The 72,089-nt window shown below is 39.5% G+C and overlaps 1 protein-coding gene and 1 pseudogene across 3 annotated transcripts; one reads left to right on the top strand and one right to left on the bottom strand.

Annotated features, from left to right (window-relative positions):
* Positions 1 to 16,947: 16,947 nt before the first annotated feature.
* LOC149832538 (putative methyltransferase At1g29790 pseudogene) lies at positions 16,948 to 28,461 on the top strand (annotated as a pseudogene). Of its 2 annotated transcripts, XR_016433350.1 has the most exons (2): positions 16,949 to 18,461; positions 28,396 to 28,461. The product of XR_016433350.1 is annotated as a putative methyltransferase At1g29790 pseudogene, transcript variant X2 (transcript). The 2 variants fall into 2 exon arrangements; XR_016433349.1 differs by lacking the exon at positions 28,396 to 28,461 and having other exon boundaries at positions 16,948 to 18,795.
* A 1,533-nt stretch (positions 28,462 to 29,994) lies between these two features.
* On the bottom strand, positions 29,995 to 43,341 carry ALE1 (PA-domain containing subtilase family protein). Its single transcript, XM_090013267.1, has 11 exons — positions 43,161 to 43,341; positions 36,638 to 36,713; positions 34,131 to 34,275; positions 33,558 to 33,955; positions 33,193 to 33,288; positions 33,051 to 33,120; positions 32,579 to 32,864; positions 31,416 to 31,726; positions 31,064 to 31,334; positions 30,677 to 30,955; positions 29,995 to 30,407 (listed from the first exon to the last, which is right to left on the bottom strand). The coding sequence occupies exons 1-11, from the start codon at positions 43,339 to 43,341 to the stop codon at positions 29,995 to 29,997; spliced, it is 2,526 nt and encodes an 841-aa protein (XP_089869393.1).
* Positions 43,342 to 72,089: the final 28,748 nt, after the last annotated feature.

Here is a 72,089-nt window from a genome sequence, read left to right as displayed (position 1 = left end):
CACAAGCTAAAAAACAAGGCTGGAACCTAGACTCGAGACGACGATAAAGGGTGCTCCAACGAAAGCAGACGATGACAATGGGTGCTCTAGCGATAGCAGACGACGGTAAAGGGTACGTTGTCACAGGGAGCTCTTGTTACAATAGATGGTGCATCATCAAAGGATGATCTGCTGGCAGCATAGGAGTTTATTGCTTAGGGCAAAAACAGAACATTTGAACTTTTTGAAGAGTTAAGATCAGAACTCTTTTTTCTAGATGAAAGACATTTTTGTTTTTTTCTCGAATCGGTATTTTATGGCGAGAATGGTAAGAAAGGATACTTAAGCCTTTGCAATCGCACTGGACTCAGACGCTAAGTGATGCTGACACACATGGGGATACGAGCCCCACGTGCTTATATACATGGTGCTCATTCAGACCCCCGAACATGAACTGTAGCAAACTCTGCCTCTTAGGAGGAGAACACACAACACCCTCTCCTCCAAATGAGGATGACTTTGAATAAATGATTATAAGAGGGCCACATGAACGTGTAACTTAAAAGGAAAAATTTCATTTACGGGCCAACCGTTTGCACCTAATCCCAAATATGGGCCACACGTCTCTGAAATTCTAAATATAGTCTAAACTTTTCTTGGAAACCGACAAACAAGGGCATGCATTTATTATTGTTCTTTGACTAGGTTAAATAATAAGTCAAATTACCACTATTTATTTATTTTTTATGGTGATAAGTACTTTTCACTTTTCAAGAAACAAAAAATAACTCACATTTTTCAATATAATAGGTGTTGACAGGTTAGGGTGAGAATGAGCTGGGTGGCCGATGGATCAGGCTAACCTGGCCTGTCATGGAACCGGTTTGGGTCAAGGTTTTAGGCCTGGGCTGGTTAACTACAAGTCCGAAACCTGACCTGGCCTGTCATGGAACGGGTTTGGGTCAAGGTTTTAGGCCTGGGCTGGTTAACTACAAGTTCGAAACCTGACCTGTTATATACGTGAGTCGGGTATGGGTCAGTCCGCAGGCTTGGCTCGATGAGCCTGAGCTATTTATTAATTATTAATAATATAAAATTTTAAAAATTAATTAATTACATAATAACTTGATAATTATTATTATTTACCTAATTAGTTACATTAATTTTATGAAAACTAAAAAAATAATTAGTTAAATACGTACATGAAACTTGTTACTTATTTATTATTTACCTAATTAGTTGCACTAATTAGTTGGGTTTAGGCTGGGTCCTGCACCCGCTTCACATTGGCCAAATGAGCCAATGGGCCGGATCATGGGCTACTCTTCAAACCCAAGCCCGTAAATAATCAGGCCAAAACATTAAAACCAGGTGGGTCAAGCTTCAAACAGGCCTGACCCAGGCCGGCTCGATGCCCACCCTTTGGGTCTCTATTTAACAGTGACCATATTTGAAATTTCAGAAACATATGACCCATATTTGAAATTAGGGGCAAAAGATTGGCCCCTAAATGGAATTTTCCCTAACTTAAATTCAACTGATCCTTCGATATGGACCTTTGGATGGGTTCTTTTCTAATATTGTGGTCAAACTTGGATCTACTTGGTTGAATTTTATAAAACTAGTAACATGGTTTAGTTGGCATGTTTGAGTTGTTTCTAAGTCAAATTTCGATCAGATTTTCACCATTTTTATTTTCTACGATAATTTATGTGCCAATCTTATTTATTGCAAGTTTTGTATAACCATATCAGCATAGGCTACCACTTGGGATCTAATTTTATTTTTTCAAATAAAATAAATGTTTGGCAGGAATTTAAACTCATGATTATGTCCAAATATGAATTAAAATGGTCCAAATATTGTTCCAAACGCATGTTAATTGCGTGGGCCAAAGTTGGGTGGATCCAAATATATTTCAAACATATAAGTTTAAACTTGGGACCGTTTTTAACGAGTTAAAATCCAATACAAGCTCAAACATGAGTACCATATTGGAGCCCTATGTCTAAACTTATATACAAATCATTATTTAGATGCAATCCAAAGCCAAACCCAATCATGTCCAAACACGTGTCTTAATGTGGATAAAAGTCTAATATCCAAGTCAACATCTTAGATTTGAATCTTAATATCCTAAATTTTGGGTCTATAGTAGTCTTTAACCTTAAACTAAAAGCATTATCACTACAACAAAGCAGTAGATTAGCGACGACCACATTTCGTCGCTAATCCGTCGCTAACATGGTTAGCGACGGGTTAGCGACAACGAGGCGACAGTATGCTTACGTTGCGAATATTTCGACGCTAATTGGCGACGGAATTATTCTGTCGCCAGGTCCTTCGCTAATTGCGACGGAATAACGAGCACTATATTCCGTCGCCAATCCGCCGGTACTAAACGGCGACCACGGCTTGGCGACGGATTTACTTCCGTCGCTAGATTACTATAAATAGCGATGGATGGTTCTGTCGTTAATCCGTCGCAAACACGAAAAAAAATTTTAAAAAAATTATTTGAAAATTAAATACCGAGCAATTTCTATTTCCTGTACAATTTCTATTTCCTGTAAATAAAAAACAAACCACACAAAAAAATTCATATAACAAGAATCTACAACAATTAATCGTTCCACCTTAAAATTAAGAAGTTTAATTATTTATAATTCAACAATTACAATTAGGAAACATAAAAAAAATAGAACTTCTTCAACACAGTCCTCTAATCATCGTCAAGATTTTGTGCATCTTCTTGTTCATTGTTTTTATCTGTCCCTTCAGCTCCACTACGCTGATTATCGCTAGCAGCCTACACAAGAAAAGAACAGTCAGTATTGATAAACAAAATATAATAAAATAAATTACACACTATATGTGATTCTATCATGTGCTCATGTGTGATCTAAGGCAATAAAAAAACTCTATATGTGATTCTATCATGCTCATATGTGCTCTAAGGCAGACAAAAAGTTATATATATATATATATATATATATATATATATATATATATATATATATATATATATATATATATATATATGTGATTCTATCATTCTCATATGTGTGCTAAGGCAGTCAAAAAATTGAATATGTGATTATAGCATGTTCATATGTGTTCTAAGGCATCTAGAAAAACTCTATATGTGATTCTACCATGCTCAGATGTGCTTTAAGGCAGGCAAAAAACTATATATGTGATTCGATCATGCTCGTATGTGTGCTAAGGCAGTCAAAAAATTGAATATGTGATTATAGCATGCTCATATGTGCTCTAAGGCAGGCAAAGCAAAAAAATTTATATGTGATTCTATCATAAATGATATATAGCATGTTCATATGTGTTCTAAGGCAGTAAAAAAACTCTATATGTTATTATAGCATGCTCATATGTGTGCTAAGGCAGTCAAAAAACTGAATATGTGATTATAATATGCTCATATGTGTTCTTAGGCAGTTAAAAAACTGAATATGTGATTATAGAATGCTCATATGTGTTCTAATGCAGTAAAAAAAACTTTATATGTGATGCTATCATGCTCATATGTGTTCTTATGCAGGCAAAAAAACTTTATATGTGAATATAGCATGCTCATATGTGCTCTAATGCAATAAAAAAACTCTATATGTTATTATAGCATGCTCATATGTGCTCTAAGGCAGTCAAAAAACTGAATATGTGATTATAACATGCTCATATGTGTTCTTAGGCAGTCAAAAAACTGAATATGTGATTATAGCATGCTCATATGTGTTCTAATGCAGTCAAAAAAACTTTATATGTGATTCTATCATGCTCATATGTGCTCTAAGGCAGACAAAAAGTTATATATATATATATATATATATATATATATATATATATATATATGTGTGTGTGTGTGTGTGTGTGTGTGTGATTCTATCATGCTCATATGTGTGCTAAGGCAGTCAAAAAATTGAATATGTGATTATAGCATGTTAGTATGTGTTCTAAGGCATCTAGAAAAACTCTATATGTGATTCTATCATGCTCAGATGTGCTTTAAGGCAGGCAAAAAACTATATATGTGATTCGATCATGCTCGTATGTGTGCTAAGGCAGTCAAAAAATTGAATATGTGATTATAGCATGCTCATATGTGCTCTAAGGCAGGCAAAACAAAAAAATTTATATGTGATTCTATCATAAATGATATATAGCATGTTCATATGTGTTCTAAGGCAGTAAAAAAACTCTATATGTTATTATAGCATGCTCATATGTGTGCTAAGGCAATCAAAAAACTGAATATGTGATTATAATATGCTCATATGTGTTCTTAGGCAGTCAAAAAACTGAATATTTGATTATAGCATGCTCATATGTGTTCTAATGCAGTCAAAAAAACTTTATATGTGATTCTATCATGCTCATATGTGTTCTTAGGCAGGCAAAAAAACTTTATATGTGATTATAGCATGCTCATATGTGCTCTAATGCAATAAAAAAACTCTATATGTTATTATAGCATGCTCATATGTGCTCTAAGGCAGTCAAAAAACTGAATATGTGATTATAACATGCTCATATGTGTTCTTAGGCAGGCAAAAAGTTATATATGTGATTCGATTATGTTCATATGTGTTCTAAGGCAGACAAAAAACTGAATATGTGATTATACCTGAGAGGGACCTGGAATCGAAGATCCCCTATCCTGAACAGCGACCTTGATCTCATTTCGGAGAAAGGGGGCGACGGTGTATTGGAAGTAGTTATTCAGTGATTCATTAATGATCTGGCGTACATCATCACCAGAAAGAATAGTCGGCTGTTTGGAGCTTATGTCGGCGCAAGAAGTTGGTGAGCCGTAACTGGAAGAACCAATAACTGGTGAAGTGTTCATATTACTCCCAAACCCGAACACGCGACCTTTTTTGGGTTCACCTGCTGCAGTCACCCATGCTGTAGGATCAAATGATAGATGCTGAGTAGCGTCATCGCCATATCGCTCTACTATCTGTTGCACATATGCCTCCTACAAAATAATGTTTAAAGTATTCATTAATAATTAATGATAACATTATGATAACTTGCATATATATTGCAATGATTATTAATAGAATTAATACATACCGTTGTCGTTCTCTCCTTCTCTGATACGAAGACTCCCGTGGTCTTCCGTTTATGTGTTTTTACAAACACATCCTTATATGGTACACTGCCTCCTTTTTCTGCTTCCTGCGAAGTTAAATGACAAAAGATTTAGTACACAAGTTTGCAACAATACTTATAAAATTAATATTATATATTGATGAGTTACCATTTTCTTTAGGTGACTCCCAAATGTCTTAGATCCACCTGTGTGTAGATGGGCTTCGGGCATCTTCGATCGATTTTGTGCAGCCTTCGCAGAGCGATTCTAAATGCATCTCCCGCCCACTTATCGCACATTTCATCCCAGTAATCTCTCCTGATAGTAATAGGACTATGGCACTTCCACAGTAATGGATCATCTACTATACCAGATGCTTTTTTTGCTGCAGTCTTCATAGTGTGCAGCATGTCTGCAAACGATTGGCAGCCACCTTCTGCCACACCTTCCTTGCATCATTTTCTTCCACCGTAGTTGCGAAGCGATTCGAAGCCTACAAATATTTTCAGAAAATTAGTAGACATTGCTTAAATAAATTAAATATGAAACACATTAACTATGAGGAACAACTGTATACCATGAATGAGGACCACAATCTGTCTAACACCTCCTTTGGGTACTCTTTCCATTGAGCAACTGGTCCTGGTAGATGTTGAAGAAGTGAATTCCTAATCTCCCGTACTACTTTTGTGGCTCAAACCTCATGTTGCACATGAATTGTTACACAGTAAATATCAATATAAAATATTTAAAAGATATGCAATAATTGAAAACAAAATACTTACGGTCGATTATCGATATACACTATTCGAATGAGTCTTTTTGTGCCAGCCTGAGAAGACCCTGTTTCCTGTGTTGGCTGTTGACTTGTGTGATCAACTGGTGTAGGTGGGTCGTGTACATGCGCAACATCATCTGTAAAAAAATACATTAGAAATTCTCAGAATGCGCATTTGAACTAATCAAGCATCCAATTAGTTATATGATATACCTATCACAAGAGTCCGTGAAGATGAAGGCTGAGCCTGACTACTACTGGATGAGCGACCACTATAACCTCCACGAACCATATTCTAACAAATAACATATGTCATACAATACATTCAAATAATTCACATCAAGTATTACAATGCATTCAAGTCATTCACATCAAGCATTGCAATGCATTCAAATAATTCAAATCATTCATATCAAGTATTACACTAATTCAAATCATTCGTTGCATAAATTATAATACATTCAGATAATTGAAATCATTCACATCAAGTATTACAATGCATTCGAATCATTCGTATCAAGTATTATAATACATTCAAATAAAATTTTTAATCATTCACACCAAGTATTGCAATACAACTCACATCAAGTATTACAATGCATTTAAATAGAGGTTTGTAGTATAAGATTTTGCTCACTAGCTTGAGAATTCTTCCTCGTCACTAGTTTGACTTTCTTCTTCTTCTTCTTCTTCATTGTTTGCCCATCCACTTGGTACATCATTTGGATCACATTTCTCTATGAATGTTTCATCGGCCAATGGAGATATGACATGCATATCATGCGCAACATCGTGACCATAAGCGAAGTCATAGACATCATCTGATTGATAGTAATCACTGTCTTCAGCTAACTCATCTTCCTGTAACTGATCATACTCGGGGTATAGTTTAGATTTCACCTTGCAAACTGCCCACCATTCATTTCTATCTGACTTTTTTATACTCGGATATGAAGTATAATAAACTTGTTGAGCTTGCAAGGCTAATATGAATGGTTCATATGTTCCAAACCTGAATTTATGATTCACCTCCACAATGCCTGAAGCTTTGTCGAGTCTTGTTGTAGTTGGATCAAACCAATGACACTTGAATATCGTAACCCTGTTATTCATGCCTAAGTAAGTCAACTCCATTATTTCCTCTATAACACCGTAGTAATCATGTTCATTTTCACCGTAGCTGCTACCCTTGACACACACGCCACTATTTATCGTTGATTTGTTTATACCGTAGTCTTTTGTATGGAATCGATAACCATTTACGATATACCCGTTGTAGCATTGCACAACTTTGGTCGGACCATTTTCTAAATCACATATTCCTTGATCTTTAACATCACCATGGCGAACCTACGCACAGACATAAACAATGATTGTGATCACGATTAATTAAGTAACTTAGTGTTGTTTATAAGTACAAAATTTATGTTAGCTTCTTTACCAACTGTTTCAACCACTCCACAAACTTAGTTTCACGTTCTTTTTGTAGTTCTGCATCAGTGAGATGTAAACTTCGCTTTGCAACTCCAGATCAAATCGTCTGCAAACCACAAATACTTATATTATCGAGCCATGTATCCACATATAGAACATAAAAGGATTTATAATTGAGTTGCATATACATATACTTACTCGATGTATGGGTCGATCGCTGAGCAATTAAAAAGAATATAGATGTGTGTTGCAGCTTGCTCTCGATCTGTCAATAGCCTTGATCGGCAACTACCAAATGTATGCCCAAGTGGTTGAAATATCGACAGCTTGTCAGCTACAGTTACTTGTTCTCCATCATCGTTACGGGGCGGGCATGTGTAACGTGTTGGAATATGAGGTTCGAAGTACATAGATGAGAAATTTGAAATCTCTTCTAAAGTGTATGCCTCACAAATAGAGCCTTCTACTCTTGCTTTATTACGAACCTTTTTTTTTAGGTCGAACATGCATCTGACAAGAATATACATTTCAAACTTTAAATATCTGTCATTAAAGAGACAAATATAAAAAAATATATACCTTTCAAATGGGTACATCCATCGATATTGCACAGGGCCACCAACCCTTAGTTCATATGGCAAATGTATAATCAAATGTTCCATAACATTGAAAAATGCTGGCGGAAATATCTTTTCTAACAGACAAACAGTGGTGATGATAGAGTCCTCGAGATTCTTTACATCTGATACAACGACCTCCGATGCGCACAATGTTCTGAAAAATCCGCTCAACTCAGACAATACCCCCCATATAGGTTTGTCTAACATATCATGGAATGCTAGGGGTATCAATCGATGCATAAAGATATGACAATCATGGCTCTTCAACCCATATAACTGTCCATCGTCAATCTTCACAGCCCGAGCAATGTTAGAGACATATCCATCTGGAAATCTCAGTTGTCTCAACCATTGACATACATGTTTTATTTGATCAGGTCCGAGCACGTACTTCGCCTTTGGTTTCAGTACTTTGCCATTATACTCTTTGAGTTCCAATTCTGGTCTTTTACATATTAATTTTAAATCCATACGGGCCTTCAGATTATCCTTCGTTTTTCCTTTAATATTCATTACTGTATTGAACACATTATCAAACACATTTTTCTCTACATGCATCGCATCCAAATTATGTCGTATCAATAGGGTCGGCCAATACGATAGTTCCCAAAAAATAGATTTTTTCGTCCAATTATGATCCTTCCCAAATCCACGGAAGGGTGTAGGACTGCGGGCATCTGTTAATACATTTGGAAAGTATCGCAATCTTCTTAGAATCTCTATGCCGGACAATCTTGAGGATGAACCTTCTGTTTCAGTTGTGCCTGCTTTAAATGCATTCTTTTGACGTCGGAATGGATGATCGCTGGGTAGAAATCGACGATGGCACTCAAACCAGCAAGGCTTCCTTCCATGCCTCAATCTAAAAGCTTTGGAATCCTCCATGCAGTACGGACAAGCCAACCTCCCATGTGTGCTCCAACCAGATAACATACCATATGCAGGGAAGTCACTGATTATCCATAGAACAACGGCCTTCATGTTGAAATTTTGTTTTTTGTGGGCATCATACGTGGTAACACCGTCATCCCACAGTACTTTTAATTCATCAATCAATGGCCTTAGATATACATCAAGATTTTGGCAAGGTGAGGTCGGACCAGGGATCAACAGAGACAAGAAAAGATTTGGACGTTTCATACACAAGCTTGGTGGAAGGTTGTATGGAGTTACAAATACTGGCCAACATGAGTATAGAGTTGATCTACCCCCAAATGGATTAAATCCATTTGTACATAGACCGAGTCTAACATTTCGCACTTCCATTGTGAAGTTCTGATGAGTACGATCAAAGTGCTTCCAAGCTTCAGCGTCAACAGGATGAGTGATTTTGTTTTCATCGTGTTGAACTTTATTTGCATGCCATCTCATGTGTTTAGCTGTCCTTGAAGACATATACAATCGCTGCAATCTAGGAGTGATAGGAAAGTAGCGTAACGACTTGTATGAAACTTCCTTTAATCTCGTGCTACCATTGCCTCTTGTCTTTGGCTTGAACCGAAAATGCTCACATGACGGGCATGATATGTTGTTTTCCTGCTCCTTGAAATACAACATGCAGTGATTTGGACAAACATCAATCTTTTTGTAACCCATACCTAGAGCGTTGACCATAACTTTCGCACGATAGAAATTTTGTGGCAATTTCTCATCTTTAGGCAACATACTCTTCACAATCATGCACAAACGGTCAAAACATGATTGACTCAAATTATACTCGGACTTCAAATTCATTAGTTGAAGAACTGCAGACAAGATAGTGTGACTCTCACAACCGTTCCAAAGTGGCTCATCAGCATCTCTAAGTAAATCATAAAATCTACTAGCTGCATCGTTTGATGATTCTTCATCTATGGCAGTTCTTACATCACTAGAACTCATAGCAGAACCCAGTTCTGTTCCTGCGGCATCAAATATCAAATTCGTATATGGATTATCGTGCACCATATTCACCCGTGCATTAAAATCGTTTCTAAATTCTTCTCCATGAAACGTCCAGTTCTGATAATCACTCACAAAACCCTTCCTGTATAGGTGATGTCTAACACCATGAGGTTCTACAAATCGATTATTCTTACAAATCTTGCAGGGACACCTAATCTGACCTGTGGGATCTACTGTACTGACACTTGCCGTTGCAAATTCAATAAAACTGTCAACACCATCCATATATTCGAGCGATAACTCATTGTCCACTGTCCTACGATACATCCATTCACGGTTTGCAGTCATTTTGTCGTATGATGTTGCGAATAGTATCCTAACCAGTTAAAAGAGAACCATCAGAATGCTATGATGAAGAAAATATCAAATTTATCATGCAATATATTATGTCATACAATCACAAGAATTATGATGCATGCATTGATAACTTAATATTTTCATGTGCAAACTATTCATGACACGATACATTCATTTGAAGCATGCTTTCAGTATACAATTTCACATGGTAGACATAATCAAATTGAAAGTAACTACATGTAAGCATGGATACAATCACATCAAACATTGCAATACATCGAAATAATTCATATCAAACAAATCTCAAACATGTACCTGCAGCAAACACACTTCAATATCCCACTAACTACTACCATGCCTAACATGGACTCTGTACTCCAAAAATAAGAACACTTCCATATTCATACATTAAAATCATGCTCAGCATGATCTCCGAACTCCAACAAAGCAGTCCTAGATATCAACAACTAAGTGAGTGTGTGAACAATAAAGTGTTATATTCAATAAATTAAATAACATGTGATGCGCTTATATCACTTACTCACCATGGGTATTTACCCGATTTGCATTGTTTTTGTCACTTACTTACCACGGGTGGCGGGGCACAAGCGAGTTCCGTTGAGAAATCTGCACAAAAAAAAATGATGTTTTAAAATGAAGTCACCATGAAAAAAAACCCTTTCAAACTTAGGACAATAGGATCCTGCCAACTCATCCTTGGGTGGATATGGATCCACGAATATCATATTTGTAGGAATTGTGACTAAATTTGCTAATGGGCAGCGCCGTTTGAAAAATGAGGTGTGGAGGGGCCCCGCTGAGCATTCAACGGGGCTCAGCTCTTGTGGACGATTAGTTGAGGTGGCTCTGGCGATTGGAGGCACATGTAGGTGACTCCGATGAGGCTCCAACGGACATGGGAGAGGCTCAGGAGGCTGTGGATGGAGAGGTGTGAGGGTTGAACTCGAGCGCAACGAAGGAGAGGGTGCAATGGGAAAGGGCTTTTCCTTGCCGGGGTCGACCCCCTCACGGGGTCGAGCGCCTGCCGAGGTTGACCCTCTACCGGGGTCGACCCCCTGCCGGACAAGACAAGGGGTTGACCCCCTGCCGGACAAGGCAGGGGGTTGACCCCCTGCCGGACATCAAAAGGGGTTGACCCCCGGCCGGACACGGCAGGGGGTCGACCCCCTACCGGGGTCGACTGCCTGGCGGAGTCGACCCCCTGCCGGAAAACGCAGGGGGTCGACCCCCAATCCATTTAACGGTGGGGGCCCGGAAATACCTGCGGTTGCTCCGGGCGGCGGCAGCGGAAGGTTGACGGAGATCGACTTCCGGCGAACGGTGGGGGCCGACAGAGAGGTCGACGGGATGGATAGGGCGGCCGAAGGAAGAGGGCGGCGGGCGAGAGCAGCGAAAGGAGAAAGGAAAAAGAGGGCTGGGATTAGGGGTAATGCGACATTTCGCGACGGATTAATTCCGTCGCTAAGCCATCGTAATTCAAAAAACGAAAAAGGCGACAGAAAATATTTCGTCGCCTAGGCCGTCGCTATTTTGCGACGGAATTTTAGCCATCGCAATTCCGTCGCTAACTGCCGTATTTATTGCGACAAAATATTCTCTCGCACAATCCGTCGCTACGTAGCGACGGATTTTGCGAGGGAATATAATCTGTCGCTAGTTTCGTAAAATTCTCCAAATATAGCGACAGATTCATTTCTCTCATTAATCCGTCGCTAAGTAGCGACGATATAACTCCGTCGCTAAATTCCGTCGCTAATCAACTGTTTTTTTGTAGTGTATGACAATTACCACACTTAAAACACTACCTCTCTTGATCGAATATCAAAATTGCATTTTGAAATAAGCTTGTAGCACTCTTTTTTTAAGAGAGAGAATGTAAAATCAGTTTATTAATTAAGTGAAGTCATTGCGTCTTATTACATGAGCATCAAGCCTATGAGGCATCGGCCCTCAGTTGGGTAAAGAGATCATTACACAAGCAGAAAATAGGGGCTTTAAGCATTCCAGGTTGAAACCAGTTGATGGAGCATAACCTACGTGCACGAGCAAGGATCATCACTCAAAATATATTTTCCCTTGAAATATGGAACCCAATCTTCCTTTCCTTGTGAGAGACACCACCACCATTTGGACAACAATGCATCATTGCGGAGTCCCCGGCCCGCGCTGAATCGGGGATGCCCATCGTAGACGGTCGCACCGATGGCATATATAGTTAGCATTGTCGGAGCTTTTCCAAAGAAATGATTTGATGGGCTTATTGATCTCCTCTTCAATTTTGGAGGAAATTTTGTAAAACCAACATGAAGTGGCTCAGAATGCAAGACAAGACATGCATGCTTAATGAGCAGGAGACGCGCAGGGAAAGATACTTAGCACACCGAGCATGCAAACGAGATAGATTGTAAGTACGCAGAGCCGGACCTGTAAAGAGGCCAGTGAGGCTTGGGCCTCCAGGGGTGCTGCCCCCGAACTCCTACTATTAATAGGGGCCCCATTTTTCCCCTCCGCCTCAGGCCCCATAAAACACAGGTACGGCTCTGTAAGTACGTAGGGTACCAACCCCACATGAAAAGATATAGAGGAAGCCGCCGCCACCTTCACCAGACCAGAGTTGAACAAGGGATCCATGGAGCGGCTATGTGCCATGGCATATGGCATGTGAGCTCATGCAATGCTGTCATGTGATTGGTTGTGGCACTTAGACATGTCACTTAACAGCTCCTTTGATCTCAACTCCTAAACCAATGCAACATATTTTTGGCCCCATACCATTTTATCCTAACCATCTGCTCTAAAGATGCCTCACCAAAAGCCAGGCTTCTTGGATCTAGAGATGTACCAATTTGGCAAAAATAACACAATCTTAGATGTAGAAAGGTACAAGATTGTGTTGTTTTTGCCAACGCGGTACATCTCTAGATCCAAGAAGCCCACCTTTATGTTAGAACTAAATTTATCAAAGGCATTTGATTTGATCTCATGGTCCTATCAACAAGGTACATCTCTAGATCCCAGAAGCTCTTTATGCTTGCTTCATCAGCCATCTTTCCCACACGGCCTTGGAATCTATTTTTTTGGGGTTTTGATAAAAATGTGATAAGCCCCAAGATCATGTACATTGGTTTGAATACATACACATGATCAACCACCATTTTGTTTGGAATAATGACCAGTTCATATCTGCCCAAAACCTTCAACAAAGAACAATTCATGTGAAATTAGTTAAAAAAAAAACATTTGTTAGTTTTGGTGTGATCACAAAATCATTTGAAAAAAAATCCGGTGGGAACCCATCGAGGCCAGGGGCTTTAATTTTTGAGATTGCCCAAATTGCATCATGTATCTCAGATACATTGAAAGAAACTTGCACGCAGTTGGCCTCTTCAATCGAGAGCTTCCGAAATAAGGAAGGTGAAAAGCGAACCTCTCTCTGAGATAAGCCTGTTAAGAAAATAGCTAAAATTTCACCATCCACTCGAAGCCGATCGATACGATTGAGCTGCCTCCTCTTCTAGGTTAGGTGGTGTAATTGTGAAAAAAAAAGGTATTACTACTATTGCTAGAGCGTAATTAATGGCTCGATTTATGAGGAAATGCTCTGTAAATTGAGAGGGGCTCAGCTTACAACAAAAAAAAAAACAAAAAAAAACTATGTTACCTTACTCCTTTGTACAAAAATTGAGAAAAACAGAAAATACTGAAAGAAATTGCATAAATTCAACGAAAATAAAAATTTCATTCAACTCTCAATTGTGTCTAATCCTTCTTACATACTCTATGATTGATCTTGGGTAAGATCTGAATACAAAAATTCAAATCTTAAATATTATCATGGTGATCTTCCCGAGGATCACTAAGCTTCCCTAATTTAGCTTCCCATCCTCGAAGCAAGGCAACAAAGAGTGTTAGAATTTACCAAAATGAATTACTAATCCATGAATAGCCTCTAAAACTCACAACCCATCATCATCAGGACTTTCAGAGACCAGATATGGAAAAGATCAACAAAAGAGGAATAACGATTTTTGTTCAAGTTGAATTTGAAAAATAAGTCCTGGTAACTATATGCGGACATGTATATTGATCATTCTCTCCAAAAATAATATTTATCCTTCTATTAATTCCTAAACCAAACTTTCTTTTTCTTTTTTTAAGAATTAGCAGAAGGGCATCGCAAGCTTGGTTTTTGGGTGCTACCTATGTTTAGGGGTGTCAACAGCTCGGGTTTGGTTTGGACCCAGGTGAAACCAGACTTGGATCATATTTTTGAGTATAATATCAAGTCCAATCTCGGGTCTAATCAGGTCTACTTTAAGAGAAACCATACCCAGACCCAATAAGAACTACACAAACCCAAACCCAGACCATACCTGGTAAAATAATATGTTTTATCATTTTTCATTGAAAAATTGAGGGTCGGAACTCTCGAGTCAGGCCCGGGTCTGGTATAAAATTGCACAAACTATACCTGAATCCATGTATTAATCGGACCTTCAGGTCTGAATCCGGATCTTAATCAGGTCTTATTATTTGTCACCATACCCAGACCCTATAGGGTTTAGTCAGTTGACACCCCTACCTATGTCACTGGGCCATGCCAGTTTGGTGGTGTGCCACTGGTGACATACTGACATGAGCGGAGAGGGATACAGACACGTATAATCAATGTTTTAATATCACTTTTAATATTTTTGATGTTTTAAGTATTGTTTTAATAAAATGCACTTTTTAATATTAAAATATCAAGAAATATTTTTTGTTGATTGAAAATTAAAAAAAATTGTATCCTCGTGTCCAATTTTTCAAGAAATTCTCTAATCCTGTGTCATGCGTCCTCGTATCCACGTGTCTTTGTGACTTGGGGAGCTGTATTAACCATATCCCGCTTACATGAGAGCACACTGCCAAATTAATAACTGAAAAAAAAAACTTATGAAATACAACTTTGGCCTTGTGATGTTGAAAAATGAACACCTTGAGTAGGGATGGCAGCCGGGGCAGGGCGGGGGACAAGGTCTCCACCCCCGCCCCGCCTCAAGATTAGAACCTCCACCCCCGCCTTCATCCCCGTTTCATGTCCTCCATTCCCGGTTCAAACGGGGATGAGGCGGGGCGGGGTGGGGAAAAGGGTACGTCCATCCCCGCCTCCATCCTGGAACGGGGATGGATTTTAACCTTCGTCCCCGCCTCCATCCCCGTTTCATACCCTTCATCCCCGGTCCAAACGAGGCGTAAACTTGAGAGCCACATGATAAGCTTAATTGCTATTGGGACGGGCATTATTAAATGACTTTTCACTGACATTGACATGGAGCAGTCACACGGAATCAATGAAAGGTTCACTTATTAAATCTTTGCCCAACTCCAAAAATCAACTTAGCTGGTCAAACTACGTGCACTTTGTGTCAATGGGTCGGGTTTGACCTGGACCCGACCCATACCATACCCTCCGATTAGAATTAGGGTTGAACCTGAAAGGTCCAATTAATATATGGAGCAGGATATGGTTTGTGATATTTTATACCAGACTCATAACGGACCTCAGTTCCTATAAAGATTTATTATTTTTCAATGTAAAAGGGGACATTTTTTTTATTTTACGGAGTAAGGTCTAGGTCTGGTTGTACTTAGTCGGAACCAGACCCCACCTATTGACACCCTTACCCTTGCTCACGGATGACAGGATTGCTTCCCAAATAAGCCCTTGATAGTCTGAGTCTATAAAACATGACAATTTCATATGGTTACAGGTGCCTCTCACAAATTTAGTCAGTCACCCAACATTGTCAAAAGGGAGGGGCCTACTTGAGTTCTATGTGACGAAGACACGGATAGGACCCGACACGTGACTCTAATTGGACATGCGAGTTAGAAAAGGTTTTTCAAAACCAAGATAGGGAGAGGATTTTTAATTTTTAATTAATAAAAAACTAATTTTGATATTTCATGACCCCAAGCCATGAGACATGAGATAAATTGGACCTCTTATCGAAATCAAGATGGAAAATTGGAATGTTTTGTTTGGATTTTGAATACAAAATCTACAACTTATGCACCCAAAAACACCCCCTAGATTTATCCCAATGAGTATAGGGATGGCAGGGGGAAAGCGGGCCAGCCTCGCCCCGTTTGGATCGGGGATGAAGGGTATGAAACGGGGATGGAGGCGGGGACGAAGGTTAAAATCCATCCCCGTCCGGGGGTGGAGGCGGGGATGGACGTGCACTTTTCTCCGCCCTGCCTCGTCCCCGCCTCATCCCCGCCCTGACCACTTTTCCCCGCAATATCCCCACCCCGCCCCGCCTCATTCCTGTTTGAACCGGGGATGGAGGATATGAAATGGGAATGAAGGCGGGGATGGAGGATAAAATCCATTCCCCGCCAGGGATGAAGGTGGGGGTGGAGGATAAAATATTGAGGCGGGGCAGGAGTGGAGACCTTGTCCCCCGCCCGCCCCGCCCCACTGCCATCCCTAAATGAGTATATCCAAAACGCTTCCTAAACTATGTCACAGAGATACGATACGAGTCAATAACTTGATACAATCATTAGAAGAAATCACAAGTTTTTTGAATATTTTATTATGAAATGTAATCAAAGATAATAAACTCATATCCATAACACCCATAACGTGTCATCTAACGCGTCTACGTGTCGTGTCTCAAAATATTGATACATTTCGACTTCAAACGGTATGTCCTCGTGACAGCTCCCAAATATCTTAAAAGCACCAATTTTCAACTATTTAGCTTTGGTCGCATTTCTAGATAACCAACCAACCCCAGCATCTCTCTCTCTCTCTAGATCCAGATCTACTTCCACTAATGAAGAGCTCAAAAGCTTCAGTGCAGTAAAAAGAAGAGTTCCTCCCTTCTTGGCTTCCCGTTGATCTGCTTCCTCTCCTCCTTCTGCAACAACAACAATGGGATCCGTTTCACTGAAGATAGGAGACGGGACCGCCAAGTTCAAGAGGTCGGCCCTCTGCTCCTCGGCCCTCAACATCGTCATGCTCCTCTCTGTGCTCGCCACCAACCTCTTCGCCTTCTACGCCTTCACCTCCGCCCCCTTACACCTGCAGCATCCGACCCTCCACCCTCACCACAAGAACATCACCGTCATCTCCGAGCACGTCTCCCTCATCCTCAGGGAGATCGACGCCTCCCAGAGGAAGCTCGCCCAGATGGAGAAGGACCTCACTGGCTACGAGTCCCTCGATTTCTCCGCCCCCAACGTCCCCTCCGAGCTCAAGCTCTTCCTCCAGCCCCAGACCCTCCCCCTTGGCAAGGATTCCAAGATGGGTATCACGGAGATGGCGGCCTCCGTCGGCCACCCTTGCTCCAATTCAATGGATTTGCTCGCCAGGTACATGAATTACAAGGTGGGTCAGCAGTGCCCCGACGATTGGGACCTCGCCCAGAAGCTCATGCTGAGAGGTTGCGAGCCGTTGCCGCGCCGGCGGTGCGTTTCGCGGGCACCGCCGGAGGTCCCGAAGGTCGACCTCCTTCTCCCCTTCCCTACTTCACTGTGGAAACCTGTCGCTGATAAGGTCCTCAGTTGGACTCGCTATAAGTGCAAGAGCTTCCAGTGCTTAAATTCTAGGAAGAATCAGGGGAAGCCTTCGGATGACTGCGTTGATTGCTTCGATATCGTTAATGGGGAAGAGAAACAGAGGTGGGTGAAGGCTGGGGACCGGAACGATTTCGTCGTCGACGACGTCTTGAAGCTGGGCAATGGTGGCTTGAGGATCGGGCTCGATATCGGTGGCGGGTCGGGGACCTTCGCCGCCAGGATGGCCGAGAGGAACGTCACCGTGATCACCTCCACGCTGAATCTCAATGGGCCGTTCAGCGAATTCGTCGCCGCGAGGGGGCTGTTCCCGTTGTACTTGACGTTGGGGCAGAGGTTCCCTTTCTTCGATGGCACGTTCGATCTGGTGCACACAAGGCACGTGCTCAGTGATTGGGTTCCTGTGGAGTCGATGGAGTTCTTGATGTTTGATATTGATAGAGTGTTGAGGGCGGGGGGGTTGCTTTGGTTGGACAAGTTCTACTGTCCGGAGGAAGAATTGAAGAAGACTTATGTTGGTTTGATTGAGAAATTTGGGTACAAGAAGCTGAAATGGGTCGTCGGGACGAAGGGAGACGCCGCGGTGAACGGGCGGACGGAAGTCTATCTGTCTGCTGTTCTTCAGAAACCAGTGAGAGCATAACAGGTTCTGAAATTTGCTTTCCTTCTTTTGCTCTCAGTGGGATGAGATGGATCTCAGTTGAAGGTATGATACTGCTGTTATTCGAGATCCACTTGTTATGGGCACATGAGAGTGCCATTTTTCTCTTCTTCATCTTTTTGCTTTGATGTGTCATTCTGTGTGAAATAAGTATAAGTTCTGTTCTCTTTTTCTGTACTTCAAACAATTAGATTACCCCTTGTCTGCAAAGAAATAGAGGAGGGGGTAGCACCATATGTTGATGAAGAGTTGCTATTGTAGATTAGACACTTGTAATGCTAAGAGTTTGTGTATTGAAAATTGGTTGGACCTGTTGGTTGGGTTCTGACTCTAGAATCTTTCTCTTAATCTTGAAGGAAATGCAATGTTTTTTGCTTTATCTCTTCTTGCCTGAATTTACTGTTCTTCTTATCTTTCCCTGCTTTATGGCCAATGTGGGAGGAGAACGACGGTGGGCTTGATATATGATGAGAAACCATGATTGCAGTAGTCTTTTGCATTTGTCGATATGTTTTACTCCTGTTGATTTCAAGCGAATGGACATGCTTTTATACGATGAGTACAGGATTATGACGCGCTTCTTTTAATTTCATGCAGTTTCAATTTTTTTGGACGTTAGGGTCTCTCTTTCTCTCTCTTAAAGTGGTTTTGCTTATTAAACTTAAAAAAAAAACTTATAGAGCAATTTCATTCCTCAAAATAAGGAATCCCTCCTGGACAATAGTCCATGTCCAGTACATTACACTGATTAAGATATTGAATGATTTGTCCTATTTGTTGGTTTCTTGCTTTTGAATCATAATTAATCTGCAAATCCGTATACCTTATTCTACTTATAAGAAATGGATACGTGATTTGATCAAGAGACCTACATCCACGACCCTCTCATTTACTTTTTTTTTTTTTCTTGAGAGGATGTAATGCCATTACTTGATTTATAGAGGTTGTACTTGAGGTGGAATACAATCAAACTCCTTGATTTTAGGAGTTAGTTTTCTAAGTTTCTTATTTGAGCTTTCCTTTATGTGAGCTTCCTTATTCTTGTCTCTTGCTACATTTGGTTGAGCTTCTTTATTCTTATCTTTTGCCACATTTGGTTGATCCTTATCTTCCAGAGGAGCCTTATCTTCAAGTACTTTCTGTGAATCTGGATCTGATATCTGAGTAGGACATGGAACCATATTTTCTCACAGCTCCCCTCAAGCTCATGGATCTGGATAGAACATTGAGCTTGTCATTTAACCAACTAAACTGTTGAACTACTAGAGATTTGGTGAGAATATCTGCCAACTGATCTTTACTTGAAATATATTTGACATGTAATTCCCCTTTCGCGAAATGTATGTCTATCTCGATGTGTTTGCATATGTTGTGAAGTATGGGGCGAGATGCCGAATAGGAGGCACCAACATTGTCACACCAAAGTGTTGGAACTTGAAAAATAGATATACCCAATTCTTGGAGAAGAAACTTTAACCATGTGATTTCCGCAGTTGCATCTGCAAGAGCTCTGTACTCTGCTTTTGTACTAGACCTTGAGACAATATTCTGTTTTTAAGAGCTCAATGAAACCAGATTAGGACCCAAAAATGTTGTATAACCTCTAGTTGATTTCTTGTCATCTGGATTGCCAGCCCAATCCGCATCTTTATACGTACACATGCTCATATTTGAGCTTGGTTTGATGATAAAACTATAAGAGTGCCTTTGAGAAATCATAAAATGCATTTTACAGCAGCCCAGTTGGTAGTGGTAGGAGCATTCATATATTGACAGACCTTGTTGATGGTGAATGAGGTATCTGGTCTGGTCATTGAGCATATTGAAGTACCCCTACAATACTTCGATACATGGTTGGATCATGAAATAGTAGCCCATACTTAGCTGTCAAGGTTGGACTAACTGCCATTGGCATGGATATGGGTTTAACTCCTTCCATGTTCGTTCTTCTTAACAAGTCAAGAATATACTTTTGTTGTGACAAAATCAACCATTGACTAGTGAAATTGGCTTCTATTCGTAAAAAATAATGCAATTCAACAAGATCCTTTAAGGCAAATTCATTGCTCAAGTCTGAGATGAATTTTTGTATGGCTATATTCGAGCTTCTAGTGACAATTATGTTATCCACATATTAAGACAAACATCTCACATTGTTGTTTTCTAAGAATAAAGAGAGACATATCTGTCTTAGCTCCCCTGAACCCAAGCGACTGAAGGTATGTACTTGGTCTTGAGAACCATGCACACAGAGCTTGTTTTAGCCCATATAGAGCTCATTGTAGCTTGCATACATGATTGGAAAAATTTGGATCTTGAAACCCATGGCATTGATCCATATAAACATCTTCGGATATGAAGCCGTGCAGAAAAGCATTTTGAACATCTAGTTTTTGAATTGACCATTTTCTGCTAAAAGCTATAGATAGAATCATTCTTATCATTGTAGGCTTAACAATTGGACTGAAAGTTTCAAAATAATCTAACCCTTCTTGTTGGCTATAACCTTTCATGAGAAGCCTGGCTTTGTATCTTTCCAAAGTCCCATCTGTGTGATGTTTTATTTTAAATATCCATTTGCGCCCCAATAACATGTTGGACATTGTTGACAGGGACCAACTTCCATGTGTGATTTCTCATGAGAGCATCAAGCTCGGATTGCATAGCTTCTTTCAATTTCGGGTCTCAGACTGCTTCTTTGAAGGTAATATTTTTATTATTTCGGAAGAGACTGGAAAGAAGGGCAAAACATATAGGATGTTTGGTGTCTGAATATACTTTGGGCTTGAGAGTACCGTCCTAGAATCGTGTTATCATATGATGGGTTCTAGTAGGTTGAGAAGGTTCTATTAGCTTAGGTTCCATAGGTTCATGAGGATGAGGTGACTCTTGAGGTTGGATAGTATTTGAATATGGGGCTTCAATACTATTATGATCCATACACAGAATTTATTATAGGACTTAGGCTAGTTTCATGAGTTTATGTCTTGGTAAGGGAGACACAACTATAACAGGTTTTTGTGAAGAACTGAATATAGGACTTGGTGACTTGATAACTGATTCTCTAAAGGGAAATAGCTTCTCATCAAACACCACATGACGAGAATTAAATAATTTCTCAATCTTTTGATTCAAGCAATAGTAGCCATGATGTTGTGGAGCATAACCCAGAAAAATACATTTTTCTGTTTGAAAATCCAATTTATGTTTCCTGTAAGGCCTCAAACATGGATACCATGCACACTCGAACACCTTTAAAAACTTGTAATCTGGTTTTCTTTTGAACAAAACTTCAAGAGGAGATTTAAAATTCAGAACCTTTGAAGAAGTTCTATTTATCAAATATACAACCATACTAAAAGCATATGACCAATATTGCGATAGAACTTCGGCTTGAGCCATAAGGGATAGACCCATGTCCACTATATGGCGGTGCTTGCGCTCAGCAGCGCCGTTCTGTTCATGAGTATGTGGACACGAGATTCTATGTCCAATTCCCATGTCAGCCAACCATTTTGATAAACTTTGATATTCGCCGCCCCAATCTGATTGAAGATATTTTATCTTTCTACCCATCATATTTTCAGCAAATTGCTTAAAAAATTTGAAAGTGTCCATGACCTCCGACTTTTGTTTTAACAAATACATCCACACATACTTTGAATGAGCATCAACAAATGCAACATAATACTTAAAATTATTGCAACTAACGATAGGGGATGGTCCCCACACATCAGAATAGACAAAATCAAGTGGACCTTCAGTGGTTTGTAAATTGTGGCTCTTACCTTTCTGACACGCATCACAAACCTTATTAACATAGTCATGTTCATACGACAAACCATAAACATCAATAATGTTTTGAACTAGATCAAGTGTTGGGTGACCCAGCCTTTTATGCCACTGATTTAGACTAGCTTTCTCACCAATGTAAGCTGCTACTTTTCCTGCTGATTTCTGCGTGTCAAGGGCATAAAGACCATCTATGCTGTTTCCTTGAAGCACCACTTTCCCTGTTCGAAGATTCTTTACACAACAACGGTCAACAAAAAATTCAATGCTTACGTTATTATCCTTTGCAAATTTTTGAACTGATAGCAAGTTCCTAGCTATATTTGGCACATGAACAATGTCATTTATCATAAATTTTTGATTAAAATTAGAAGATCCAATATGTTTAATGAGCAAACCTGATCCGTCGCCGATTTTCACTGTTTTCGAACCTTGATATTCTTCTTGAATTAAGTGGTTGTTGAGTTCATTGGTTATGTGATATGTTGGCCCAATGTCTGCGTACCAATTCTCATCGCCAACCTGAACTTGCTCAGCCATGTGTAGAGCGGTGAAGTAGGCTTGAGGGTTTTGAGACTTATTTGGTTTAGGATGAATCTGATAACATTGATGGGTTGTATGGCCAGACTTGTCACAGTATTGACAAATAACTCTACGTGGTTGCTGCCTGGTCCCTACACTTTGGTCACCTCTACCTCTAGATCAGAGTTATCGGAAGCGCCTAGGCGTAAGGGGAAGCGCGCTTCCCTGATACGCGCTTCGGAAGCGCGAAACGTTGCACTTCCGAAACGCGTGGGGAAGCGTCCCCCTTTTTTGGGAAGCGCGCTTCCCTTTTATGGGAAGCGCGTTTCCCTTTTATGGGAAATGTGTTTCCCTTTTATGGGAAGCGCGCTTCCCCCACGCTTCCCCATTTTTTCATTTTTTCCGCTTCTCCCTGGCTTCCGGTTAGGGGTGGCAATCGGGTCGGGTTGGCGGGTTGGCGGGTCGGGTTGGCGGGTTGGCGTGTCAGCATACCTCAACCCGAACCCGACCCGTTTATTAAACGGGTCGGTTGTGGCAAACACGAACCCGACCCGTTTAATAAACGGGTAACCCGACACGACCCGCCAACCCATTTAAGAAATGGGTTGGGTCGGGTAAATGGGTTTTCAGGTTCGCGGGTCGGGTTGGCGGGTTGACGGATCGGGCAGACGGGTTGGCGGGTTGACCCACCCGCCTAACCCGTTTATTAAACGGGTCAGCCAGGTTGGCGGGTTGGCATACCCCCAACCCGAACCCGACCTGTTTAATAAACGGGTTACGCGGGTCGACCCGTTTATTAAACGGGTTGGCTTAAGCCCAACTCGAACCCGCCTAAGAGGCGGGTTGGCGGGTCGTGTCAGAAATTGCCACCCCTACTTCCGGTTCACTTTCTAGGTCGCTTTCGAGACGGTTCATAATTTTCTTCTAAGTGGTTTCACGCTTCCCCGCTTCCTAAATTTTTGAAAGTGCCTCGCTTCCCGCTTCCTCGACTGGTAACTCTGCTCTAGATTGACCCCCACGAGAACCTCTTCCACGAAAATTTTGGCGAGTGGTGAAATTGGCCATTGGACTAACACTTTCAGAATTGTGTTCTTCCATATCCTTAAGGTGAGCCACTTGTATTAACAAGAGGCCATGAAGTTCATTCAACAAAACTGGATCAGACCTAGTTTCAATGGATGTTTTGAAAGCCATGTATTCATTTAGCAGGCTCCTACGTATCTGCATAATCAAATCCTCCTTGGTAACAGGTTTTAAAACAATGGCGAGTTGATGTGCTATAGATTTAGCACGTTGGAAGAGTTCATCTATAGATTTTGAACCTTTCTTAAAGTCCTGCAACTGAGTTTTGAGCTGCATAATTCTTGACCGAGAATAGGCGGCATATGATTGTTTGAGTGCATTCCAGACTAAGAATAATGAGTTATGTCCAATAATTTGGCTATGGACGTTTTCTGACACGGATGAAATCACCCAACTGAGTAAAAACTGATCATATCTCAACCAGTCTATATAGTCTGGATTGAGAGTAGTAGATCCTTCAATAAATTTTGGTGGAGGTTGTTTGCTGCCATCCACATATCCCATAAGATCATCAGTGATCAGTGTGGGTTTGAGTTGAGATTCCAATAACAGGTAATTCTCACCGGTTAACTTGACTGTAAGTAAATGATGTAGATGATTTGGAAATTGAGAGATTGGGAAGCTGCTGTTCATACCCGAGATCATAGTTGCTGGTGGTGAGGTTGAGTTGGCAGAGATGTTGGAGTCCATTCTTGATTGCGGCTCTGATACTATATAAGAAATGGATGCACACGATGTCAAATACTAAAGCACAAATTAAGAAAACCAGTCATCTATGTCACACGGACTCGGCTAAAGGGTTGCCGCACCCGCGTCGACACGCACGGACTCGGGTGCGGACTCGGGTGCGGCTTTGGACTCGGCCAACTCCGAGTCGGACTCGGTCAACGAGTCCGGGCCGAGTCCGACCACATTTTGGACTCGGTCAACTTTGACCGAGTCCAAAATTGTCCAGTTCGAGTTTTAAATTTTGTTTTGGATCCGGGTCGGGTCGGGTCCAAACCCGACCCAGATCCAAATTTTTTTTGGCAGTCGAACCCTAAAAGGGGTTTATCGACAGGGAGAGGGGCTTACCCTCTCGATTTTGCCTCTCCCCCTCAGCCCCTGCAGCTTTCTCCTGCAACCACGCCGGCGATCCGAACTCCGGCGACAGGCAGCCACCGTCTCCCCCTCCGTCAGGTATGTCGACCCTGCTCGTAGCCTCCCTCCCTGCACCCTCTGCTCGCAGAGGAGGGGCTCGACCCCCCTCCCTGCACCCTCTGCTCGCAGGGGAGGGGCTCGTCCCCTCCCTGCACCCTCTGCTCGCAGGGGAGGGGCTCGGCCCCTCCTTGCACCCTCTGCTGGCAGAGGAGGGGCTCGGCCCCCCTCCCTGCACCCTTTGCACGCAGAAGAGGGGCTCGGCCCCCCTTCCTGCACCCTCTGCTCGCAGGGGAGGGGCTCGGCCCCTCCCTGCACCCTCTGCTGGCAGAGGAGGGGCTCGGCCCCCCTCCCTGCACCCTTTGCACGCAGAAGAGGGGCTCGGCCCCCCTTCCTGCACCCTCTGCTCGCAAGGGAGGGGCTCGGCCCCTCCCTGCACCCTCTGCTGGCAGAGGAGGGGCTCGGCCCCCCTCCCTGCACCCTTTGCACGCAGAAGAGGGGCTCGGCCCCCTTCCTGCACCCTCTGCTCGCAGGGGAGGGGCTCGGCCCCTCCCTGCACCCTCTGCTGGCAGAGGAGGGGCTCGCCCCCCCTCCCTGCACCCTTTGCACGCAGAAGAGGGGCTCGGCCCCCCTCCCTGCACCCTTTGCACGCAGAAGAGGGGCTCGGCCCCCCTTCCTGCACCCTCTGCTCGCAGGGGAGGGGCTCGGCCCCTCCTTGCACCCTCTGCTGGCAGAGGAGGGGCTCGGCCCCCCTCCCTGCACCCTTTGCACGCAGAAGAGGGGCTCGGCCCCCTTCCTGCACCCTCTGCTCGCAGGGGAGGGGCTCGGCCCCTCCCTGCACCCTCTGCTGGCAGAGGAGGGGCTCGGCCCCCCTCCCTGCACCCTTTGCACGCAGAAGAGGGGCTCGGCCCCCCTCCCTGCACCCTTTGCACGCAGAAGAGGGGCTCGGCCCCCCTTCCTGCACCCTCTGCTCGCAGGGGAGGGGCTCGGCCCCTCCCTGCACCCTCTGCTCGCAGAGGAGGGGCTCGGCCCCCCTCTCTGCACCCTCGGTTCGCAGGGGAGGGGCTCGGCCCCCCTCCCTGCACCCTCTGCTCGCAGAGGAGGGGCTCGGCCCCCCTCCCTGCACCCTCTGCTCGCAGGGGAGGGGCTCGGCCCCTCCCTGCACCCTCTGCTCGCAGGGGAGGGGCTCGGCCCCTCCCTGCACCCTCTGCTCACAGAGGAGGGGCTCGGCCCCCCTCCCTGCACCCTCTGCTCGCAGAAGAGGGGCTCGGCCCCTCCAATATTCCCTGTTTTATTAACTTTATTTTATTTACTTATTTAATTATTTTCTTTTCAGTTTTCACTTTTCAGATATAATGGCGAGTTCTAGCGGTAGTGTCAATACATTTGGTTCAAGTTCTAACCCTGAATTAGATGTTTATCAACCACTTTGGAGGCTTGTGACAAAAGGGATAAAAGCTAGTAATGGTGGTGGTGGGAATGTGCAGTTTCATTGTAATCTATGTAAGACTGTTTTCACAGGTTCTTATACGCGTGTGAAAGCACATCTTTTGCATATTCGTGGTCAAGGAATTAGGGCATGTTCTGGGGTTGACAAAGACATGTTAAAGCAATTAAAAAAAGAACAAGAGGAAGCTGAAAAGAAGAAAATTGCAGAGATGAAAAGCGATTCGATTAATTTGTCTTTTCCTACTGCTAGTGATACACAAGAAGAGCTTTTAAAGAAAAGAAAGATGGAAAGCAATAAAACAATACAAGCGTCATTCAAAAACATGGCAAGAGCAGAAATTGATAAAAAGATTGGTCGATTCTTTTACTCAAGCTCAATTCCTTTTAATGTAGCTAGAAGTCCATACTGGAAAGATATGATTACATCTTTGGCTAATTGCAATTTGAGTGGTTATGTGCCTCCTAGTTCAGAAAAACTAAGAACAGTCATTCTTGCAGAGGAAAAAAATAGAATTGAAGACTTGCTAGAGACCCAAAAATTTGCATGGAAACGACATGGAGTGTCGATTGTTTCTGATGGGTGGACTGATATACAAAGGCGACCACTGATAAACTTCATTGCTTACTCACTAAATGGGCCAATCTTTTTGAAGACTGTTGATGCATCTGGAGAGTATAAAGATGCTGAATATTTAAAGAGATTATTTGTTGAAGTGATAAAAGAAGTGGGTGAAGAAAGTGTGGTGCAAATCATTACTGACAATGCTCCAGTTTGCAGTCGTGTAGGAATGAATTTGGCAAGTGAAGATACATATTCACATATTTTTTGGACTCCTTGTGCAGCACACAGTTTAAATTTGGCACTTAAGAGTATATGCAATCCATCAAAAGATGATGCACATGCACATGAAATGTGCTTATGGATTGAGGAAATAGAGCATGATGTTCGAAATATTAGAAATTTTGTTGTAAACCATCATCATGCCCTTTCTATATTTAATAGGCATTCTGATCTCAAGTTATTGAAAGTTGCTGAAACTCGTTTTGCTTCTCTAATTGTTATGATAAAAAGAATTAAGCAACTCAAGAATGCATTGATGATGATGGTGGCTGATCAAGATTGGGATTTTTACCGTACTGAAGATGATGTCAAGGCTCAAGCTATCAAAAAATGCATCTGTGATGATTTTTGGTGGGATAAAATTACATATTTTGTTGAATTTACAGAGCCTATTTGGGAAATGCTGAGAGAAGTTGACAGAGATGTACCCATGCTTCATAGAATTTATGAAATGTGGGACAATATGATTGAAAAAGTTCAAAGTATCATTTTTAAACATGAGAAGAAAGATATTGCACTTGATGATTCAAAATTTTACAATCATGTACATTCAGTTTTAGTGAGAAGATGGGATAAAAGCAATACACCTTTGCATTGCATGGCACACTCTCTCAATCCAAAATACTATACAAAAAAATGGTTGACAGCAGGTGTTGGTCGTGTTTCTCCAAATGAAGATCCTGAGATATCAAGAAATAAAATGATATATTTGGGAAGAGTTTTTAATGATCCTCACATGTTTAAGGTTGTAAATAGTGAGTTTGGCAAGTTTTCTACTGGAAGATTTGATTCTTTAGCAGCACTTGTGGCAAGGGACGAGGAAGATCCCCTTAATTGGTGGGAAACATATGGATCAGAGACACCAAATCTGCAACGTCTTGCAATAAAGTTGTTATCTCAACCTGCTACATCATCTTGTTGTGAAAGAAATTGGAGTACATATGCTCAAATTCACAACATTAAAAGAAACAAACTCACTAGTAAAAGAGCAGAGGATTTGGTATATGTTCACTCAAATCTACGATTAATTTCTCGCCGCACCAAAGAAGAGTATAGGTACTTTTTTTTCTTTGTATTCAAAGTTTGTATTTAAATATTTCATATTTGTATTCAAAGTTTTAAGTTAGATACTAATATAGTGATTTTTTGATGCAGTTGTGGACCATCCAAGAATTGGGATGTAAATCCAGAAGATTTTGACTTGGAGGGAGAACATAATTTACATACTCTCAACATGGACTACATCGATCCTGTTCTTCCTTCTAATTCAGACGATGAGGCAGATTTATGATAAGTTTTGTTGTTTATCACACTCACAAGCTTCTTTATGTGTTATATTTTGGTAAGTTTGTGTTGTTAAGAATTGCTTTTTTTTTGCTTTAAAATTTACAATCTTTATGTGTTAATTTATTGTTATATATATATAATTATAATATTTAAAATATATATATTTATAATATATATTTTTTAATATATATATATAGCCGAGTCCCCGTGTCCAAATTTTTTGGAATTGCGCCGCACCCGTGTCGCACCCGCACCCGCACCCGCACCCATGTGACATAGCCAGTCATGAATCATACATGGTTCGGTCAATCCACGACCCTCTCATTCACTTTTTTCTGTTTTTTTTCTTGAGAGGATGTAATGCCATTGCTTAATTTATAGGGTTTGTACACGAGGTGGAATACAATCAAACTCCTTGATTTTAGGAGTTAGTTTTCTAAGTTTCTTATTTGAGATTTCCTTTCCGTGAGCTTCCTTATTCTTTATCTCTTGCCACATTTGGTTGAGCTTTCTTATTCTTATCTGTTGCCACATTTGGTTGATCCTTATCTTCCAAAGGCGCCTTATCTTCAAGCACTTTCTGTGAATCCGGATCTGGTATCTGAGTAGGACCTGAAACCATATTTATCACACTACTCATTGGTCACGTTGTATCCTTCTTGCAACACAAAATTACTAAATCCAAGCCTTGTACGTGGATCCATGATTTTGTATATTCATTGAAGACCAACATATTTTAGGCTGTCTTGTAACTAAGAAAAGTCATAAATGTTGGCAAGTTTTTAAGACATAAAGCTTTGTGGATTGAAAACATATTTCACATATGCAATTTAGACATTTCACACAATTTAAGCATCTGCCTTTTCTGATGTAGAAATACGTGCATGCAATTAACCTGATTTTCTTGTTTAGATTGTTGAACTTATGCTGTTTCAATCTGATAGTCTCAACCTTGTAAGGTTGTTGAACTACTGGAACACCACAAATAAGCTGTCAATAATGAACTGTTAGGAACTCTGGAAACTACACTGGAAGATCGTTAAGGTGACCAAAGCTTGCATCATTTGGAATTGACAAATCACGTTCTGTTAATGTTTTGGAACACATGTAAGGTTGTCAGTCATGAAGAAATTAATTAGTTTGTTTTCTCAATATTGAAGTTGCAACATCATCTAATGAACAAAGTGCAAGGTGGTGGACTCTATGTTATTAGTATTCCTCTGTTTTAGGTTTAGTATAGAGAATTGCATATAACTTTTCAATCTTACTGAAGGTCAAGGGTTGGACAAGAAACTTTACATCTTATTACCAAGTGGCTAGCACTATAGAGTGTGAATATAGCATGTAATAGTTATTTTCCAATACATTTTGGTCACATCATTCCTCTAATGGGTCATAGGATTTTTGAACCATCAGTCCTCATACACTGTGGATGTGCATACTTATGCATCTAACATGCTCCCAATCTTAGGATCCAGATACAGTAAGTACTGTTAATGGAAGTCTCACAATATGATTAAGGCTTCCTACTAGGACAATCTCACCAAAGCTGAAAATATTAAGTGCTTGAGTCACATTGAGCTTGATTTCCAAATCTTGGGTTTCCTGTTGAGCTATTGTGAAGAAAGATGGAAGCACTTGAACCTCCACTCCTCTTGGTGGCAATGCAGCACACAAGAAAGTCTCTGTCTTTGATGCAACATTTGTGACATTCCGCCATACTGATCGGTATCCTTTCAAAGCTGATATAGTTACAGACGGGAGGTTGAGATCAGATGGGTAGGCTAATGGATTGCTGCATTTCATGCCAGTGGCATCTGTAACTACTTGGCGATCCACGTTGGGCAGTGAGCATAAGAAGCTTATGTAATCTTCAAACTCTGGCAAATGAATGATTTAAATCAGAGACTTAAACAAAATTCAAGTTTGAAACCTGATACAATATGCTGCGAAGCTGGATGGTTGAGATATGCCATTTTAAGGGCCATGTCCATCAAACAAGCTTATATGCAGATGTACCAGGTTTGCTTAACTCAAATTGCTTAGCCTAAGTTCCAAAATTATTCTTCAGTTAGCTATCATGTCCTGCATCAATGCTATTGTTCGAAGATGCAGGAAATATGTTGTATTATTTTAATGGGGAATTTACCAGACTTGAAGACAAGGCCTGGATCCATAGCAGCGGCTGCATTTATAAGACCAGCTCCATAATCAAAAGGAGTAGCAGGATATAGGTTACTTGTATTGCTGTAGGAACCTTCTGCCATTATTGGATTACCCTTCTTGTCATATTTGGTTGCAGTGGTTACAAGTGCAGATGCCACCATGGCTGGAGTCCAAGACGGATGCAGCTGTTTAACTAATGCTGCAATTCCTGCTACATGTGGAGCTGCCATGCTAGTACCAGACAGTGGTGTAAAACTGTATCCTGTTAAGAAAACTAGCTCAAAAAATTAAAAAGATGGAACTGCAGCTGGTGGAAGAAATTATTGTGACAACTGGCAATGATAATGATGATCGGGAATCAATACTTAACCCTCAAGAATGGGATCCACCATGCTAGTTGGGCTCCATGCTGCCCATATGGCACGCCCTGGAGCAAGTATTTCTGGTTTCAGGATGTCTGATGGGTTTTGTTTTGCATCAATGACTCCGGGTCCTCTAGATGAAAACCTGCTTACAATGGGAGCTTCTTTCTCTTGAAATGATGCTTCTCTTCCTGCTATGATTGATGCTCTCGCACCATATCTCAGCACAACCCCTGTTTTGCCTCCATATGTTTGCTCCACGTAGTACTTCATAAGTATCTGAGCAAAGCATATGGTTTGATCTTATAAAGGAAATATTTACGAGAACACAACAATACAAAAGGGAAGTTCTTATTATACCTGCACATGAGAAACTCTAGGGATCATGATGCCAGGAATTGAGAAAGGGACAGGATCGGCAATAAAATCTCCATAGAGTGGGTTGGCAGTCAAAATAAAACCCATGGCACCCAGCTTTTTGGCTGTTTTGAGAACAGCGTAGATGGAGGAATTCTTTTGGAAGAAACCAGCGGAGAAGGAACAGATCAAGATACTCCCTTGCACCACTTGTGCCACCAATGCATCTGGATTCTGGCATTCCTCAACAGTAACATTAGGTGAGACTGCTGCTTCCCTTGCCAAAACAAGCTTATATTCTCCAGATGTAGAGGCTGCAGCATGGACAGTTCATATGTTAGGTTACATTTAGATTATGGGGTCTACTTCTGTTACTGTGGAAGGAGAAGAAAAGAATATAAGGACAAGAAATCGGCTTGAGTCACTAATAGATTGTTGGCCTGGCTAAGCCTAATTGTTACTCAAGCCAACATGAACTCCCAGTTTGGCCTGAGGCTCCAATAGTGTAAGCTGTACAATTCTATACAGAACTAGTGAATTCCAATGAATTTAATTCTAGACTTGGTCCAGGTCTGTATGAGAATTGAGACCTTTGTATGAGACCATGGCCCACTGTGAAAAAGATTTTATTGGTACAAACCAGTCACCTGTATAGTTAAAGGTTATTTCTGGGTGAGGGTATTTCTCGGAGAGATTTTCAAAAGTCGATAAATCTCGGGAATATCTTGAGAATATATAAAAAAATAAATAAAAATTCTAAAAAAAAGTAAAAATACAGAAAATAGAAAATTGAAAGAAACAGTCCCTTATTCCCTTCCTCACCTTTCTTATTTTCCTTTTCTTCCTTCCTTTCCCTTCCTTCCTTCCTTCCTTCTTCTCTTCCTTCTTTTCCTTTCCTTCCTTTCTTCCCTTTCTTTTTTTCCTTTTCTTCTTTCCTTTCCTTTCTATAACGATATTTAATGCTATATTATCGCGAGAAATATAATTTACCGATATATTGAAAGTATCGCGATATAGTCCTGATATTATCGGCTACCTTGAAATAGCCGATAATATCACGATATTTTCAATATATGAGTGTTATCGGTGACACTGGTACAATCATAGAATTTCCAAACCTTCCGCTGATATAAAAAGAAAAGTAGATGAGGATGAAGAGAACTTGCCAGACAAACCAATTCCTGGCAGACTTAGTGAGTTGCCAAGCAGTAGATATGGTGTATATGTTCGATCAATGTCACAGGCAGCAACACCCATCACCCAAGGACTGAAAGAAATAACAGTGCCTGCATCTGGCCCCTTGTTTCCTGCTGCTTGAAGAACAAAAATACCTGCTCTTTGTGCAAACAGGAGCATGACATCAAACATATTCAACATTGTGAAAGGGCTATCCTTGGGTGGTTCATCAGGGCCAACTGACAGTGACAGGATATCCACCCCATCTTGGGTTGCCTGTACAGGTAATCACCAACCACAGGCCGCAGCATGTCAAAAGATAGCAGACATTTACAAGATAGTATAATATGTAGATCCAAATCTTTTGACACGATAGAAAACGCATATCCATTGTGTGCGTGTATGTGTGTGCTTATGCGTGTGTGTGTGCATGCATGTCAGATGTAGAACACAAAATTTTACTTGATCGATCGCTGAAAGGACATCTGCCAAGGTTGCTATGTCTGGATATACGGCCTTGTACACAGCGATCCTGAAGTGAAAAATATTTGTCTAAAGTAGCTGAAGAGCATTGTAAAGTTACAAGTGTCCAGTCACATCTTACCGAGCACGGGGTGCCATGCCACCGGCACTGCCATAGTTGAACCCATCCACAATGACTTGGACACCAGAGTTTCCAGCAGCAATGGAGGCAACATGACTGGAAAATATAAACTTCCACAGTTTAGTTGTTTTCCTACAAGCGAGATAGAAGACATTATCAAGACTCCATTACTTGGCCAACTGAGCTAAAGGTTCAGGTGGCCGTTGACAAGACATGAAGGAGTTCAAACCAAGAATTTGGATCTACAACAATCTGTATTCAGACTCTGTGAGTCGAAACATGGTCTTGTTGATACAGCTTGGATCTTCATTGAACTAGTAGAACTACTCTTCTCCATACTCTATTGAAGATGAGATTTTACTTGCCTTCCATGTCCATTGGAATCAAAGGGTGACAAGAAATCTTTGGATGCATTTAGAGGCATCAAGGCAGCAGCTCCTGCTGAAAAATAACGAGCAGATATTATCTTCCCGTTACAGGAACTCTGCGGGAACCGGGGACCGGTTTCACATGCGCCAGAGAAACGAGGAATGTTTGGCAAGTAAGGTTTTGATGCATCATTTTCAAAGCTTGGATGTGTTGGATTGATGCCACTGTCAACTATTCCTATTACTATTCCATCGCCTGCATTCTTGGTTCCTCCTTCCCTGGCCCATGCTCCTGCTGGTAGACCAAGAAAGGTTGGTGTATATGTTGTCATTAGTCTTGCACCTCTGTCTTTCTCTATCAGCCTTACTTCCTTTACTGCTCTTAGTTTGGTAACCTGCAATGGTTATTGGTGAAGTCCATTAGCGTATTACCCTTTAGTTGAATATATATATATATATATATATATATATATATATATATATATATATATATATATATATATATATATATATAAAAGCTCGTATGCTCAGAGAGAGAGAGGGAGAGATGAATGATGTATGGGGGCAAACCTGAGAGGTGGTAGCATGAACAGCAAAGCCATTGATGAGGTGGTGGAAGCTACAAAGCTTCTGGTAACTTCCAGTTTCCAAGGTGTTCTTAAGAAGCTCATCGTGGTAATCCACCACCTTCTGAACGTGTTCGTTTGGCACATTCCTAAGATAGTGCATCATCAAGAAAAAGTATGGCCGATAAGTATATGAAACAATATAAACACCACTAGCAATATTTGTTATTTACTTATTTTTTCATCAATTTTCATCGTGAGCAATGCATTCCAACTCGAAAACGAGTTCCAAGACTATGTTGTGATAGAAAAAAATGACGTTTGTGAACTTGGTCATATTTTGCATGACCCTGTTCATGAACTCTAATTTTCTTACTAGTGCACAGGGCATTTGGAATTGAAGAAGTGGGCAAGTTCATAATGGACACAAGCATCTATAACATCATTTAGATTGTTAGATCAGATTCAAACTGATGACCAAATCTTAAGTTTAAAATTTAAATCTCTATAAATGGTTACCACCCATATCTTCATTTGTGATTACCCTCATACCTGGTAACCTACTTGCAAATGTCATTTGTGGATTGCTATTTTTGGTTAATCTTAAGGCTCTCTTTGGGAGCCGGTGTTGGAGAGTAGATGAGAGAGGTGACGAGGGTGGAGAAGAAAATGGGTGATGAAAGTGGAGTTGTCAACTGCATCCTTGCAATGCAAAGATGCAGTTAAAATAGGCCCATCTCCCAAAACCTGGCTTCCGAACATCAATTAGGCTAATGGGGTGGGTAGCATTTATTACTGCCCATCTCACCTCTCATCTTTGGCTCCCAGTCTCTGTTAACTGATAGTTGGAAAGCGTTTATGCTGCTGGAAAAATGACAGCTACCACCTGTAGGAGGTGGCAGTTACCAAATCCAATATCAGATGCAAATACAAAGAGAACGGGGTAGCACTTCCTCCCAAATGCATAAACTCCTATCCCAGCCGCCAGCTTCCAAACACCTACCACCAAACTAGTTTGGTCAAGATTTTACCTGAAGTAATGTCTCCCATTCCAGCACCAAGGCCGGGGGGGGGGGGGGGATGTTGGGGGGCGGGCATGCTCAGGAACTCCGCTTGTCTGGCCGGAGCAGTTAGTGCACGTCACTTTGTGTTGGGACGTTGCAAGTTTGAATCCCAATGGTATGGTTGTATAATTGGTAGGAGTCTGCCTAACCTCAGCTTTCTCTGCCAAAAAAAAAAAACTCCCATCCCAGCTACTCAATTACCAAACAGTGCCTAAAGTTAATTAGGTCTGAAGCTTAATGAGATAGATGGATGGTTAGGTTACACTATCATAACCGAGGGTTCCTAGGTTACCGCGGGAGTTCTCTCTCTGCATGCCTATTAGAAAAGAAAAGGGTAATTGAATTTAGCTAATAAAAATGAGTCTGATCGTGCTGCGTAAGTGATGGCATAAACACTTCACATTAAGCTTCCACATTATACTCAGTGCGGTCTCGTATTTTGGGGTTCTAAGGAGGGGTAGACTGAGTTCAGTCCCAGTCCTCGATTTTTTTGCAAGTGGCTCCTCCGAAGACTCAAACGTGGGGTTTCTCACTGACAGCCTCACTTTACCGTCAATAAGCAACGACACTATACACACAGATACATGTTCTGTACCATGATTTCATTCAGTGGTACACACTCTTGTTTGTATAAATCTAACCATACAGATGTGTTTAGCATGATTTATTTATTATACATACACCAATACACCATGAGGTTCTATTTTTTACACGGTGAGAATCAATGGCTCACAATTCATAAAAAAAATAGTGGTTTAAAAATGGTATAAAACATAAGATTTGAATCAACTTTAGAATAATAAATAGAACATGTTAAACATGTTCTAGTTAGATTTTGCTTTTGGAGCTCAAATCTAGTATCACCATGAGCTATGGTATTATAGTGCTATATATAGTCACTAGAAATATGGGCATTTTCAACAGTTTTTTTGCAAATCCAGCTATGTGAATGTGTTAGGCACGGTGATTTTTTTAGGAAAAAATCGGATTTTTGAATGCTTAAATATTTATGAAGATTATGAGCCATTGACTTTAAAACCTACAAAAATCAGGTTATGCATCAAAATCAGATGATTCAAGAGCAGGTTATTATAAAATCAATCATGTATATCACATCAAGAAAAAAGAACAAAAGATCTATGAAAATCATATATATATATATATATATATATATATATATATATATATAGAGAGAGAGAGAGAGAGAGAGAGAGAGACGGATCAGCGGCTACAAATTTTTCTTTATGTTTCAGTGAATCAGTGGTGATCGTGACTACTGCTAATTCATCATTTTCTGCCAGTGGCGGTCAAAAAAAGATGAATGGGATGCCCTGGGTGCATCCGACCCATATATGTGTGTGTGTGTGTGTTCCAATGTAGATCAATATCTCAAATCAATACAAACAAAGGGGCCCTCCCCCAGGTTGGCTATAAAAAGAAGAGGTACCTGTTAGGATAAAAACGGTTTTCTTGAAAGGCTGTTCCCTCCCCATGCAATAGGACAATGTATATGGATCTCTCCTCTGTGAAAGCCATGAAAACAGTTGTGAGATGAAGGACAAGTCCAAACCATAATGGTAATGAGTTCCTCATCTTTAATCTTTTTCAATGGAAGCTAAAACTGTCTCAAGATTAGACTCGGTTGGAGTTTTGAATTTATAGATGGAGGGTTGGCTTCTCATGGTGTTGTGAAGAACGTGAAGTGCGTTACAAAGGTATGGAAAAACAGGAGTAAAAAAACGAGGTTAGCATGAAATGCTAGTATAGAAACAAAGAGAGCCATTAATTCAATGGACGGACCACGCTTGTGAGCATAATTTTAACTGACAATAAGCGTTCATTTGGTGCTAATAAAGCTTGCTTCCTAATAGTTTCCCATTTTCAGTTTTGCTCTTCTTTGTAAGGCTCAAAATGGATTGAATATATCTTGGATCCATGACCCATAATATTGCTCCCGCCATTGGATTTATTTTTTTTTTCGGATAGTCCAAGGAAAAATTCCGCATAGACCGCATATTGTCTGGCCTCTGGTTGGTAAAACCCTTGAGGTCCCCCTTTCCCAACAATGAGTGCACCCAGCTTTGATCTTGTGGCAAGAGATGTCACCCATGGGTTTCAAACTTGTGATGTCCGGTCAACTTGGTGGCATTTCACAAGTTGCCCCTACCAGATGAGTGGAGCCCTTGTGGGCTACTATTGAATTTTTTGATAGACTTTAATCGAGTTTTGCAGTGATTCCTGACTTTGATAGGATGATCCAGTCTAGATATGACCTAAAAAACATATTTTCAATCATTCTCTTGGATTCTATTACAGACAATTCTGTACAAGTCCAGTTCTGGATTTGGATCAAAACTGTACTAGATCTGCATTGAAGGTTGGAGGTCCATATAGGACCAAAAAGAAATTCAACCAGTTATTTGACCAATTTGTGCCTGTTTCGATCTCTTGAGGGTTATAAAACTTATCGAATCTGGCCAACACTAGGGGTTTGAGCTCGGGTTGGCTATGCTCAACTCAGCTGTGCTCAAGCCAAGCTGAAGCACACACTTTTTTACATCAAAATGTTTAAAAAGAACACTCGGGTCAGCTGGGTTAGGTTGGATATCCAGGAAAAATCATAACCTGAACCCGACAAACATGTTACTCGGGTTTGATTGGGCTTGACTCAACTAACATTCAGATAGGAATTTGTTGTGCCTAGAACCAGATATTTGGGTTTGGGTCGGGTCAAGAATCCAAGACAAGCTTGATCCATTGACAGCCCATACTTGCATTTCCCAACTTGGCCATATCTTTGTACTTGAATAAGATATTTCTTCCCTTGTTTAAGTACAACCAAGTAAAGCATTGAATATCACTATCTGTACCAGTGTCACAGACCTATTTTCTTCAATAAGCCAACTCAGCGCGACGATCCTTCCTTACCACCGCAAACCTATTTATCGCTCACTTGCCAATCGCGGAAGCTTGTAATCAGAGTGCAAGAGAGCAAAAGAGAATAGAGAGAGATGAATTGCAATCACAAGAAGCAATCACAATGAGAGTGAACAAAAAAAGCTCAACGTATTTGATTCATTCACAATTTTGTCTGCAGGCATTTACAGTTGAAGTATACAGGCTGCCCCTTCAAGGTATTGATTCACCTGAACCAGGAAGCTTACATTAGACTCAACAAAATCAAAACAGACTCTAAATGCAACTTTATAATGTAAGTCACAAGGGAACATGATTCTTCCTTCAAATCATGCACCATTCTTGGTGCCATCTGTTTCATGGTAAGCCCTGACTTCAGCCGGATAGCGGTTGTTCATCCAGAAACTTGGCTCCCACGTAGGTTCTGTTGTTTCCTCCCACTGCACTAAGTATTTCTTCGCTTCACCCAAGTAGTTGACCTTGTGGTGAAGGATCTGACTGAGGTGCTTCTCAGCCCGTTGTGCTGTCGGGGCCCTCTGCATGATGGGAGCGCGTTGTGGCATGCTGCGTTCCAGATCTCTATCGTCTGAATGGAACTGCATGAGGTTGCACACATGGAACACCGAGTGCACCTTGAAGTCTAGGGGCAACTCCAACTTGTACGCCAACTTGCCCGCCTTCTTTGTGATGGTGAAGGGTCCTTCATACTTTCTGAGCAATCTGTGGTGCCGCCCGCAGAAGATGCATATACGACCCAAATATAACTTCACCAACACTTGGTCCCCAATTTGAAACCCAGCGTGCCAACGATGCTTGTCCGCCCACTACTTTATTCTCTTTGTCGCATTGTGTAGGAATGCTTTCGCCAACTCATTATGCTCATGCCAGTCTCGAACAAATTGATAGGCGAAGGATGACATTTCCTTTTCTTGCACAACAAGAGTGTATGGGGTCAGCGGTTGTTGTCTCGTGGCTATTTCAAATGGGTTGTGGCCTGAAGACTCGCTCTTCTGCAGATTGTAACAGAATTGTGCCACATCAAGGAGCTTCACACAATTTTTCTGATTAACACTAACAAAGTGCCTAAGGTACTGCTCAAGTATTTCGTTGATACGCTCTGTTTGCCCATCTGTCTATAGATGGAAGCTTATTGAAAATAGCAAATTAGATCCAAGTAGCCGAAATACTTCACGTCAGAACTTGCCCATCAAGTGAGCATCGCGATCATTCACAATGCTCTTTGGTATGCCACAGTGCTTCACCACATGCTTTACAAACAATTTTGCAGTCTTCTCTATAGGGCACTCCTTAGAAGTTAGGATGAAGATGTCATACTTTGATAAACGATCCACTACAACTAGGATAGAACTGAGGCCCTCTACCTTTGGCAGACTAACAATGAAGTCCATGGAGGCTATCCCAAGGACGTTCTGGAATTGGTAGAGGCTCAAGGAGACCAGTAGTCTTATGGTTTGTCCATTTATCTTGTTAGCAGATGAGACATGTTCACACATACCCCCTCCATGCCATCCCTCATCTGTGGCCAATACACTACAAGAAAAATGTGTATTAGTGACGGATGTTATCCGTCACTAAACATGTTAGCGATAGATTTTGCGACGGATAACTTCTGTCCCATAACCCTAGTCGCTAAACTGTGGCAAAATTTATCTGTCGCCAATCTATCGTTAAGTAGCGACGGATCATGTTTATCGTTAATCCGTTGCTAAATAGAGACTGATTTGGTTATGCGATGAAATTTAATCCGTCGCTAATCAGTCACTACTATTTAGCAAGGGATACATATCTGCCGCTAATGTCTGGCGCTAATTTGGCAACAAACATTAGCAACAAATTTAATTTCATCGCAAACCGATGACTGCTTTAAATTGATGACAGATATTATCCGTCGCTAAGTTTTTAAAAAAATATATTTTTTTAAATTTTTTTTGAAACTCGAGAAATATTTCTCGTTATACAAATCATATAACCTTCTTATAAAAAACAAAATACACATAAAAAATACATGTGCAGGTGAAACAACTATAACACAAGTTCTAAGTTAGGCAAACTTTAACAACCAAATACAGTCCTTGCCAAGTTATAATTAGTTACAAGTATGTCAAAGAAATTAAACAAATGAATCGAATCCTCGTCAAGATTATGGGCATCACCCTCTTCATTTTGTCGATTTGTGTCTCTCTTTATGCCTACATCAGCTTCTCTACGCTGATCATCTCCAGCATCCTATAAGAGAAAAAAATGTTAGTATTTATAAACAAAATATAATGAAATAAATTATATGCAATGCACATAATCTAATGCAACAAAGTAAATGGTTGAATGACACAGAGAATAGCAATAAACTGAAGGATATTGACAGAATTCAAATATGTGTTCTAAGATTGAAAAAAAATGTACAGTGACTCAATCATGCAGATATGTGTTTTAAGTTTGTCAAAGAATTTCATAGTGATTCACGCATGCATATATAGTTTATATGGTTGTCAAATAAATGTGTTATATATCACAATCATGCATATATATGTTGCAAGACAGTCAAAAAACTTTCATAGTGAAGAAATCATGCTTATATGTGTTATAAGGCAGTCAAAAAACTTTATATGTGATTCAATCATGCCTATCATGTTCTAAAGCAGCCAAAAAAATTTATAGTTATTCAATCATGCATATATGTGTTATAAGGCATTAAAAAACTTTCATATATGCTAATATTAGGCTCATATGTGTTATAAGGCATTAAAAGACTTTCATATATGCTAATATCAGGTTCATATGTGTTCTAAGGTTGTCATAGTATTGAAAGCATGTCTGTATGTGTTCTAAGGTTGTCAAAAAACTTTTATAGTGATTAAATCATGCATATGTGTGTTATAAGGCTCTAAGAAAAATTTATAGTGATGAATTCATGCATATATGTGTTGTAATGTTGTAAAAAAACTTTCATAGTGGTTCAATCATGTGTATATGTGTTATAAGGGTGTCAAAAAAATTGTATAGTGAATCAATCGTGCATATATGTGTTAAAAGATGTCAAAAAAAATCATAGTGAGGCAATCGTGCATATATGTATTCAATCATGTATATACTAGCTTCAAATCTAACGACATGAAACAAATGACATGAATCTTTATACCTGACGGGCACCGGAGCTCGTGTTGAATGCAGACAAAGTTCCCTTGTCCAGAAAAAAGTTGCACAACTCATTACGGACAATGTTGAGAATGACTTCATTTAAAAAGTATCACATTTTGTCCTAAAGACGCTGACAGACATCATCCCAAGACATAGCAGGGTCAATTGAACATTGGGAGTTGATGCTGGCGGGAGAACTCTGAGAGTCGTGGCTGCAGGAGGCAACGATTGGTGTAGTGTTCATGTTACTTCTAAACCCAAACACATGACCCTTTTTGGGTTCACCAGTTACAGTCACCCATGCTGCAAGATCAAAAGGCGGATGCTGAGTGGAGTCATCGTCATATCGTTGTACCATTTGTTGCTCGTATGACTCTTACAAAGTAATGATTAGAATATGAATTAATAATTTAGAATTATAATGTTTATGATAATGTAATTCAATGTAACTTGTATATTACAATGCTTATTAATACAATAAATACATACCGATGTCGCTCTCACCTTCCCTAATACAAAATCTCTCATGCTCTTACGTTTACGTGTTTCAACAAACACATCCTTGTAAGGTACAATGTCTCATTTTTCTGCTTCCTGCAATGTTAAATGATAAAAAATTTGATTAATAAGTATGCTGAAATACTTACAAATTTAACAATATATATATATATATATATATATATATATATATATATATATATATATATTGATGAGTTATCATTCTCTTCTGATGGCTCCCAAAAGTCCCAGATCCACCTGTGTGTAGATGGGAATCAGGCATCTTCGTTCGGTTTTGTGCAGCCTTTACTAAGCGGTTTCGAAACCGATTTGAATTGCTTATGCCTTTGCATTTTTTTCTTCTTTCTGTTTGCATTGCATTTTTAGCCACATGCGATGCTTAGCACTAAGCATCGCGCAATTAGCTCATCAAAGTACCTGCGAAGCACAAATATATAGTACAATACAGGCAGGCGGGCCGGGGGGTTACCTGCGAGGTCACCGGAGACGGGGGTAAGGCGTCGGGGATGTCCGAAACACAAGCGGAAAATAGGGAGAAAGGGGATGTCCAGACAAGGGTGTCGGCCTAGGTCGGGTGCGTGGCGGAAGGGGGTCGACAAGACTGTCGGAGAGGGAGGGGGTAATAGTGAGTTAGGTAGGAGGGTTGGTGGCGATGTTGTCAGGCCGGGGGGCGATGGGAGGGGGGCCGTTGGGCGACGGGAGGCAGACCAGGGGGCGACAGGAGGCAGGTCGGGGGGCAACAGGAGGCGAGCCAGGGAGCGACAGAAGGCGGGTCGGGGAAACACGACGGAGATAAAACAAAAAAGAGAAAGAAAGAAGAAAAAATTAGGGATTTACGGGGAAATTAGCAACAGATTTGTGACGGCCACATTCTGTTGCTAAGTCATCGTTATTTGGCAACGACTTAGCAATAGAACAGTTCTGTCGCTGATCCATCGCTAAGTTGCGATGGATATGGAGACAGAATAAAATCCATCGCTAATCCATCGCAAAGTAGCGACGAATTAACGACAAAATATTTTCTGTTGCTAAAATCGCAAATAAATGATATTTTAGCGACGCATATCTTTCTCTCACTAATCTGTCGCTAATTTGCGATGGATTTTGTTCATCGCAAATGTTCGTCGCTAATTAGTTTTTTTTTTTGTAGTGATAGTAGCCACGCTCAAGGAGTAGTACGGTCCATTCCTAGCGAGGATGGCTGGCCCATAATGTATCATGACACTCCTTCAGCAATTCTCGAAGGAGGCTTCCCCACCGCGGTACGAAGATGCATCTTCCTTTTGTCATGAGGAGGCCATCCTATAGCAAACATCGCTGAGTCTTCCCTGCCTACGCTAGAGAAACAAGGTGTTATGATGTTGAATTCTACTATGTACCTTCACGGATGTGGCTCAGCAATGCACCCTCTAAATGCACTTCAAAAAGCTTCACGTGCACAGCTGCCAGTTCAGCCATGCGGCTTAAGGCATCCGCTACAACATTGATCTTGCCAACCTTGTACTCCAAGGCAAAGTCAAACTCAACCAAAAATATCTGCCACCGAGCTTGCTTAGGCATCAGCTTTTTTTATGTCTAAAAATAGCTCGTGGCAACATTGTTTGTCTTGACGATGAACTAGGCACCTAGAAGGTAGTGCCGTAAAGTCCTGAGGTAATACATGATGGCAGTCATCTCACGTTCATGCACCATGTAACGCCTCTCTATATCTTTTAGCTTACGACTCTCATATGTGATTAGATGACCCTCCTGCATAATAACTCCACTGATGGCAAAGTTTGAGGCGTTTGTGTGGACCTTAAAGGGTTTTTAGTGATCAAGTAGTCGCCGCACTGGCTCCCTCACTAAGGCTTTCTTCAAGCCATCGAAGGCATCTTGACACGCTTTTGTCTAGAGCCATACCTGATTCTTCTTTAACAAATCTGTGAGGGGCGCAACGATGAGGAAATAGCCTTTGATGAAACATCAATAGTAGTTTGCCAAACCAAGGAATGACCACAACTCTAATACTTTACCTCGCGAAAGTCATTCCTGGATGACCCTTATCTTTTTCCCATCCATACGCAGCACACCACGCTCCACAACGTGGCCAAGGAAGCTTATCTCCTCTTGGCCGATGAGACACTTCTCTTGTTTGACACAGAGGTCATTCTCCTTCAGCACCTGAAACACTGTTCGTAAGTGCCTGACGTGTTCCTTCATATTGTTGTTGTAGATCACGATATCATCCAGGTAGACTATCATAAACTTGTCTAAGGGTAGAAGATTTGGTTCATTAAAGTCGTGAACGTGGCTGGAACATTCATCAACCCAAATGACATTACTAAGAATTCATAAGCATCGTAGCGGGTGATGCAAGTTGTCTTTGACTCATCACCTACCAGTAACCCGATCACAGATCTAGCTTGAAAAAGATACAAGCACTGCCTAACTGATCAAATAAGCCTACTATCAATGGAAACATGTACTTGTTCTTCACCGTGACTTTGTTCAAAGCACAGTAATCCACACGCAATCGCTTGGAGTCATTATGTTTCATCTGAAATAGGACTGGGGTGCCAAATGGGGCTTTCGATGGACGAACGATGTTTGCATCCAACATCTCATTCAACTGCCTGTGTAGCTCGTTCAACTCAGTTGGCCCCATGTGGTATGGAACCATTGCGGGAGGCTTCACTCCTAAGGTCAACTCAATCTTATGGTCAACCTCACATCTTGGTGGAAGATGCTTCGGCAATTCTGGAGGCATCACCCTCCGAAACTCCTCTAATAATGGGACTAGGGTCGGCGACGCTGCTGCTTTCACCTTTTTTTCTTATGCACGCACAACAACTAAGAATGTCTTCTCCTCAGGCTTGACACCCTTCTTCAGCTGCATTGCTGATAACACTAAAGACTTGACTTTCTGCGTAAGGCACTGCACTGTGTGGGACATGTTTGACCCCATGTTCATCAATGTGTTAAACTTTGGCAGCATCATAACATTCTGGCTCCGCAGAAACTCCATACCCAAAATCATCTTAAAATTGTCTATGGGTACCACAAAGAAATTGGCTTTGCAGGCCCAACTCTCCACTTAGATAGCCACATCTCTCGCTTCACCAAGAATGGACTTGGCCTCAGAGTTTACGGTTTTGATGGTCCTCTGCTTTGGCCCAGGCTTCAAGCCCAACCGCTTTGCCTCTTTTCGCGAGACGAAGTTGTGTGTGGCCCTGGAGTCTATCATTGCTGAAGTAGACTTTTCATTCGTAATGACTTTGAGATACATTAGTTCTTTGTTAACATGCATGTTCTCAACTGCATAACTTTTGGCTGAGTTGATCGACCGTATGTCTCTCATCCTTGGTTGCATGGTCTTAGTATCACTATATTCTGTCTGTGATGCATTGGCTTGCCCGTCGTCCTTCACGAGGTACTTTGGGCACTGCCTGATGATATGCATATCGCCACAGAACTAGCATGTCGCACCCTTGTTGTTGTTGTTATATTTTGTATAGTTCTGTTTCTTGTCAGATTGGTGGCGTGTTGACGTCTCACTTTTGCTTTCGCGTCGCTCATCCTTTTTGCCTTCGTGGTCAGGCTTCTTATCGACTTTGGTTGATGGGGTAAAGGACTTGCGCTGAGTATAAGCTAAGTGCTCGATCGTCATATATGCATCTTCCAAAATACGAGGGTTGCTTCTTTTCACTTCAGATTGTGCCCATGGCTGAAGTCCCATAATGAACTGGTTGAGCTTGTCCTCTTCTAGCATGTTAGGCACCTCCAGCGTAAGCTTCTGGAACATTCTGACATAGTCTTGTAACGAATCAGTATGTTTAAGATCACCTACCATCTTGTATGTCTGCCTCTACGTATTCCTCGACATAAAGTAGTTGTGTAAAAGTCATCAAAAGTATCTATCACGCATTGACCCATCTCCATGTCACTGTGCTTTCTCCTTCACCAAGCAATAGCATCTCCATCGAGTAGAGTTGTTGCCGCTTTGATTCTGAGATCCTCAAGTATCACCTTCTGAATGTCCAAGTAGTCTTCTATTTAGAATAAGAAGTTCTCAATGACCTTGTTGTCGCGAAAACCACTGAACTTTGTTGGTCTTGGCATATCAATCATTGATGGCCTCTCACCATTTTCCCCATTTAGGGTCACTATCCGCTGCAATGTGTGGTTCTTCAACTAAAGCTCCCCTACTTTAGTCTGCAAGTCAGTCACTATAGTCGTCAACGAAGTGACCTGTTCCATCAGCAAGATCACCTGCTCTTGCAGGCTTGCCACCACATCATTCAGTCCACCAAATGATTCAACTGAACGTGAAATCGCTTCTTCGTGCGAAGTCACATCTTTTACCTGTCTATTGACAGTTATAGCCATCTGCTCTTGGCCCCGAGGTGAACCCATCTTCTCAGCTTTGACAACTATCTTGCCTTTGGTGTTGCGCAAGTTTTGATAAGGCTCCATGATGTCTTGCTCGCAAATTGTAGCCTATCAGCGTGTCTATCGACACCGACTCCAGAGTCCCTTCACCAGCACAAGAACAAGCTATGATACCATTTATCACAGGCCTATTTCATTCAGTAGGCCAGCGCAGCGCGACGGTCCTTTCTTACCACCGCAAGCATACTTATTGCTCGCTTGCCAGACATGGAAGCTTGTAATTAGAGTGCAAGAGAGCAAGAGAGAATAGAGGGAGAAGAATTGTAATAACAAGAAGCAATCACGAGGGTGAACAAAAGAAAGCTCAACGCATTTGATTCATTCACAATTTTGCCTGCAGACATTTACAGTTCAAGTACATGGGTTGCTCCTTCAGGGTATTGATTCACTTGAACTGGGCTGCTTACATCAGACTCAACAAAAGCAAAACAGACTCTAGACGCAACTTTATAATGTAAGTCACAAGTTAAAAGCCAGTGTCCTCTGCATTATTGGTTAGGCCATCTTCTCTTGTTGCTTCTGAATAGTTTTAGCTTCGGCACCTACCTATAATTGATACTACTTTTGGGTTTGAGAGTTGGTGATTGATACCATGCATATGCATTTGATTAATTTATATAGAAATTATGTTTGGACCAACCTCTTAGTTGTCACTTATCACTCACCTCATTTAGTATAGTTTGAGGCATATATGGTTTCCTAATCACTAGAATATGAGAACTGGAAGTATAAGAAATAATGTGTGAACTGCAATTTTCATGAATTTTTTGTTCTTTTCTCTTGAATCTAACCATATGGATGTGATAACCATTTTGATGTTTGACAGAATGTTTCTATTCAAAACTAGGGTTTCATTTTTTCCCATAAATCATGCCCGGGATAAGAGACCTAGTTGTGTTGGTTTTAGCCTGTTGTACCTACTGTTGTCATCCTAGTGGTATAAAACTCTGTGGACGCCACCTCAAGCCTCAAAAAGCAATTAAAGGTTTCACTATAATAAAGCATAAACAATTATAAATTTTTCAACTAATTCGTAATTAGATAACTTAAGGATGCAAATTATGTTCGACATAATGGATTTGGGTCCTACCCATTGGGTGATCCGGTTTGACACCATTAGTGGGCCACAAAATGGGGTGTTAGTGGGTGTGAGTTACGTGAATGTGAAGAGACCACAATCACGTAACTACTTCTTCCCTCCATTATATAAAGGGGGTAGGCTGCTATAAAAATGATGAGAGATTCATAGCTATTAGCCTACCCCATATACCACATAAAGTTTACGTGGTACAGGGTCTTGCACACCATCGACCTTAGGTTTGGGCTCATAGTGGGTGTCGACTGATTGAGGAGAACATCGAACACCCGCACTCACACGCCATGATGTCTTTAGGTATGCTTCAGTGTTTGATTTTGTAGGAAACACTAACATTAGGTTATGGGTCCACCATGCTTTCGCTGCACATGGGTGCGAGTTGACCCTTTCGGCATTTTATGAATTCAGGACAGCTGACCGCATGTCATCGTGGGGAAACATGGGTCACTGGTTTCCCGGTAGACTGTTGTCATGGGGCGACAGAGCCATCCTATGAGGTGACCGCCCGTCTTTGTGGAGCGATGTGGGTCAATAGTGACTGTCGTCGTGGGGTGATTGCTATTCCTGGCAGCCATATGTCAGTGGCGCTTGCAGCCCTGTATATATAAGAAAAAAATAGAGGATCGAGGGTTTTACCTATGGCCATCGGGCTGTAGGGGGATATGCTTGCGCCGAGGTCACCACAGAACGTTGTCAGTGGAGGGGTGTGGTCGTCGGGTTGCAGGTAACCGGCCGATCATCGTCATGGGTCAATGTGGTTCGTTGGTTACCGGCTGATCATCGTTGGCATCATAAAAAAACTCTTTTACCCCTCTTCTCAGTTTACCTCTATCGTTGGGAAATGGGGTTCTTTATCACTGGTGAACGGCGATGGCGAAGTCACTGTGGGGCGACAATCATTGGCAGGCGGCGATGGTCGCCATAAGGTGCCGAACATCCCCGAAGGCAGATCAAATAAAAAAACTAGAGTTTACTTTTGTTGGGGTGTCGTCGGGATCGTCCCCTAGAGCGTTGTCGCGGATGTCGTCGAGGAGGGGGGAATTTTTCGGATTGTCGATGTTCGTCCAACGATGTAATGCATTCAGGGTTTAAAAACTCCCTTTTCTATGCTCCTTCAGTCAGGGGATTTGCCGATGTCGGGGTTATCGCTAGAGGTGCGTTGTTGGAGATAGGTAACCGTCGTCGGCTGGGCACCGGTGTTGGTCACCATATGGTGACGTGGGTCATTGTGGGGCGACGAAGGCAGAAAAACCATTTCAGTTTCTCAGGTTCAGTAAAAAGAAACCATCGAGTTTCTGTTTTAACGATGGAACCAGATCAGGTCTGGTATTCTGACCCGGTGACAGGCCTGATCCAAACCCATTTTGGGTGGATCAGGTCTGCCATTTCATTTGGATCAGACCTGGACCCATACTGATTTTGGGTCTGGGTATGACCCATGTAGACTAGGTTAGACTTGGGTCCATTTCAGACTGGGTCCAACCAGGATTCAGTTCAGACTGGATTCGACCTGGGTCTATTTCAGACCGGGTCAGACCCGGATCCTGTTTGAACTGGGTCATACCCATATTTCTGCAGGGTCCAGACACTATTTGGCCTGAACCAGATCAGGGACCAATACAGTCCTTTTCAGAACTAATTCAGAGCCATTTTTTATCGGTTCTTTCCAGTTTTTCACTAGTTCTGAGATGCTAAGACCCTATTTTTCATAAATATATGAAGATACAGGGATTTTGGCATACAATTATAGGGTTTTATGAACTTTTGTTCATACTTAGCACTGATTCATAAGGTTCAGAACCGGTTCAGACCCTTAGATGACCGATTCGGAGTCGTTTCAGACCGGTTCAGGATGTTTTTAGACCGGTTTCAACATGAGGACCCCGGATTTTACCCATATGATCATGCTTTTGTTATTTTTCATGCTTTATAAAGTGTTTATTGTATAGAAAGCATGACTTATGCATATTAATTTGTGTCATACATTGGTTAAGTTATGCAAGAAATCTTTAAGCATGAATTATGACTAAATTCATGACAATTAGTTTATGCATATTAGTTGAAGCATGAATTTATATTTTGTCATGAATATACATGCATTAAAATGTGTGCATGAGCATGCTCCATAATATGGATATATTTTCGGTAAAAGATCTTGATTGATCGATTCATGTAATCACCAAAGTAATATGAGTTGTGTTGATTAAAGATTTTTTAGACCGTATTAAGATTCGTTTTTATGATTGTGTGTGAGTTTATAAGACATCAATTTTACTCAAAGATAGGTCATTGTATTTCAAATTCACATAATGTGTAATAGTAGATGTGTATTTTAACCCATAAAGCATGTTCATACCCAAATATACAGTGTTGAATTGTCTCTGGTTACATGATCTGCTAGTTTCACCAACTGAAGTCAATTCCTTGAAAATTGAAGAGACAGAGCAACTATGAGTATTGTCATTTCTACCAAAGTAGAACGATAAAGGCTCAACTATGCTTGTCTCAAAAAATATGAAAATAAAGAGTCTCGCTTTTACCTTTTCATCACGAGTCTCGTCTGAGAAATAATAGTAATATCTTTCTATTTTTGTTCCTTATTGTATCATGTTTTTTCCTTATCGACAGTTCTAGTAATATCCCTCTTCTAGACAGATCAATTTTTTTTATTGGAAAAAGATTATGTTATTTAATTTGAGCTATATGGATCTAGATCTGACCCTTAGAATTGATGAATCTCTCGCTCTTACAGAGCAGAGTACAACTGATCAAAAAGTTGCCTCTGAGAAGTAGGAGCGCTCAAACAGACTTAGCCTATTGCTTTTGCAATCTTGAGTGTCTAAGAATATTCGAGACACCATTTCTCACTGTAGGACAGTGAAGGAATTTTTGAGAGCCATTGAGGCTCAATTCGTCACTTCTAATAAGGCAAATGCCAATGCACTCATGTCCAAATTAGTGTCTATGAAATATTTTGGCGACAGACATATCCGACAACACATTTTAAAAATGAAGAATATTGTGACTCAACTAAATGACATGATGTTCACCATCTTTGACTCCTTCTTGGTCCATCTGATTTTAACCTCGTTACCTACTGAGTATGAACCCTTCAAAATCTTTTACAACACACATAATGATGAGTGGTCTTTTAATGACCTCTTGGCCAAGTGTGTTGAAGAAGATGAGAGATTGAAGGGTGAGAGAGTGCCAAGTGCACATATGGCCTCTCATAATTATAAACAGAGGTCGAGGCCAAAGAAAAACTCCTTCAAGAAGAAGAATTAGAAGAAAGTCACTGGAGAAAGTTCAAACTCTCAAGCGAAAGCTAAATCTCAGTCAGAAGGCCCTTCTATAAAGTGTTTCTTCTGCAAAAAGAAAGGGCATAAGAAGATGGATTGTTTAAAGTATAAGAAGTGACTCAAAAATAAAGGTAATGAGTCATTTATTTCTCATAAGTGCAATTTAATTCATGTTCTATTGCATAGTTGATGCATTGATTCTAGTGTCACGGTACACATTGTCAACTCTTCGCAGGCATTTCTGAACAAGAGGGAACTAACAGAGCATGAAAGAAGCATCTTTTCAGAAAATAAGATACGTTCGCAGGTCAAGAACGTTGGGACCTACAAAATTGTGTTGGAGTTCAATTTCAAAACTTGATAAGTTTGGCTTTGTATTTCAATTTGAAAATTCTAAGCTTATTATTATAAAAAATTTAATGAATATAGGTTCTGCATATATGTGTGATGGTTTGTATCGATTAAGAAACTGATGAATTTATTAAGGTTGTCAGGTCTGATAGAGGTGGCAAATATTATGGTCATTTCACTAAGATGGGACAAAAGGAAGGACCATTAACATGGTTTCTAAAAGAATATGGCATTGTACCTCAGTATACCATGCTTGGTAGTGCTTACCAGAATGGTGTAGCTGAAAGGAAAAATCGTAATCTTAAAGAAATGGTTCGAGCGATGTTGAATCACTCAAACCTTCATTCGACCTTGTGGGGTGAAGCTCTTAGGAAAGTAGTGCATATTTTGAATAAGGTTTCTATGAAGGTTGTGCAAAAAACTCCTTATAAATTATGAACAGGTAGGAAATCTTCTTTGTCATATATGCACATATGGGGATGTCCAACAAAAGCTAAATTGTATAATTCACATATAAAAGCCTTTGATCTTAAGATGACTAGTGGTTTCTTCATTGGTTATCCAGAAAGGTCAAAGGGCTTTAGGTTTTATTATCCATCCCATACACCACAGATAGTGGAAACAAATAAAGCAAGATTTCTTGAAAATGGTTCTGTTGGGATAGATGTGTCTCAAAATATTGATTTTGAGAAAATGCAGGATTCAGGTTCACACTTGCTAAGGATAAAGATCTGATTTTTCCTATCATTGTCTCTTTGGATAATGTAAGAGAAAGTTCAGTCAATGAACATCAATCCCAACTAGATCTAGTTATTGATGAGGATATACAACAACAGGATATAGAGGCTAATTTTGAACTACCTGTAGTACTTGTATGGTGGTCTATCAGGACTAGGAAGTCTGTTATTCATCCAGACTATGTGGTGTATTTGCAAGAGTCGAATGATTTTATAGACATTAATAAAGATCCCTTCACATTTGCAGAAGCCATTGAAAGTGAAAGATCAACACATTGGATCAATATCATGAAAGAAGAGCTTGACTCTATGACAAAGAATCAAGTGTGGGATCTTGTACCTCGACCTAATGGAGTTAGGCCTGTGTAAATGGGTCTATAAGACCAAAACAAACTCTAAAGGTCATATGGAGATGTATAAGGTTAGGCTTGTTGCAAAAAATTTCACACAAATAGAAGGCATTGATTATAATGGGACTTTTTATTCTGTCTCAACTAAGGAATTGTTGAGGATAATCATAGCCTTCGTAGCTCATTTTGATTTAGAGCTACATCAGATGGTTGTGAAAACTGCCTTTCTGAATGAGGATTTGGATGAGGAGGTATACATGCAGCAACCTCCTGATTTCAGTATAGATAACTTGAATAACTTAGTTTGAAAATTGAATAAGTCAATTTATGAACTTAAACAGGCCTCCTGTCAGTGGTATAAAAAGTTCAATGAGGTAATTATGAATTTTGGATTCACTGAAAACATTGTTGATAAGTGCATTTACATAAAGACTAGTGAGAGTAAGTTCATAATTTTGGTTTTATATGTTGATGATATTCTTCTTGCAACTAATGATTTGAGTCTATTACATAAAACAAAGGATTTTCTTTCATCTCATTTTTATATAAAGGACATGGGTGATGCCACTTATGTCCTTGAAATTGAGATCTGTCATGACAGAACTAAGGGCGTCCTTTGTCTCTCTCAGAAATCCTACATCTTTAAGGTTCTTAAAAGATATAGGATGGAGAATTGTTCTCCTAGTTCGACACCTATAGTGAAAGGGGATAAATTGAGCTTAAAGGACTGTCCTTAGGATGATATTGGGAAGGCTCAGATGGCAGTTGTCTCATATGTTTCTGCAGATGAGAGTTTGCAATACACACAGACCTGCACTCGACCTGATATAGCATTTGTTGTGGGAATGCTTGATAGATATTAGTCAAATCCAAGCATTGTGTACTGGAAGACAGCGAAGAAGGTCATGCGCTATTTACAAGGAACGAAAGACTATATATTGACCTACAAGAAAACTGATCACCTAGAGGTAGTTGGATACTCTAATGCGAACTTAGGAGAGTGTATTGTCAATAAAAAATCTACTACTGGATACATTTTCCTACTAGCGGGTGGTGTTGTCTTATGAAGAAGTGAAAAGCACTCTACCACTGTTGTTCATACCATAGAGGAAAAATTTATTGTTCTATACGAGACTTCATCACATGCCATTTGGATAAGAAAGTTCATTATAGGTCTTCGTATTATGGACTCTATTAAAAGACCACTAAAGATCTTTTATAATAATAAGCAATCGTGTCATTTTCAAATAACAACAAGAGTTCAACCTCATGTCGACACATAGAGTTAAAATACTTTATTATTAAAGAAATGACTGAGAATCATCTGGTATGTATTGATATAATTAGGATGGAGAAAATGACTGTGGATTCCCTTACTAAAGAGCTAGCACCAGGATTGTATTCCCGACATGTAAAGGGGATGGGTCTTTTTTATTCCTTCTGATGTATGACAATACATTATGTGATCATATTTGTGTATATAAATTTGATTCTCTATGGCTTTGTATTTTTATTTTTATTTGCATAAAGAATCTTTCATATGGGTTAGAGAGAATAGTATAATAACAATATTTAAAGGGCTAATAGAACAAATAAGAGACCAACCTATTCATAAAGGTAATTTCAACATGTTAATGCACTGAAAGTGAATTATAGTGTAGTATATGAAAATATGACATTTCATAAAGAAGTGTTCATCTCCATGACTCATATGATTTATTCTTGTGATAAATGGTAGCATCTAAACTCACATAAAAAAATTAAATCGAGATAACAATATAAACCTCGATTTAGTGCACTTTTGGTGTCAATGAGTCAAGTGGGAGAATGTTGGACATAACGAATTTAGGTTCAACCTATTGGGTGACCCAATTTGACACCATTAGTGGGTCACTTAATGGGGTGGGAGTTACGTGAATGTGGAAAGACCACATTGACGTAACTACTTCTTCTCCCCATTATATTATATAAGGGGGTAGGCTACCATAAAAATGATGAAAAATTCATAGCTATTAGCCTACCCTATATAGCACATAAGGTTTACGTGGTACATGGTCCTGCTCACCATCGACCTTAGGCCTTGGCTCATCATGGGCATCGACCAGCTGAGGAGAACGCCGAACACCCGCACTCGCACCCCATAGCATCTTCAAGTATACTTCGATGTTTGATTTTGTAGGAAACGCCAACAAATTAAACAGTTAATAAAGCTCTTGTTAATTAGCTACACCGAAATGATCAATAGAGGGTGTTTTAATTCAATCTTTCTTGATGTAAGTTTTGTCATTAGGTGACACATTTGTCATCAATGCATGGCTTTGATAGCACGCTTCCACCGATCCAGACTCAACCATACCCAAACAAACAACTGACCCAAATATAATAAAATTTTCCTTACTTTTATACCCAAGACCCAAACCAAAATTCCAGAAATTATATGGTACTTGATAGCTGGATCGGTGAAGTTGCACCATCTTAATTGAGGGGTCCAAGGTTCGAAGCATCCTTCATGCGAGTGGTGAGTTACATAACCCTAATTAAGAAATGAAAAGTAAAAACATATCTAAATATGTAGTATGTATACTCATGCCCAGTTGGCATGATGGGCTAAACCATGATGACCCATCACTAAATAAGGGTGAAATCAGGTTGGGTACTATGTAGATAGTCAGATATCCAACCGAGGATGGCCTGGTTTAGGCAGCCCGATAGATCTCGGGCCTGGGGCTCGAAGTTCCTCTTGTTGGGGCCCAACCTGACTTTGGCCCGCACATTTACTAGTCGGGCTTAAAGGGCCTGATCTGAACTGACATGGCTCCAGAATGATAAGTCTCAGTCTAAGCCCAAACCCAACAAGGGCAAGGTTCGGCATTCGGCGGATCAGGGTTTGGGTAAGTCCAGTCAGGCCCTCACGGGTCTCGGGTCAGCTGGGTTGCGCTTGCCCGATGTCCACCACTACCAGATGTTCTCGTCCAAATAAATGAGCTGTATTGCAATTCAAATACCATATATATTGTATTATTTTCGCCTAAAAAGATAATATCGTGAGAAGATTCTAAATGGATGTTAAAAATATCGGTGTTTTTTTTTCGAAATTTACGATCACTTGCCAAAGCCAGTATGATGTCCAATCAGGTCTGACCACCTGACCCGGACCCACTTCCATGGGTATCATATTCCCTAAGCCATTGTACCCAAGGTTGTTAAATGCGATAAGGCGAAGCGAGGCGTTGAGCCTGTTATGAAGCGAGGCGTAAGCCTCAAGGCGTTGAAGCGTAAGCTTCATATCAAAATAATAAAATATATAATATTAATAAAATAATAAAAATTTTAAATAAAAACTACTAATAAATGACAGTATAAAATAAATTGTGTCCTCACAAGATCAATTAAGTTCTAAATCCTTATAGTGAAACTTTGAGAAATCAGAGTTTGAACCTAAAGCTTCCCTCTACATTGGTCTAAACTAGAGCTTTAACGTCATTTTTACCCGAAATTGCAAAAATTAAGAAGAAAAACTATAGAATCAAATCGACCATCATGCCGAAAACTCATCGGAATCCATCTAAGAACGAAGAAATAAAGAAAGAAGATGAGCAAACAGGGGAGGAAGGGTGGTGGTGCTACCTCAGGCCATGCCAATCTAGAGCTTTATCCTTCCAGATTAATTGATAACCATCCTTGGAAATACAATACAGGATTAAGCATATAGGTAAGTCTGGATTTCGAGCAACCAACTTATGTTTAATGGCTCAGTCATAATGAATAAAAATTAAGGCAAACCTCATTGGTTATCAGGCAAACACATTATGACAAACCCCATGCAGATGCATAACCCAAAACCAACCGTGCATAAAATTTCCAAGAAATTATTTTTTCATCCTGCCCATTATTGACTTCTTTTTTCTTTTTAATCAGTTGAGTTGTGAATTGGACAGAGGAAATAGGACAAGCTCCAGTTCAATGAAGCCAACAGATGAGATCGGATGGCTACGACAAGCAACATACGAGAAGCATGACCCATCATTTTCCCAGCCGTCCAACCAAGGAAGTGCAAAGCAAGGAGCAGAACTCCATGGATGCGTTGAAGGCCCAGAATCCAAGTTGCAGGAGAAGAGTCAAAAGAGTGTTAGCAAGCATAGCAACGAGAGAAAAAAGGCTGACAGGAACTGGCCCTACAGGCGATGGTTTGCTTTCGGGTGCTGATAACCCTTGCCGGCAGTAAGATTCTTGTGTATCGGCTTCATAAATTAAGTAAACAACAGGATAAAACTGAGAACGCCTCAGTACCTTGAGCGTGGGCTTCGCCTCTGAGGCGTACGCTTCAGATACTGAGGCGTACGCCTCTCACAACACTGAATCAAACCTTGACTGTCGGTCCAGCAGCCAAGGCCCTTAGCCCACTACGCCAACCCCCTTAGGGTTAGGTTTAACATTAAATGGATTCAATTTTATGAAAATGATTAAAACACGCTGAAAATAACATTTTTTAAGAATGTAAAGTTATTTTTGAAGTTTAAAAGGTAACTTTGATAGCTTCCTAAAGTTAACTTTTAGAAAAAATGTGACTTTTTCAATTATCTCCATATAAAGTCCAAAAAAGTAACCTTTCATCTTATAAAAATTCTATTATTTTAAAGATATTCTAATCATTTTATAAGATTGAATCGATATAATGTTAAACCTATGGTAATATATATATATATATATATATATATATATATATATATATATATATATATATATATATATATTAAAACAAGTGGAGGAGTCTGAAAAGAACTGCAAAAATTCAACCCGTCCAGACAACATTGTGGCACTGCACTATAAAAAAAGGAAACCCACCCAAAAGGCATTCTCTTTGTTTATTCATTTTGGCTAGTTTTGCAATCTTCAAACCCCAAGCCAACCATTCAAAATCCAATGAGATAGGGAGAATAAAAAAAATGTGGTCAATATTTGAATAAAATAAATATATCTAAATGTAAACAATGGTTAAGATGATTCACATGCTTTTCTGACAGAAAGTTTCCAAGAAAATTATAATATTTGACCGTCATCCTCCGAATATTTGCCATCAGAGAGACTAGAGAATTTTTTTCCTAAAATGACTATATCACATTATCAACAGTGTGAGAAATACCTGCAATATTTCGGAAAATATTACCAAAAAAGTGAACTTTTTAGCTGCAGCTTTAAAAGGCCAGAATATCACAACATTAGAAAACATAATGATGTTACTGTTTAAATGGAAACATCATTTATTATTTATTCAATTATTTACATTTTATTAATTATAACTAAAAGAAAACAGATCTATTTTATTTTATTAATATTTGTCTGTTATTCATCAATTGCATGAGCAGCTTAACAGACACCGTTCCTTTTTTTGATATTTACACGGAGAAACCACTTTCAGGATCAGAGACCTAGCCTTGCTGAATTTTCCTGCACGTACTCCGTGGGCTTACCCATTGCCCTTGGGAGTCGCCATGCTTCGGCTTGTGCAAAGGGGTGACGCCCATGGAATTTGAACTTAGCCCACATGTCTAGTGACCTGTTTAATAAACGCGTTAGGCGGGCGGGTCAACCCGTTTACACGAACCCGCAACCCGTTTATATATATATATATATATATATATATATATATATATATATATATATATATTAACTATTAAGTCCAAGATGTCCAGTCATTCAAAAAAAGGGAAAAAAAAACAAAGGAAAATGGTATTACACATATTTCTTAATACTTTTCTGGCACACAGATAATTACCACCGTAAACACCAGTTTTTGAACGTCGAGTGTTGAAGAATAAAACAAGCCTCAGAGAGGGGTCTCCTTCAACCCATCAGCAATGGTAAGGCATTCCAATTGCAACACACTATGCTCTTTGATGGTGGCGAGCCATTGGATCCCCATCTGTAATCCTCCAACATAGGGTCATGATCAGCAACACAAATCGAATATGGAGTTGGAGGACACCTGCTTGCCTGGGAAAAGCAGTTCCACCGGTGCAGGCCAAGGAACTCTAGCGAGATTCAAGAACACTAAATCATGAGGAGTCTCCCCATGCAGCTTCCTCATTGGCTTAAAGGAAAGGCGTCTCCCTGGCCCAAGGTGAATTATTGCAAGCTAGCGTGGAGACCAAAATATGCCCTGGGCACTCCAAGAGACGCCCCTCTAAAGGGTGTTTCATCTTCTGCCAGCATGTCATACATTACCTTCTCAAAAAACGTCTCCCCACTTGTCGTCTCACAGAATGCCACTGTGGCTTGGGCAAAAAAAATCTCCACTAAAGGCGCCTCTTGAAAAGTCATCTCTACTTATCCTACCAAAAGATGTCTCTCCTTCCGACGTCTATCATGCCAACCACTAACACCACAACAAAAATGTCAATTAGCGACGGATAGTAGCGATGACATTTTTTCATCGCCAATTAGCGACGGCTTAGCGAGCGTCACTAATCCGTCTCGAAGTTTCGTGATATTCACAGATGTAAAGATGGAAAATATTTTGACGCTAAGTCGTTGCTACGTTGCGACGGCTTAGCGACGGACCATTTTTGTCGCAACAACACGTTGCGGTTAGCGACGGCATTTTTTCGTCGCTACGTAGCGACACCGTTAGCGACTGACATATTCCGTCGCTAAGGAGTTGTATATATTTACGCCGGCTTAGCGACAAAATTATTCTGTCGCTAAGCCGTCGCTAATTTTTGCGTAAATCTGATCAGAACCCTTTTCCCTCTTTTCCTGTTTCCTCTCTCCCGCCCTCCCTACGCAGCCCGACGCCTTCCTCCGCCGCCCGCCGCCTGTCGCCCCGCATTCCGCCCGAGTCGTCGCCCCGCCGACCGACGCATTCCCCGCCGGAGACAGGTTCGCCCGCCCTCCCTACGCGTTTCCAGTAGGGGGTTTAACCCTCTGCCGTGCCAGAAACGCAGGGGTTTAACCCCTGCGTTTCCGGCATGGGGGGTTCACCCCCTACCGGAAAGGCAGGGGGTTAAACCCCTGCTGGAAACGCAGGGGTTAAACCACCTGCCGTAAAGCCAGGGGGTTTAACCCTCTGTCGTGCCGGAAACGCAGGGGTTTAACCCCTGCGTTTCCGGCATGGGGGGTCGACCCCCTGCCTTTCCGGCAGGTCGACCCCGGCAGGGGGTCGACTCACTGGCGGAAAGGCTGGGGGTCAGTTAACCCCCTATGTTCCGTAAGGGGGTCGACCCTCTACCGGAACAGCAGGGGAGTCGACCCCTTGCCGGAACAGTTTCTTTTTTTTTGTGGCGACTTTTTTCTAAAACTGCATTTTTTTGTCCAGATTTTTCAACGGAACCAGCTCGTGCTCAGCCACCTGTGGTAAGTAAGTGACAAAAACAATGCAAATCGGGTAAATACCCGTGGTGAGTAAGTGATGCAAGCGTATCACATGTTATTTAATTTATTAGATGTAACACTTTATTGTTCACACACTCACTTAGTTGTTGATATTTAGGGTTGCTTTGTTGGAGTTCGGAGATCATGCTGAGCATGATTTTAATGTATGAATATGAAAGTGTTCTTATTTTTGGAGTACGGAGTCCATGCTAAGCATGGTAGTAGTTAGTGAGATATTGAAGTGTGTTTGCTACAGGTACATGTTTGCCATTTGTTTGATATGAATGATTATGATGTATTGCAATGTTTGATGTAATTGTATCCATGCTTGCATGTAGTTACTTTCAATTTGATTTTGACTTCCATGTGAAATTTTATAATAAAAGCATGCTTCAAATGATTGTATCGTGTCATTAATAGTTTGCACATGAAAATATTAAGTTATCAATGCATGCATCAAAATTCTTGTTATTGTTTGACATAGTATATTGCATGATAAATTTGATATTTTCTTCATCGTAGCATTATGATTGTTTTCTTTTAATTCGTTAGGATATTATTTGTAACATCATACAACAGAATGACTGCAAACCGTGAATGGATGTACCGTAGGATAGTGGACAATGAGTTATCGCATGAATATATGGATGGTGTTGACAGTTTTATTGAAGTTGCAACGGCAAGTGTCAGTACAGTGGATCCTACAGGTCAGATTAGGTGTCCCTGCAAGATTTGCAAGAATAATCGATTTGTAGAACCTCATAGCGTTAGACATCACCTATACAGGAAGGGTTTTGTGAGTGATTATCAGAACTGGATGTTTTATGGAGAAGAATTTAGAAACGATTTTGATGCACGGGTGAATGTGATGCACGATAATCCATATACGGATTTGATATTTGATGCCGTAGGAACAGAACTGGGTTCTGCTATGAGTTCTAGTGATGTAAGAACTACCGTAGATGAAGAATCACCAAACGATGCAGCTAGTAGATTTTATGATTTACTTAGAGATGCTCATGAGCCACTTTGGAACGGTTGTGAGAGTCACACTATCTTGTCTGCAGTTCTTCAACTAATGAATTTGAAGTCCGAGTATAATTTGAGTCAATCATGTTTTGACCGTTTGTGCATGATTGTGAAGAGTATGTTGCCCAAAGATGAGAAATTGCCACAAAATTTCTATCGTGCGAAAGTTATGGTCAACGCTCTAGGTATGGGTTACAAAAAGATTGATGCTTGTCCAAATCACTGCATGTTGTATTTCAAGGATCAGGAAAACAACATATCATGCCCGTCATGTGGGCATCCTCGATTTAAGCCAAAGAAAAGAGGCAATGGTAGCACGAGATCAAAGTAAGTTTCATACAAGTCGCTCCGCTACTTTCCTATCACTCCTAGATTGCAGCGATTGTATATGTAGTACGGGAGATTAGGAGGTTTGAGCCACAAGAAGTAGTACAGGAGATTAGGAATTCACTTCTTCAACATCTACCAGGACCAGTTGCTCAATGGAAAGAGTACCCAAAGGAGGTGTTAGACAGATTGTGGTCCTCATTCGTGGTATACAGTTGTTCCTCATAGTTAATGTGTTCCATATTTAATTTATTTAAGCAATGTCTACTAACTTTCTGAAAATATTTGTAGGCTTCGAATCGCTTCGCAACTACGGTGGAGGAAAATGATGCAAGGAAGGTGTGGCAGAAGGTGGCTGCCAATCGATTTGCAGACATGCTGCACACTATGAAGACTGCAGCAAAAAAAGCATCTGGCGTAGTAGATGATCCATTACTGTGGAAGGCCCATGGTCCTATTACTATCAGGAGAGATTACTGGGATGAAATGTGCGATAAGTGGGCGGGAGATGCATTTAGAAATCGCTCTGCGAAGGCTGCACAAAATCGATCGAAGATGCCCGAAGCCCATCTACACACAGGTGGATCTAGGACATTTGGGAGCCACCTGAAGAAAATGGTAACTCATTAATATATAATATTAATTTTATAAGTATTATTGCAAACTTGTGTACTAAATCTTTTGTTATTTAACTTCGCAGGAAGCAGAAAAAGGAGGCAGTGTACCATATAAGGATGTGTTTGTTGAAACACATAAACGGAAGACCACGGGAGTCTTCGTATCAAAGAAGGCGAGAACGACAACGGTATGTATTAATTCTACTAATAATCATTGCAATATATATGCAAGTTATCATAATGTTATCATTAATTATTAATGAATACTTTAAACATTATTTTGTAGGAGGCATATGAGCAACAGATGGTAGAGCGATATGGCGATGACGCTACTCAGCATCCATCATTTCATCCTACAGCATGGGTGACTGCAGCAGGTGAATCCAAAAAAGGTCGCGTGTTCGGGTTTGGGAGTAATATGAACACTTCACCAGTTATTGGTTCTTCCAGTTACGGCTCACCGACTTCTTGTGCCGACATAAGCTCCAAGCAGTCGACTATTCTTTCCGGTGATGATGTACGCCAGATCGTTAATGAATCACTTAATAACTACTTTCAATACACTGTCGCCCCCTTTCTCCAAAATGAGATCAAGGCCGTTGTTCTGGAAAGGGGATCTTCGATTACAGGTCCCTCTCAGGTATAATCACATATTCAGTTTTTTGTCTGCCTTAGAACACATATGAGCATAATCGAATCACATATATAACTTTTTGTCGTCCTAAGAACACATATGAGCATGTTATAATCACATATTCAGTTTTTTGACTGCCTTAGCACACATATGAGCATGCTATAATAACATATAGAGTTTTTTTATTGCCTTAGACCACATATGAGCATGCTATAATCACATATAAATTTTTTTGCCTGCCTTAGAGCACATATGAGCATGTTATAATCACATATTCAGTTTTTTGACTCCCTAAGAACACATATGAGCATGTTATAATCACATATTCAGTTTTTTGACTGCCTTAGCACACATATGAGCATGATAGAATCACATATAGAGTTTTTTTATTGCCTTAGAGCACATATGAGCATGCTATAATAACATATAGAGTTTTTTTATTGCCTTAGAGCACATATGAGCATGCTATAATCACATATAAAGTTTTTTTGTCTGCCTTAGAGCACATATGAGTATGCTATAATCACATATTCAGTTTTTTGACTGCCTAAGAACACATATGAGCATGTTATAATCACATTATAATCACATATTCAGTTTTTTGACTACCTTAAAACACATATGAGCATGCACAAATCACATATAGAGTTTTTTTACTGCCTTAGAACATATATCATTTATGATAGAATCACATATAAATTTTTTTGCTTTGCCTGCCTTAGAGCACATATGAGCATGCTATAATCACATATTCAATTTTTTGATTGTCTTAGCACACATACGAGCATGATCGAATCACATATATAGTTTTTTGCCTGCCTTAAAGCACATCTGAGCATGGTAGAATCACATATAGAGTTTTTCTAGATGTCTTAGAACACATATGAACATGCTATAATCACATATTCAATTTTTTGACTGCCTTAGCACACATATGAGCATGATAGAATCACATATATATATAACATTTTGTCTGCCTTAGAGCACATATGAGCATGATAGAATCACATATAGAGTTTTTTTATTGCCTTAGATCACACATGAGCACATGATAGAATCACATATAGTGTGTAATTTATTTCATTATATTTTGTTTATCAATACTGACTGTTCTTTTCTTGTGTAGGCTGCTAGCGATAATCAGCGTAGTGGAGCTGAAGGGACAGATAAAGACAATGAACAAGAAGACGCACAAAATCATGGCGATGATTAGAGAACTGTGTTGAAGAAGTTCTATTTTTTTATGTTTCCTAATTGTAATTGTTGAATTGTAAATAATTAAACTTGTTAATTTTAAGGTGGAACAATTAATTGTTGTAGATTCTTGTTATATGAAATGTTTTGTGTGGTTTGTTTTTTATTTACAGGAAATATAAATTGTATAGGAAATATAAATTGTACAGTTCTCGGTATTTAATTTTCAAATAATTTTTTTTTAAATTTTTTTTCGTGTTTGCGACGGAACCATCCGTCGCTATTCATATTAATCTAGCGACGGCATAGCGACGGAAGTAAATCCGTCGCCAAGCCGTGGTCGCCGTTTAGTACCGGCGGATTGGCGACGGAATATAGCGCTCGTTAGTTCGTCGCAATTAGCGACGGACCTGGCGACGGAATAATTCTGTCGCCAGTTAGCGTCGAAATATTCGCGACGTAAGCATACCGTCGCCTCGTTGTCGCTAATCCATCGCTAACATGGGTAGCGACGGATTAGCGACGGAATGTGGTCGTCGCTAATCTACTGCTTTGTTGTAGTGTAAAAGCTTAAAAAAGAAAAAAAACAGAGCTCCAAATGGCATCTCTGACAAGGATACAATTACTCCCTCTATTCGATTACAGCCTCCACAGAAGTCATGTCAGAGGTTATCGTTGTAATCTTGTCTTGTCGACCTGACCCATTTATTAAACATGTTAATCGGGTCGTGTCGGGTTACCCGTTTAATAAATGGGTCATGTTCGTGTTTACCACATCCGACCCATTTAATAAACGGGTCGGATTTATGTTGAGGTATTCTGACCCGCCAACCCGACCCGATTGCCACCCCGACCCAGGGGTAGGGGTCCTAGCCTTGAAGATTTTCGTTGTTGACACGATGACTGTAGGTATGGTAGGCTGAACCAGCGCAACCAGGTCTTCATGCCGGGTGCGATTTCTTCATGTTATAAATCTAAAAAAAAATCTAATGTTAACCTAGCTGATTTAATGATAAATTAACTTATATATATGTATATAAGAAAAATCTAATGTTAAACCTAGCTGATTTAATGGTAGATTAACTTATATTTAAGGGGTTGTTGCCTACCTTTTTTTAACTTACTATCGGTCACCCACAAGCAAATAGGTGTTTTCGGCTTGTTTTCACAAATCTGACCATATAGATGTGTTTGGCATGCTTGATTTGCTATGTGTGTGTTTTTTATAAAACATGATTTTTAAGCATTGAATATTAATAAAAATTATATACTATTCATTTTTAAATCTTATAAAAACCTACCTGTTTGTCAAAATCGGATTATCCAAGAGTTTATTCCTGTAAAAATCAAACATGAATATCACATTTGTATGGTTGGATTTAAAAAAAAAAACTTCAAAAGCCGGGTATGCTGGTGGTGCCTACCACTTTTCTAGAGTAGAGTCAGCCTAACACGAGCGACTGCTTATTTTTTAATTATTTTTTTTGCAAATTTGACCCTGCAGTTGTGTTCGACGTGATTGATTTATTAGGAAACAAAACTTGGATTAGGTTTTTCTTGGAATATTGTCTTAAAAAAACTTAGGGGAAGATAAGAATAGGAATGCAGTAGACCATATTGTAGGGATGGTTTTTCAATTTTAAAGAAGTAAAGATTTTCTTTTTGTTACCTAAGAGACACTACGTGATTGGTCCCTTGAAACTGGGTGTGATTTTTTATTGGCTAACTTGTGCTTTTATAGATATTAGTTAGATTATTTATTCTATAGTTACGAATCTCATTCATGAATTTTTTTAAAGGAAAATCTTAAAATAAATTAAAATGTGTTTTTAAAAAATAATGAGAACAAATCCATAACGGTAATTACCCATTCAAGTTTACCCTTAATTAATTGGATTGCCTAATTCTCTCTCTCCTCTCTCCGTACTGATCGTTGGTCTTTCTATTGTACGAATTAAGCCTTCGAACAACGCACGACAATAAACATTAAAATAATAATAATAATAAAAGTAAAGGAATATGTGAGAGGAACTTAATTGGCGGATCTGGGGTCCACCAAGGGTCTGTCCAACCCGAATAAGACTGCCACTCTAAACCGTCCAAGTAGCCAGATATTCGCCACGTAAACACCACGCCACCATCTCCATCGTCCGTTATGGAAAAGCTCTCAGCCCGCCCGTGATCGATTGTTGGTTTTCATGTCGTTCTATGCCCTCAGCTTTTGACATATTTACACGGATACCCCTTCCTTTTTATCCCGCCCTGCATTTATTTTGTTGCTTGGGGGAATGGTGCGGCCGGGGACAGCACCATTGGCGTCGGTGGATACGGGTCGGCTATCTGACTAGTCCATACCCGTTTTTAGAAAATATTGACTTTTCTCTATCAAAAACATAGAGATGGACAAGTATGAGTTTATTATTATAAGAAATGTTGGATATTGGATTTAGAATCGAATTCATTCTTATATTTCACAAGGATCGTGGTTAGGGATTTCAACGGATCAGATTATAAATCTGACTCCAATTTATTATGATTTGGTAAGCCAAAATTATATCCGATTATAATAGGATGCAGCTATGGTTTTGATTTTTTGCCACTGAATCCGCCGAATGTCCAGATTTGATGTATATCCAAATCCGGTTACATCTTAAAAACTGTATATGGTATGAGCTTTTTACCATCCGATTCCGAATCTGAATTCAAATTAATCATTTAGTCAATATCCGATTAGTTGAATCTGATACTGGCTACATCTGATCCGAATCCAAACCGTTTACAACCCAGTCATGGTTAATAGAAATCACAAGGAACAATTTCAAGACATTTGGCGGGTCATGGAAAGCCAAATGGGTTCAAGATAGACGGATGGATCTGATCACATATGGACACCGGCATAGCTTTACATTGACTTGGCCAATATTTTATGGATAAATGGATCTTAAGCAGACAATATAATATAACCCGACCCGGTTCTGGGGGGAGTTGGTGGGGATGACTGATGAGATAGGACACCTTCTTAACTGCATTATGAAGAAATTCGTATTGTAGGTCTACTAGTCTGGATCCCTAAAGGGCGTGAGCTAGGTGCCAAAGGTGAGAATAAACAAGAGCATCCCAAGTGGAGGAAGCACATGGGTCCGTAATCCGAATAAATGATTGATAACATTCTTTTTTATCCCCTACCCAAATTGCCTTGGTTTTTAGTACCTAAACAGACAAATAGATAAGATGCATACGTTTCTTTGTTAGAGGCATATCTCTCTCTCTCTCAAATTTAGGTGAAGGGAGACAGTCCAAATGTCTAAAATCTAGAACCCAGGGAGATCTCCCTTCTCCAATGCTTGAGCATCTCATCTATCAGGTCTTATATATTTGTTCTTTATAATTTATTTAGTAACTTTAAGATATATAAACATGTTTTTCAAAACTTGAAAATTTGATGGTTTACAATACATTTAACACTTTACAATACAAAATATTATGAGCTGAGCGCTTATAAAAATGCATTTAAACATCAAAAATTCATAATCCAAAACATGTTGCTCACTAAATGAATGATAAAAATCGATGAAAAGCTTAATCGGTAGAGAAGAATTGCCATATATATATATATGGGTTAATATTTTATGCTACTAAAAGCATGAAACTACTCAGCATAAATGACATGCTTATAATATTTTTTAGATTTTTTTTTTGTTAGAACAAAACTTAAGAAATCTTAAGATTTGTCTAGTAAAAAATGAGATTTGAATAATGTGATTGTAACATGCACATGGGTTTTTTTAAGGGCTTAAAAAATTAATGGTTCACAATGCACTAAAATTTCACAACTCATAGATTTATATTTTTAGATCAAAATAACACAAACAAAGGCTTGATCCTTAGCAATCAGACTATGCTAAACACATTTATATGGTCATATTGAGTTGATAAAGCTTCAGCCTATGATTTCTAACTCAATAGTTTCATGCATTCAGTAGCACCAAATCTTAACTCAAATATATATATTAATTAAAAAAAACTCAAATATATATAGTGATTAATTCCTCTTAATGGGTGTGGATGGTCTTAAATTTTCAAAAAAAGTCACTGTTTTTAGAATCTAACCTTACAGATGTGATCTACATGATTTGTTTAGTAGGAATCAACTTTTAGATCATTAAATTATGATATGTGAGTACTTTTTATAAGGTTTTAAAAATCAATGGCTAAGAATTTTTATAAATTTTAAGCTCATAGAATCATATGTTTTCATCGAAAAAGCAAGATCCAACAGTTAATTCCTCAGAAATGGATTATATTGAACATATCTGCATGGTCTGATTTTTCAAACATGGATTGGAATATTGAAAATCAGTACCACATCCACACATCATGGACGATTAGGATAAATTAATTTATTTTTCTGTCTCCCTATATATATATACACAAACACATAAATAAAAATACTTAGATGACATCTATGGTTTTAGATGTGAGAAAAAACATAATTTTTTTTTGCTAAGTTTATTGTAAATACAATTGACTATAGAAAACATTAGCACACCCACACCCACACACACACACACACACACACACACACATATATATATATATATATATATATATATATATATATATATATATATATATATATATATATATATATATATATATATATATATATATATAATGTGTAACTTTCAGACCATTTACCTCTCAGATGGTTTCAAACCTCTTTAAAAAAAATAATTGCATTAGTTTTTTACTTAATCTAATTTTTTATTTACTAAAAACCCAACTTTGGATTGAATCAATTTAACAAAAAAATATTGATTTTCAGTTTATCATTTTTTTTTTGCAATATACATGGTTGATTTTTTGTTGAGCTAAAAACACATCTAAACTAATGCATGTTTTATATTAAATAAAGCATACAAATCACATATATGAGTTTATATTAAAAAAAACACATGCAAGTATATATTTTTAAAGAGTCCAGGATAGTCATCTCTCTCTCTCTCTCTCTATATATATATATATATCTATATATATATATATATATATATATATATATCTATATATATATATATATATATATATATATATATATAGAGAGAGAGAGAGAGAGAGAGAGAGGGGGGGGACTGTTCAAGCAAAAGAAGGTCCAAAATTCCAATGTTTGAGCATTTCATCGATCTGACTTTATATGTGTTCTTTATAATCTATTTAGTAAGAAATATGTTACAAAGTGTTGTGAGTTGTTGATTTGTAGCATTTTCAAAAACACATATGTAAACACCTTAAAATTTTCAAGTTCATTCCAGAAATACCTTCATTTCACATATGTCAATACCCTGCAAGACATTATCAAGTCTCGCCTTAGGTCTACCCCAGTTTAGAGGTCAGTTTATCTCATTTTATCAATAAAATTATCATTTTACCCCTGAATCGCCCTTACCATTTCAACTATTAGACTTAGTCATGCTCGTTTTAAGTTCAGAAAAGTTAGAATGTCAGTCATTTCTAGCTCCCCTGAGCTCATGATGAGCAATGTCAGTCCATTTCAGCTAAAATTAGTTTATTTCTCACGAAATAAGCTCATTTTAACTCGAATTTTAGTTAGATTATCCCTGAGTCAGCCAAATCTAGTAGATCCCATCCCCAAGAGACTGGCATAAGTACATCAAGAACTTGAATGGTCTAGTTTCAGTTAAAAAACATTTTTTACACACTCAGACCTTCGTTTTAGCTCATTTCAGCCCATTTTAGCTCATTCAAGCTCAATTCAGTCCAAATTGAGCTAGCCCCAACTGGTTGAGCTAGTGTTTTAGCTCCAAATTTAGTTCACCTAAGTATAATTGGTTTCAAATTCAGTTCAGTACAATCCAATCTAGTACAAATTAGTTCAGACTAGTCTAGTACCGTGTTTCTACCCCTGCAGGGTGAAGACCCAAAAAATAAAAATTATCTGGGACACTGTTTTCAATAATTTTTGAACTGGGACAAACCCCGAATTCGGACTCGGATCAATTTCTTTATCTAATATCTTATCAATATTCGAGATCCGATCCATTTCAATTCAGATATTGGATCCAATGTTGGATCTGGTGTCTAATTTCTTTCCAGACCTAGATTTTTCATCTGATTCATTCAAAAATCCATATCCAGAGTCTAATTCAATCTTTGAACCTAGAATATCTCATCAGATATCCAAGATCCATTTAATCATTTCAGATCTATTTCAGTCTGATCCACCTTCTGATCCATTCAGGAGGTCAATTAAATCAATTTCTGAACTCAGATTCATCTAACATCTGAGATCCAATTTTACCTCATTGGTTCTGACCTAGATCCAAGATTCAATTTTATTCTCTGAAATGGTTCCAAGATCCAAAATCAAAATCACAATTTCCATTATAAAATTGGGGTTTTCCCAGTTTTAATTATTCAGAAACTCATATTCAAGGTTCGATTCCCGTTTTAGAACCAATTTTCTTTCAAATCAAGATTCAGATCCAATCTTTTTTAAAAACTTCAGATCTAGATCCTTTTAAAATTCAATTTTATCCTAATTTTAAAATCAATCTTTGGATTTCAAGTTAAAATCCATCATTTTGCAAAATTCCTCTGAAAAATACCCTGGATCCAGTTCAAAATTTAGTTTGGATTTTGAAATATCAAAACAGATCCAAGTCCAATCTCAAAACCCAATTTTTATTCAAAATCAATTTGGGGATTTCAAATTCAAAATCAAAATCTAATTTTTATCCCCAAATCCAAAAATAACCTTTGAATTTCAAAAATCCTTTGAAAAATACCCTAGATCCAGTTTAAAAATTCAGTTTAGATTTTGAAATGTCAAACGGGATCCAGATCCAGTTTCAAAATCCAGTTTTTATTCAAAATCAATTTGGGGATTTCAAATTCAAATTTAAAATCCAATTTTTATCCCCAAATTAAAAAATAACTTTGAATTTCAAAATCCAAAATCAGTATTTTGCAAAAAAATCTCAAAATTCAATCTGGATCCGCTTTTTGCCCAATTTGGATTTCACAAATCAAAATTGGATTTTTGAATCCAATTATTTCCAAAATTTCTCTTTCATTTCTCATATTTTATTTCTCTTTTTTTCTTAAATTCAAAATCAAAAGGAAAAATATTTGTTTTTCAAAGAAGGGTGCCACTTGGTATTTTCAAAAAATTAAAATAAAAAACATTTTGAACAAAGCTTTAAAAACTCTTTTGCTTTTAAAAACCCACATGAGCATCACTTACAAGGTGATACCATTTGTCAAAGTTTTTCCAAACTTTCCCTTTTACCCATTTAAGAATTTTCAAATAGACCTACATGGGCACCCATTTGCAAAAAGGGTGTCACATGTGCATTTCTTAACAAATTGCCTTTTTCCATTTGAAAAAAAGAGAAAAGACCCACATGGGGGTGGTGCCAATTTTGAGAAAATATCTTCAATTTTTATGCCCAAAATACCCCCATTTCAAGCTATAAATAAGACCCTTGGGATCTCTCCTTTTACAAGTTGAAAATTGGAGAAATTGAGAGAATAAAAAAGAATTCTCTCTTTCTCTTCTCTCTCTCTCAAGTGCACCTCCTCCTCTTTATCTCCTCTCTTTGTGGCTAAAGTAAAGAAGAAGAAAGCCCAAATGTAGGCCTCTCTCTCTCTCTCCTCTTTTCTATTTTTCTTTCTCTTTTATTTTTTTTTTAAATTTTTTTCAAAATTGCCCCCCTCCCCTTTCTTCTCTTTTTTTCTTGCAATTTCCTTTCAATATCATGTAATAGCAATGTAGATCTATCTTAGTTCCATGTTAATTTTTATTTTATGTTTTTGATCCATTCAATTTGCTATTTACTTTATGCATTTTCATTCTAGTCATTTAGAATTGGGATTTGATCTTCAATAGATCAAATTTCACATTCTATGGGTCAAATCAATTTCAATTTATTCCCCAATACTTTTAATTTTATTTTAGATGCTTTAATTTCTGTTTTTATATCATTTTCATTATCATCTATGATCTAGAATAATAGATCTCATGATTGATCATTAGATCAATTCATTTATGAGATTATATTCCATTCAATTATGTTGAGATGATATTTTTAATTATGGTATGTTTTTGCTTTCATCATTTTGCATATAATTAGATGTTATTTTGATCTAATTTTTTTACTGCATCTTCATGCATATGTTTTCGAGATCTCCACCAAAAATCAGATCATGCTGAGTTGGTTTGATCCCTTAAAAAAAATTAGGATTTGAACCATGCCATTTGACCTTGTCTGAATTTGGCCTGAAATTAAACCAACTTGTTGGAGTGATTTCTCCCTAACCAGAGATGATCTTTCAAATATGTAAAAAGGGATGTCTCAAGCATTGAGTCTAGTTTGTTCATAATTTCATCAATTTCTATGGTGTTTTCATGCCCAATTTTGGTTAAATACCGCAACCCTATTATACTGTGTCACTTTTAGGGTCTGGTTTTTAACCCATTTTGTCAAAGTCATATTTCCCTAATGGAATGTCATTTTTGAGATCTGTAAATAGGTTTTTCTTCATCTGAATGTCTAGTTCATCTCAGTAAAATTTTATTCATTTATATGAAGTATTTTTATTTCTTTGGCATTTTAAGTCAAAACCTTACCTGTTTGCAATCTCAGACATTGCTCAAGCCTTCAAACTAACTTGTTGCATTCGTATCTCCCTAATGGGAGATCATGTTTCAAATCTGTAAAAAAGAGTTTTTTTCTTAAAACATCTAGTTTATGAATTTCAATTTTTATAAACTTTCATCAATTTTCATCTGTCATTCAGACAAAAAACCAGAACCCTATTGATTTTTCTTTCATAGGCTTTTACAGGTTTT

Source organism: Nuphar pumila, chromosome 7 (genome assembly GCF_984573655.1).
Source record: "Nuphar pumila chromosome 7, dmNupPumi1.hap1.1, whole genome shotgun sequence".
Taxonomy (NCBI): Eukaryota; Viridiplantae; Streptophyta; class Magnoliopsida; order Nymphaeales; family Nymphaeaceae; genus Nuphar; species Nuphar pumila.
The sequence above is the reverse complement of the archived record's forward strand: the minus strand, read 5'-3'. Positions and strand labels throughout refer to the sequence as shown.

Excerpts from the sequence above, each read along its gene's own strand:
- ALE1 (XM_090013267.1), bottom strand. The coding sequence starts at position 43,341 with ATGCCTAAGCAAGCTCGGTGGCAGATATTTTTGGTTGAGTTTGACTTT. Across the intron at positions 33,956-34,130 it reads TTCATGCTACCACCTCTCAG|GTTACCAAACTAAGAGCAGT; the intron begins GTTTGCCCCCAT and ends TAACCATTGCAG. Across the intron at positions 32,865-33,050 it reads TCCTTTCAGCGATCGATCAA|GCAACCCAAGATGGGGTGGA; the intron begins GTAAAATTTTGT and ends TTACCTGTACAG.